This window comes from Anomaloglossus baeobatrachus, chromosome 4 (genome assembly GCF_048569485.1).
Source record: "Anomaloglossus baeobatrachus isolate aAnoBae1 chromosome 4, aAnoBae1.hap1, whole genome shotgun sequence".
In the NCBI taxonomy this organism is placed as follows: domain Eukaryota; kingdom Metazoa; phylum Chordata; class Amphibia; order Anura; family Aromobatidae; genus Anomaloglossus; species Anomaloglossus baeobatrachus.
The window spans coordinates 205,787,973-205,860,061 of NC_134356.1; the positions used below are offsets into that span (position 1 = coordinate 205,787,973).

The window sequence follows — 72,089 nt, forward strand, 5'->3', positions numbered from 1 at the left end:
GCCAATCCTCAGGAGTAGACCCTCAAGGCCCAGCTGATTGGCGGGATAGGTATGTTGGAGGTCGCCCCATCATCTCCCTAGCGGTGGACGGTATCCCGACTATGGCCCTTCTCGACACCGGATCGCAGGTAACGACTATGCCCTATACGTTATACAAACGGTATTGGTCTGATAGTGAACTTGCCCTTCCGGACGACAGTTTAACCATCATTGCAGCTAATGGACTCCCTATGACCCAAGTGGGATTCAAGGAAGTGACTTTGACCGTAGGGTGAACAGAGCTGAAACGTCAGGGGATGATTGTGGTGCAGAATGACTCTAGCGACCGTAACCCAAAGGTGGTCCTCGGGACCAATGTGATTGAGAACTGTATGGGTGAGGTGCTGCACTTGTTGCAACAATTGTCTTCCACTGCGGGAAGGGGCCGGCAGACGGCTCTACAACGTGAAATCCGGGCTCTCCTGCAGCGGCAACAAGTGAACATGTCAGGTGGAGAGATCGGGGGTGTGCGAGTGATAGACGCGGCGCCCTTGGTGGTGCCGCCGCAGAGTGAGATGATGATTTGGTGCAGGGCAGCAGTAGGTCCCCAGGGACAAGATTACCCGGCAGTGGTGGAGCCCCTGCCTTCGGAGCATTGGCCCACGGTAATGGCAGCCAGAGGGGTGATTGATGTCAAAAAGGGGAGAGTGCCCGTGAGAGTGATGAACTGCGGAGAGGAAGAGGTTAGGCTACCCCGCTACGCCATAATAGCTAAATTGTTCACCGTAGATGCACACGCCATCCATGTACCAACCTACATGATCACCACATCACAGTCGGGCAGCGACCCTCTACCCGAGCAGTTAGAGGAGTGGTGCCGGGAGTTGCATGTTGGCACTGAGTCCACACCCACACATCACAAGGAAGGGGTATATCGGGTAGTACAAGAGTATGGGCAGGTTTTCAGCAAGCATCCGTTAGATTTTGGGAGGATTAAGGGGGTGCAGCACCATATTCCCACAGGCACACATCCACCTATTAAAAAGAGGTACAGGCCGATTCCACCTGCACAGTACCAGTGCGCCAAAGATATGTTGGGGAACATGAAAGACGCAGGGGTCATCCGGGATAGTTGTAGTCCCTGGGCAGCTCCGTTGGTGCTGGTGAAGAAGAAGGATGGTACCATGAGGATGTCTGTGGATTACAGGAAGATTAATCAGATAACGCATAAAGATGCATACCCTCTCCCTCGTATTGAAGAGTCGTTGGCTGCGCTGAAAACTGCTAACTATTTCTCTACCGTTGACCTTACTAGTGGATACTGGCAGGTGGCAGTTGCAGAAGAGGACTGCGAGAAGACTGCGTTTGCTACCCCGATGGGACTCTTTCAACAGTATGCCGTTTGGATGATGTGATCGTCTACTCCAAGACATATGAGGCCCATCTGGAGCACCTCGCAGAAGTGTGCAGCCTTCTCCAAATAAGGGATGAAATTGAAGCCCTCTAAGTGCCACCTGTTGAAGCCCTAAGTACAGTATTTCAGACATGTGGTGAGCGCGGAAGGTGTGGCCCCGGATCCCGAGAAAATCACCGCCATCCAGAGTTGGCCGCAACCTACCACAGTAAAGGAGGTGAGGCTGTTCCTGGGCCTGGTGGGCTACTACCGTCGTTTCGTCAAGGGATACACCAAGATGGCCGCGCCCATGCAAGACCTCCTCATGGGACAGACCAAAAATGGCAGGAGAAAGACAAAGACCACCAGCCGGGTGGGGGAACCCGAACGCAGCCGGCTGCGGGCACCGACCACCATCACCTTGGTTTACCAGAGACTCGTGTGTTTTCTAATTGTGAGTATACCAGCACCCTGCGGTCGCCCATCTCCCTGCAACACCAACCCCCAACGGGTCCCGGGGCCACCATCCCTGCCCACGGAGGGGTTAACAACTTGCTGCACAACATCTCCCCCAGGTGCCCCGTAACTGCAGCGGTGGTGTCCAAACTCACCACATACCGTGGGTGGCGTCACGAACTCCATACGGCCCAGCCTGTACATATACATCCTACATCCACCATCCCATCACCCCCCTTTTTACTTGAAGTGACCGCGAGACCCCCCGGGTCCGGAGACCCTCCAGCCACCCACAGAAGAACCGGATCCGAGCAGCTCGGCTGCCGAGAGTGGGGCGGTACACACTTATGAGACAAAACAATCACTGATCTCGGGGAGACCAGCCAGGGAAAACACTACCAGCAGCCAACAAGGGCGCTCAAGACAGTGAAATCCTAGGTGCATTGCCCCCTGGGAAATATGCAAATCAAAAAAGTTGTTGGCTGCTGGCAGTGCTTTCTCTGGCTGGTCTCCCCGAGATCAGTGATTGTTTTGTCTTGTTGGTCTACTAGACACTGCTCCCACCTGGCCAGAATCCAACTCCACACTGGTGAGGGGCAATACCCTAAAACAGCTGTCTGTGGATGGATACCTGGCCTTGATAATTCCCTTGTCATATCTTTAAACTTGTCAAAGAGTTGAATATTGACTAAAAGGGCCACTTAATATGGTGGTTATGGTGGTTTCCTAAAAAGAGCCACTTCTTGGCTAGGTCCTTGCCGGAGGGATATCTGGCTAGTTTTCTGTGTTGAGACTCCTAACAGGAGCTCCACGGACTTTTTCAATTTGAGTAATGCACTTATGGCACACAAGTGCAACTTCCCTTTCTTAAAGGACCAGTGTGCTTTGACCCGGAAGTGCTGAAAGCCCATGAGTATTTTAGATATCCTTCCCTTATGGGAGATGCATAAATAATGTGGTCTTACTGCTAGAGATGCACTTGCTAGTTCTCAGGTCCCGTTCCCTGTATTCTGTGTCTGTTATCTGTGCCTGCTAACCCATAACTGTGTTCTACTACCTGCTGTACCTGCCTGAAATACAAAAATAGCTAGACCAACAGGGGAGCTGAATACTCTGCAAGGAATACAGACCTAAAAAAATAACTTTTAATATAAGTGCAGTTAAAAAGTGAAAAAAATCACTGGTGAGACTAAAAACCAAAATACCAATGGTCCAAGACAGGCCAAAGGGTTCAAGGGGCATGTACAAGCCCAATAATACAACAACAGCCACCTTAGCTGACTAGAGGTAAGATATACACTTAATGAAATCCTCTATAGTCGTGTCAGCAAGGATGGAACACTCATATGACAAATATACCTTTTCTATATTCAACCCTGTTCAGGGAAGGTATTTACATATATGTCAAAAGCGAGTACTCTGGTACCATATAGAAACCGTAGAGAAATGAATCCCTTAATGAATGGAACGGTCTTACCAGGTCCAGAAGTCAAATACGGGCATTGCAGCAGGGCACCGGCTACGAGGGGAAGCTGTCAATCAGCACCTCAGATCCCATAAGAGCCAGAGACCATAATCAGGCATATAGAGAGGTATTCCCACTCCCAACGTTTCACATAAAGATCATCATGGGAGTCCAAGTGGGATAACAAGGGGCTGTCGCTGGGCAGACACCACAGCAGATCAGTCCACAATTGCCCGGGTCACTAAAGAGTAAAGAACAAACAGCGAGGATAAGCCCTGGAGACTGCCAAACAGGTCAGTGTTCATGCCCCATGGTTAAATAGACTCACCGCACTCCAGCATGTAACCAGACTCAGTTCAAAATAGCCGCGCTCAGTGTCCGGGAGCGCGCTTCATTTATCACCCGACGCATGCGCAGAAGGGTCCGATTACCGTGACGCACACTCGCAGGATACCTCCGGGCCGGAAGTCACGCGTCAACGGGGGCTGCGTCGCTCGGGCAACACGGCCCTTACCTGATGTCGTCACATCCAGGTAAATGGAACGCAAGCTATCCATGCTATAGAAAGACACATGGCGTAACCATAACAATATGGACGCCATGTGTAATAGCCGCAATATAAACACAAAATTCAGCATGCAGGTACAAACGCCTCGGCATGCCAGGTATATAATAGCGTTATCAATGGTCAGGTTAGTACATCATATTTAAAATGTGCCTAGGTAATGTGCGGCCCACGGACTATAGATCCATACTTAAGAGGCACATAAGAGGACGGCCCAAAAATGGGGGAGAAGCACAAAGCCTGAGGTGTAGAGAGCTCAGGGGAGACTGAGCCCGACCGGGGGCCATAATAAGAGATCAAAAGATGACAATGTTGAAGTCAAATCACAATATCAGAGGAGGTAATCAGGAAAGCGCACATGAGGGATCACCAGATATGGGGAGCTCAGGGCATCAGAGAACCTGGAAGGGCAAAAGGAGGGAGGGGGGGGTTTGTAGTGCAAACTACCGGGTAGCCCTGCAAAAAGGGGGGTAGCCCTACCTAACATGTGGAGGTTGGCACCCTAACAGTCCTACGCCTATGGTGCCCCCACTCGGGCGTCGACTGTCCCTCCTATCAGTTCCCTGATCCTAAGGTGCTCCCAGGAGGGGGGTAAAGGAAAGGGATTCATTTTATTCCGTCGGCACCATAGTGTCCAGGTTATAGATCCAGAAGCATTCCTTCTGGAGAATGATCTTATCCCAGTTTCCACCACGTGGGGGGGATGGATCAAGTCAATCCCCATTACCCTAAAGCTACCAAGATCGCCATTATGGAAAGCATTAACCCCTTCACCCCCAGCCACTAAAACACCCTAATGACCGGGCCATTTTTTGCAATTCTGACCAGTGTCACTTTGACAGGTTATAACTCTGGAACGCTTTAACGAATCCTGGCGATTCTGAGAATTTTTTTTCGTGACATATTGTACTTCATGTCAGTGGTAAATTTAGGCTGATATTTTTTGCGTTTATTTGTGAAAATTTAGGAAATTTTGCGAAAATTATGAAAATTTCGCAATTTTCAAACTTTGAAAATTTATGCCCAGAAATCTGAGAGATATGTCACACAAAATAGTTAATAAATAAACTTTCCCACTTGTCTACTTTCCATCAGCGCAATTTTCAAAACAATTTTTTTTTTCGTTAGGAAGTTAGAAGGGGTCAAAGGTCATCAGCAATTTCTCATTTTTCCAACAAAATTTACAAAAGAATTTTTTTTAGGGACCACGTCACATTTGAAGTGACTTTGAGAGGCCGAGGTGACAGAAAATACCCAAAAGTGACCCCATTCTAAAAACTGCACCCCTCACACTGCTCAAAACCACATCCAAGAAGTTTATTAACCCTTTAGGTGCTTCACAGGAACCAAAGCAATGTGGAAGGAAAAAATGAAAATTTTACTTTTTAACACAAAAATGTTACTTTAGCCATAAAATTTTCATTTTTAAAAGGGAGAAAAGAGAAAGTGCACCTACAATTTATTGTGCATTTTCTCCTGAGTACGCTGATACCCCATATGTGGTAAAAATCAATTGTTTCGGCGCACGGCAGAGGTCGAAAGGGAAGGAGCGCCATTTGAATTTTTGAACACAAAATTAGCTGCACTCATTAGTGGACGCCATGTCGGGTTTGAAGACCCCCTGAGGTGCCTAAACAATGGAGCTCCCCCACAAGTGACCCAATTTTGGAAACTAGAGCCCTGAAATAATTTTTCTAGATGTTTGGTGAGCACTTTGAACACCTGGGGGCTTCACAGAACTTTATATCGTTGAGCCGTGAAAAGAAACAAATTTTTTTTTACCACAAAACGGTTGCTTCAACTAGGTAGCTTTTTTTTTCACAAGGGTATCAGGAAAAAATGCACCATAAAATGTATTGTGCATTTTCTCCTGAGTACGCAGATACCTCATATGTGGTGGAAATCAAATGTTTGGACACACGGCAGGGCTCAGAAGGCAAGGAGCACCATTTGAATTTTTGAGTGCAAAATTAGCTGCACTCATTAGCGGACGCCATGTCGGGTTTGAAGACCCCCTCAGGTGCCTAAACAATGGAGCTCCCCTACAAGTGACCCCATTTTGGAAACTAGAGCCCTCAAATAATTTTTCTAGATGTTTTGTAAGCACTTTGAACACCTGGGGGCTTCACAGAAGTTTATATCGTTGAGCCGTGAAAAGAAAAAAAAAAGTTTTTACCACAAAACGGTTCCTTCAACTAGGTAGCTTTTTTTTCACAAGGGTATCAGAAAAAAATGCACCATAAAATGTATTGTACATTTTCTCCTGAGTACGCAGATACCTAATATGTGGTGGAAATCAAATGTTTGGACACACGGCATGGCTCGGAAGGCAAGGAGCGCCATTTGAATTTTTGAGTGCAAAATTAGCTGCACTCATTAGCGGACGCCATGTCGGATTTGAATACCCCCTGAGGTGCCTAAACAAGGGGGCTCCCCCACAAGTGACCCCATTTTGGAAACTAGAGCCCTCAAATAATTTTTCTAGATGTTTGATGTGCACTTTGAACCCCTGGGGGCTTCACAGAAGTTTATAACGTTGAGCCGTGAAAAGAAAAAAAAAATTTTTTACCACAAAACGGTTGCTTCAACTAGGTAGCTTTTTTTTCACAAGGGTATCAGGAAAAAATTCACCATGAAATTTATAGTGCATTTTTTACTGAGTACGGCGATACCTCATATGTGGTGGAAAGTAATTGTTTGGGTGCATGGCGGGGCTCAGAAGAGAAGGAACGCCATTTGACAGCAAAATTGGTTGGAATTATTAGCGGACGCCATGTCACGTATGGAGACCCCCTATGATGCCTAAACAGCGGAGCTCCCCCACAAGTGACCCCATTTTGTAACTAGACCCCTCAAGGAGTTTATCTAGATGTTTAGCGAGCCCCAAGGGGCTCCACAGAAGTTAATAATGTTGAGCCAGGAATACAATTTTTTTTTAACACCACAAAACTGTCACTTGAACCAGGTAGCTTTTTTTTCCACAAGGGTATCAGGAAAAAATGCACCATAAAACGTATTGTGCAATTTCTCCTGAGTATGCAGATACCTCATATGTGGTGGAAAGTAATTGTTTGGGCGCATGGCGGGGCTCAGAAGAGAAGGAATGCCATTTGACAGCAAAATTGGTTGGAATCATTAGTGGACGCCATGTCACGTTTGGAGACCCCCTATGGTACCTAAACAGTGGAGCTCCCCCACAAATTACCCCATTTTGGAACTAGACCCCCTCAAGGAATTTATCTAGATATTTGGTGAGCCCCTTGTACCCCCAGGGGCTCCACAGAAGTTGATCTGGCTCAATCTGCCACACCGAAGCAATTTGAGTCACCAGAGCCCAATTGCCCCTTCCGGAAAGATTTGCAGGGAGAAGGCAGTTGGTTCTTGACCTTTAGGGCGGCTTTGCACGTTGCGACATCGCACGTGCGATGTCAGTGGGGTCAAATCGAAAGTGAACCACATCCGGCGTCACTTTTGACATCATACTGTGTAAATGCTAGATGATACGATGAACGAGCGCAAAAACGTCGTTATCGTATCATCGTTGCATTCACCGACATTTCCATAATGCCGGTGCCGCGACAGGTACGATGTTGTTCCTCGTTCCTGCGGCACCACACATCGCTGTGTGTGAAGCCACAGGAGCGAGGAACATCTCCTTACCTGCCACCGGTGGCTATGCGGAAGGACGGAGGTGGGCGGGATGTTTACATCGTGCTCATCTCTGCCCCTCCGCCGCTATTGGCCGCCTGCCGTGTGACGTAGCTATGACGCCGCACGGCCCGCCCCCTTAGGAAGGAGGCGGGTCGCCGGCCAGAGCGACGGTCGCAGGGCAGGTTGAGTGCATGTGAAGCTGGCGTAGCGATAATTTTCGCTACGCCAGCTATCACACGATATTGTACCTGCGACGGGGGCGGGGACTATCACGTGCGACATCGCAGCATCGGCTTGCGATGTCGCAACGTGCAAAGCCCGCCTACGAGTGGCGTGTAAATTATATTTTTGCTTACAACCCGGCTCCTCTGGTGGAGCAACAGCAACTTGAGATAATTCGCTCTCTCTCTTGACTTGGGACACCCAAGTGTGGGCTTTCTCCTTGCCCCCAGATTCACCAGTTGTTGTTTTTTTTAACATTAGACTGGATAACATCTCCTTACCTGTGTCCACCGGCAATGCGGAAGGAAGAAGATGGGCGAGATGTTACTGTCGCGGGCGGGGAGGAGGGTGTCAGCACACCGCGCTCACCCCTTCTGCTCGGGTCCGGCTGCTCAGTGGTGGCTCGAGCCGTAGGCCGGATCCCGGGGGTTTTCCTCGAGCGGCACTCCTCGCCCGTGAGTGAAAGGGGGGTTTGGGATGTTGGGATATTGTCCTTGACGCCACCCACGGTTGTGGTGATTTCACCACCGCTGCTCAATACGGGGATCCCGGGGATGGTGAAGCGGAGCAGCTAGGTGTTGTGTTGCCCCTCCGTGGGTAGGGGTTGGTGATCCCGGGGCCCGGTGATGGGTTGGGAGGTGCAGGGCTTGGTGGGCGCAGGGACGCGGGGACAGTGCTGTGCCTTGCGGCACTGTGGTACTCACTCAGCCTGAGACTTGGACACAGTTTGTACGGTAAACCAAACGGCTGGTAGGACGGTCCCACAGACGGCTGCTTTGCTTTCCTGGTAGGTGACGGTGATGTCCCTCTTCCTTGCACCTGTATGTACGGTTGGTTGCGATGGGTCCCCACCGGTAACCCGCTCCCCGGCTTCAAGCTGGGCCGGAGGAGCACTACACTTTGCCCGCAGGCGCTGGCCCTCAGAGACTGGTGCCCTGGCGGTGGCGGTGCCTCTGTTGTACGGGTTGGGCTGTTGCCTTCAATCGGGACTTGGTTGTTGGGGGAATCTACGTCCCCTTCACTGACGGATTCGGCAAATTTGGCGACTCCTAGCCTTGCCGGGGTCCGAGAGGCCCCTGCCCTGGTGCTGACTGTCCTTCGGAACACTGCTCCAGACCACCGGGCACACAGCCAACGGGGTCCTTCCAGGAACTTCCAAACGGTCCCCCTCCGGACAGTCACCGCCGTCGCTGACCTTGCTGTTCTAGCCCTACACAAAGCTGGGCTCTCAGGCTTTGCACACTCTCTGCTCTGTCACCACTTCTTGCTTTCCTCCTTTTCCACTTTTCTTTCCTTCACTTTCACTTCTTTGCTGTTTACTCTAGCCCTCAGCTAGACTTCACTCTTGCCCTGCCTGGGCTCAACTTGCTGTTTACTCAAGCTCGTCCCTGAGCTCACTCCTTCCACTTCCTCCTCCCTGACTAGACTGCCTGGTTTCTCCCGTCTCCAGAACTGTGATCTCCTTGGTGGGCGGAGCCAACCGCCTGGCCCACCCCCTGGTGTGAATCATCAGCCTCTGGAGGAAGGCAACAAGGATTTCTGGTTAGCTGTGATGTGCCTACCTGGAGTGTGGGGTGTGGTGGTGTTGTGACCTGTGACCCCTGGCTTGCCCAGGGCGACACATTCCCCCTTAGCAAAATGCAGACCGGTTTTATTTTTCTGTAAAAAGGGGTAACATTTGGAAAATCAACATATATACATTTTTAATAACTCTTCCCAAGACGGGAGGCACATTTCTTTAACGTTGCAACGGTTTACGGTTACGGTTTCCGCTCTCTCCCACCCAAGCAACCTGGCCCTGATGCTGCCCCTAAAACCCAGGCAGCACCCCTTGACCCACAGTCCAGCACACGGTACCCGAGCGGGATCTGTCCTTCCCTCCAGAGGGTAGCCACCGGTTACTTTGGCGGCTGGGCCCTGGCCTGCTCTGCTCAGGGTCCTCCCTCCAACCTGCCTCTCCGGAGGCGGCATTGCGGAAAACGGTAACGGTAACCAACATATTTACAAGCCACTAACGTTTGTGGTTGCCCTGCAAGTTCACGGGCTTGTCCATGGATAGTTCCCATGCAATAAACGTTTAAACGGTCCCCACGGGGACAACGGTGCCGGCTCCGGCCGGTTGCAAATCACACGGTGAATCAGGTGAACTTCGGATCATTTTCACTTATCATTTTCAACTTTTTAAACAAACAACCAGTCCTTCACATTTGCGGACCCCTTTTACTCATAGAACGGTCTCCCTGTACCTAAGTGGGGGTCTACCTAGGTTGGGACGGGTGGACCTTCGGGGCCCGGTGTCAGTGTTGCTAGACAGTGGGGTAGAGGGAACAATCGGTTCCTCCTCCCTGCTATAGTGTGGAGCAGGCGGAGGTGTAGGGGGGCTGGGTACAGGTTCATCCCTTGGCACTGGCACTGGTTCTGGCTCACGGTTAACCGTTTCCACTACTTCTTCATCCACGGGTTGTGGGAACAGTATCACTGGAAGTATCACCGCGCCGTTCTGTGTAGGCCAGTTTGCTGGGAAGTCGCCCATTACAGTGTGGATTACCTCTGCTGCCTTCTCCACGGGTGGAGGAACCGGTACTTCAGCCTCTGCCTTCAACGCTGGGGGGCATTTTTTTAGATGGTCCCGGGAAACTGTGGCCAGGGTGCCCCCTTGGTCACGACTGATCTGGTAGGTCTTCCCATCTCCCCATTCTGTGGGTTGTATGACGTAAGGGACTTGCTCCCACTGATCATCCAGCTTGTGGGCTTTTCTCTTCCGTTTCAGCACCACATCTCCTGGCTGGAAAGGACCTGCGGGCGCCTTCTGATTGAACCGGTGCTCTTGCTGTTCTCGACTTCGACTGAGGTTTTTCTCCACATACTCCTGGATTTGCCGGTACTGCGCCCTCCTCCGACTTTCCCACTCTGCCGTTGAAGGGAGTGCTTCTGGGGCCTCCAACCCCATCTCCAGATCCACCGGCAGGCGGCCAGGCCGAGCCCTCATCAGATACGCTGGGGTGCACTTCGTCGAGCTGGACGGGATATTATTGTACATGTCGACCAAGTCGGGCAACTTTTCCGGCCACATGTTCCGTTCTTCCAGCGGCAGCGTCTTGAGGAGCCCCAGGACCAAGTGATTCATTTTCTCGCACATGCCGTTGGTTTGGGCGTGGTATGGAGTAGTCCGGATCTTCTTGCAGCCGTACAACTGACAGAATTCGTGAAACACTTCTGCTTCAAAAGCCGGGCCTTGGTCAGTCAGCACCTTCTCGGGGTACCCATGGGGTCGGCAAAAATAAGCCTGGAACGCTCGAGCAGCGGTTCGACCAGTCAGGTCCTTAACGGGGACTACCACCATAAATCTTGAGTAGTGGTCTACCATGGTCAATGCGTAGGTGTACCCACTTCGGCTAGGGGTGAGCTTGACATGGTATAGGGCGACCAGCTCCAGCGGCTGATGGGTGACTATGGGATGTAACGGTGCCCTCTGGCTAGTCTCGTCCTTTCTCCTCAGCGTACAAGGACCGCACTCTCGGCACCAGGCTTCCACCGATTCACGCATCCCACTCCAATAGAACCGCTCCCTCAACAGCATCTCCAGCTTCTTCCACCCGAAGTGGCCAGCACCATCATGGTATGCCCGCAGTACAGTAGCGACATCAGCTTGAGGAACGACTAACTGGCATATTTTCTCATGGGTCTTCGGGTTGATCAGCTCACGGTACAGCCTCTCTTGGTGTAGGTAAAGCCGTTTCCGTTCTTTCCACAAGCGTTGGGCTTCGGCTGGAGCGGCAGGGTCTATTCCCATAGCACCTTGTTCCACCAGAGTCTTGACAAGGCGGACAGCCGGTGCTTGGTCCTGGGCGTCCTGCCACTCTTGACTGGGCCGCGGGTCCAGATCCACCCTTTGCTGACATACTTGTACCCTCTCAGTAGGCGGCTGGTGAAACGCAGGCAACTCGATCTCCTCGAGGTCGTCATCCTCGCACCCCTCTTCTGACAAATGGGGCATTCGGGAGAGTGCATCCGCATTTACGTTGACGCGACCGGCTCGGTACTTTATGGTGAAATCATAGTTGGCCAGCCGGGCTACCCACCGCTGCTCCAACGCGCCCAACTTGGCCGTGTTCAGGTGAGTCAGCGGATTGTTGTCCGTAAACGCGGTGAATTTTGCCGCCGCCAAGTAGTGGCGGAACCGCTCCGTGATAGCCCACACCAACGCCAATAGCTCGAGCTTGAAGGAGCTATAGTTCTCAGGGTTCCTTTCGGTCGGCCGCAGTTTTCGGCTGGCGTAGGCAATCACCTTCTCCTTTCCATCCTGGACCTGGGATAGGACCGCTCCTAGCCCCACGTTACTGGCGTCCATGTGGAGGATGAACGGGCGCCCATAGTCAGGGTACGCCAGGACCTCTTCTCCGGTCAAGGCCGCCTTCAACTGGCAAAAGGACTCCTCATGCTTGTCCTCCCACGACAGTGGGGCTCCAATGGGTCTACCACCTTTGGTCTGTCCCACGAGGAGATCTTGCATGGGGGCAGCCATCTTCGTGTACCCCTTTATAAAGCGCCGATAGTACCCCACCAGACCCAGAAACTGCCTTACTTCCCTCACTGTAGTTGGTCTCGGCCAGCTCTGGATGGCAGTGATCTTCTCAGGGTCAGGGGCAACACCATCCGCACTCACCACATGCCCTAGATACTGCACCCTGGGTTTCAGCAGATGGCATTTTGAGGGCTTCAACTTCATCCCGAACTTGGCAAGGGACGCGAACACCTCGGCCAGGTGCTCCAGATGGGCTTCATACGTCTGGGAATAAACAATTACATCATCCAAATACAGCAGGACGGTCTCGAAGTTTAAATGTCCCAGACAGCACTCCATCAACCGTTGGAAGGTCCCGGGGGCATTGCACAGCCCAAACGGCATGCTATTGAATTCGCAGAGCCCCATCGGGGTGGTGAAGGCGGTCTTCTCCCGGTCCTCGGGGGCCACGGCTACTTGCCAGTATCCGCTGGTGAGGTCAAGGGTCGAGAAGTAGTTTGCAGTTCTCAGTGCAGCCAAAGACTCTTCAATACGAGGTAATGGATAGGCATCTTTATGGGTTATCTGGTTGATCTTCCGGTAGTCCACACACATCCGCATGGTACCATCTTTCTTCTTAACCAGTACCAACGGAGCGGCCCAGGGACTACAGCTGTCCCGAATAACCCCTGCCTCCTTCATATTCCTCAACATATCTTTGGCACACTGGTAATGTGCAGGGGGAATAGGTCTATACCTCTCTTTGATAGGGGGATGTTCACCTGTGGGAATGTGGTGTTGGACCCCCTTGATCTGCCCAAAGTCTAGGGGGTGCTTACTGAAAACCTGTTCGTACTCCTGCACCACCCTGTGTACCCCTGCCCTGTGATGTGTAGGGGTATCATCAGTGCCTACGTGTAGCTGTTGATGCCACTCCTCTGTCTCCCCCCGGGGTGGGGAAGTGCTGGTGGTAGGTGGAAGTGTGGATGGACTGGCTTCGTGGATAGTGTGAGGGTCCAGGGTGAGCAGCTTGGCAATGGTGGCATACCGGGGAAGCCTGACTTCTTCCTCTCCACAGTTCAGCACTCTCACAGGCACTCTCCCTTTCTTCACATCCACCACCCCTCGGGCGGCCATCACAGTGGACCAGTGCTCAGAAGGCATGGGCTCCATCATCGCAGGGTAGTCACGCCCCTGAGGCCCTACTGCTGCCCTACACCAGATCATCATCTCACTCCTAGGGGGCACAGTCAATGGAGCAACATCCATCACTCTTACTCCACCAATCTCCCCTCCTGTTGAGCTTACATGCTGGCGGTACATCAGGGCTCGGATCTCACGCTGCACAGCCCTCTGCCGGCTCCCTGCTGCTGTGGCGGCTAGCTGTTGTAATAGGGTTAACACATCAGCCATGCAGTGCTCCATCACATTGGTTCCCAGCACTATTTTCGGGTTATGATCACTGGGCTCATTCATGATCACAATCATACCCTGGTGTTGCAGTTCGGCTTGCCCCACTGTCATAGCCACTTGCTTATACCCCACCTGGGTCAATGGGAGTCCATTAGCGGCAATCAATGTTATACTATTGTCTGGGGGCGCCAGTTCGTCTACGGCCCAGTACCGCTGGTACAACGTGTACGGTATGGTAGTTACCTGTGATCCAGTGTCCAAGAGAGCCATCACTGGTATGCCGTCCACAGCCACGGGGATGATAGGGCGGGCCCCGATATATCGGTCCCGCCAGTCCGGGGGGCCACGATGTTCTACTCCTGAGGATTGGCTCGGGGGCCACAGGGGTTGCTCGTTTAACGGGCACTGTCGATAGTAATGACCCGGCTTACGGCACTTGTAGCAGATTGGGGGTCTGCTCCGCGGGTTGTTGGCACTTCTCCGCTGCATCCAGGGAACGTCCTCGGGACTGTCAGCAAGCTGTATCTGCGCCGGAGGCTGAGGTCTGGTCAGAGGTTGTAGGGCAGCCAGGATTTTGGCAAGGTCTCCGTCCATGCGACGGACCTGGGCTGCCAGTTCTTCCACTGTGCTGCTCAGGGCTGCAGGTGTTGGAGAGGTAGATTTGGCTGAGGCCGCCATAACGGGAGCCGTCTCGACGGGCCACGGGGCGGGTTCCAGAACTTCGGTTGCTGGAGGCTGTAGAGCTTTAATGGCCCGCTCCTTTAACACAGCAAAGTCCACATCAGGGTGTTCCAGGGCCCACAGCCGGAGTTGTTTACGATCCTCAGGGGACCTCATCCCCTGCGCAAATTGCTCCACTAACATCTTGTTGCTATCCGCCTCATTAATAGGGTTCACCCGCTTCAGCGTGCGGAGGGCGGTCTGCAGACGTAGAGCATAGTCCCGAATGCTATCCCCAGCTCGTTGCCGGCACTGGTAAAACTGCATCCTCAGCTCAGCTTCAGTCCGGGTCTCAAAGGCAGTCTGTAGCTTCTCAAATATGGTGGCTACAGAGAGCCGGTCCCCCTCGGCCCAGGTCTCCGCTTCCTGCTCCGCCGCACCGGTTAACTGGCCTAGCACTATCGCTGCACGTTGCTTATCAGTCAGGGGGTACAGCTCTAGCAACGGGTTAAGCTTTTTCCGGAAGGCCTGTAGGGCATCCGGTTTCCCGTCATACTGCGGTAGCCAGGCAGCTACGGGCGCATAGGGCAAGGAAAACGGCATGACCTGAGCGAGGGCGGGGGCCGCGGCACCTCCCGCCGGTACGGCCTGGACCTGGGCAGGCCCATTCCCATCCGCGGGTGCCGCTGCGGCTGCGACCACCGCTCCTCCAGCGGCTCCGTCGGGCGCAGACATCTTGTTTCCGTCCCCCTTAGCTCTTTCCGGCCCCTCCTCTCTCGGGGCGGGGTTCTGGCCTTCGCGCCTCTACTGCTCGAAAAGACGCTCGAGCGGGAACTTTTCGCGCCAAAGATGGCGGCTTCTGCAATTTTTCTGCCGGATACCTCCGGCGGTAACAAGGCGCACCTCTACCAGACGGCAGAGCGGTAAGATCCTGTTCGTGACGCCAAGTTGTCGCGGGCGGGGAGGAGGGTGTCAGCACACCGCGCTCACCCCTTCTGCTTGGGTCCGGCTGCTCAGTGGTTGCTTGAGCCGTAGGCCGGATACCGGGGGTTTTCCTCGAGCGGCACTCCTCGCCCGTGAGTGAAAGGGGGGTTTGGGATGTTGGGATATTGTCCGTGATGCCACCCACGGTTGTGGTGATTTCACCACCGCTGCTCAATACGGGGATCCCGGGGATGGTGAAGCGGAGCAGCTAGGTGTTGTGTTGCCCAACCGTGGGTAGGGGTTGGTGATCCCGGGGCCCGGTGATGGCTTGGGAGGTGCAGGGCTTGGTGGGCGCAGGGACGCGGGGACAGCGCTGTGCCTTGCGGCACTGTGGTACTCACTCAGCCTGAGACTTGGACACAGTTTGTACGGTAAACCAAACGGCTGGTAGGACGGTCCCACAGACGGCTGCTTTGCTTTCCTGGTAGGTGACGGTGATGTCCCTCTTCCTTGCACCTGTATGTACGGTTGGTTGCGATGGGTCCCCACCGGTAACCCGCTCCCCGGCTTCAAGCTGGGCCGGAGGAGCACTACACTTTGCCCGCAGGCGCTGGCCCTCAGAGACTGGTGCCCTGGCGGTGGCGGTGCCTCTGTTGTACGGGTTGGGCTGTTGCCTTCAATCGGGACTTGGTTGTTGGGGGAATCTACGTCCCCTTCACTGACGGATTCGGCAAATTTGGCGACTCCTAGCCTTGCCGGGGTCCGAGAGGCCCCTGCCCTGGTGCTGACTGTCCTTCGGAACACTGCTCCAGACCACCGGGCACACAGCCAACGGGGTCCTTCCAGGAACTTCCAAACGGTCCCCCTCCGGACAGTCACCGCCGTCGCTGACCTTGCTATTCTAGCCCTACACAAAGCTGGGCTCTCAGGCTTTGCACACTCTCTGCTCTGTCACCACTTCTTGCTTTCCTCCTTTTCCACTTTTCTTTCCTTCACTTTCACATCTTTGCTGTTTACTGTAGCCCTCAGCTAGACTTCACTCTTGCCCTGCCTGGGCTCAACTTGCTGTTTACTCAAGCTCGTCCCTGAGCTCACTCCTTCCACTTCCTCCTCCCTGACTAGACTGCCTGGTTTCCCCCGCCTCCAGAACTGTGATCTCCTTGGTGGGCGGAGCCAACCGCCTGGCCCACCCCCTGGTGTGAATCATCAGCCTCTGGAGGAAGGCAACAAGGATTTCTGGTTAGCTGTGATGTGCCTACCTGGAGTGTGGGGTGTGGTGGTGTTGTGACCTGTGACCCCTGGCTTGCCCAGGGCGACACATTACGTCCTGCTCATCTCCGCCCCTCCGCTTCTATTGGCCGGCTGCTTAGTGACGCCGCAGTGATGTTGCTATGAAGCCGAACGCACCTCCCCCTTGAGGGAGGGATTGTTCGGCGGTCACAGCGACGTCACTGACAAGGTATGTGCGTGTGACGCTGCCGTAGCGATAATGTTCGCTACGGCAGTGAGCACCAAATGTCGCACGACCGACGGGGGTGGGTGCTATTGCGCTCGACATCGCTAGCAATCGCTAGCGATGTCGCAGTGTGTAAAGCACCCTTAAATGGACTGGAAAACAGTTAAATGGACTGGAAAACAGTGTTTGCTTATTTTAATTTAATCCACAACCACCTGATATACTTCATGCCACTATGAAATGCAAATTAGAACAACTCAGAAAACTAGTCTCCCCAATCAGGAAACACACCAGTGGTTCATGTTAAAAAATTAAATTTTATTACATTAAGTTAAAAACCATTAATAAACATTAAAAAACAGAGATATCCTGCAAGGGACCGATTTATACTCAGATGTCACTATCATTGATAGCCAGGAGGCTCAAATTATCCAAAGCAACATATCCTACTATAGCTATTCTGGACAAAAACACTTGGACAGGTGCTGCTGGTAAACGCCTATACAGACACCATATAAACCAATGCTGATTGTGCCATAACCATTAAACTTCTAATGGCTGGGTATTAACATGCTATACAAATAATCAGCAACCTAGATGACAGTATTCCTAAATCTACCTCGTATCGCAGCAAAGTGAGTTAAAAACCCCATTATACAGTGTGTGAACTGTGTTAAAAATATATATATAGTATGACATAAACAGAGAGCAAGTCAGGTCTACTTACCATTATCTTTGCCGTTTTAAAATCTACTGATCTATTCTGTCATGAAAAGAGAGAAAACAATAAGGCAGCAATACCAAATATGATCTAGATAAACCTGGCAAGGAAATAACAGTGTAACATCATTGTGTTTCTGGCTTATACTTCCTAAAAATCTATATGGCCTCAAGACGGATCATGAATGTGTTAAGAATGAATGGGGATCTCTTTCTGCTTCAGCCGAGGAAATTAGGCACAACTTGTAATTTTGGCCAAAGATCTTTAAAAATGCTACTGAAGGGTTCCTACAGGTCTACATGTGGCATCAATTGATCCCAGAACAAAGAATTGTGAGCTGGAAATGAGTCAGCTAAACTGAGTGACTTATCTAAAATGAACACAATCTACATAGTTTCCTGTCCTTTCATGTCTGTCTGTCGCAATACATTGATTACTTTGCTAGATTTTACATAAGAACCAATGTTAGTAAATGGTGGTCCACTCTAAACTCTACCGAGCCTCGTATATACAGAGCTGCTGGTTTAGCGTACAAGAACTTCATAAATGGCTACTACAATGTTACATTCGAAAGCTCTTCCTCAACAAATGGCAGTCATGTGATCAACTGGAAATTCATATTGGGTTGAAAAGCCAAAAGTCCCAGGAAATGACTATAAAATGTTTTGGTTTTATAAAATAATTTTTATTTATATCAGGCACAAGCAAATAACTATTCAAATACATCAAATATGGTGAATACATGTACAGTTTACACCTTGAAAAGTGGAAATGAAAAGTGATTGACTAATTATTGTGTAAGAATAGTGATATATTTATATAGTGTTAGAACATTCACAAATGAAACCATTGTTTATTTAAATATCCCTAAACATTATATTTAAGTGATTGTTGGAGTGTATAACAGCTACTGACTCATGCTGGAGAAATTATCTTAAGTTGTTAGTAGATTGGGGCGGTGTTATTTGCTACAGTGTGTTGATATGTATACTAGTTCATCTAGTTTGTACTGTATGACCTCTCTGGTGTGTCATTTCTTCCCTATAATCCTTCATGTTTTGATGATATTGAAGATAATGGTGACTGTAGTGGCACTGACATTCTGGGAGAATGCTGAGGATTCTGCTGAAAGCTGAAAATGGCAACATTGATAAGGCGTCTTGATTTATTTTTATTTCTCCAAATATTTAGCTCTTTTATAAGACCTCTCAGCATGAGTATCCAGCACAGGACTATTTTATAAATCAAAATAGGGCTCCAAGAGCATGCTATTGTACCATACTGTGTACTTAAACTTTTTATGAGGCTCAAAAACATTTTAGTTTTTTCACAAAATCCATGTAAAAAAATGTGGCATGCATTATGGAAGTATCTCTTAAAAAAATATTGCTACTACAGGAGATTATGGTGCATCACAGAACACAATACGGTAGTCTAAGTGAATACTACGCGTCGACTACTGCAATCTCCTGCTCTGTGGCCTCCCTTTCAACACTCTTGCACCCCTCCAATCTATCCTAAACTCTGCTGCCCGATTAATGCACCTCTTCCCTCACTATTCCCCAGCCTCACCACTCTGCCAATCCCTTCACTGGCTTCCCATCGCCCAACGACTCCAGTTCAAAACACTAACCATGACATACAAAGCCATCCACAACCTGTCTCCTCCATACATCTGTGACCTAGTCTCTCGATACCTATCTGCATGTGTGGCGCCCCTGACCCAGTCAGGCACCACTGAGTACTGCACCCATGCTGGGACAGTGCTTCCAGGTAGTACCAGGCCAGAAAGAGGTGTGTCTGCACAGACACATAGCAACCAGGTCTCCCATACCATTAGATGGGACTCTTGGGAAGTCCCTGGATGGGTCTAGCCTTCAATTCTTGTCAAGGGGTGTAGTGGAGGGCCTGGAAGCTAAGCTGCAGAGGCTGTCAGGAAAGAAGGGGAGCAAGCCAGTCTGGTAGCAGTAAGCGTGGTTGTTAGGAGACGCAGGCGCGCGCACACTCTACTCAGACCCTGCACGTGGAGCAGTCGTTAACGGGGTAGAACGGTTACCAGTTAGTCTGAAAGACACCTAGAGAGAGGCAGTCGAGTACGGGGACTGCTGGTGACTAGGCACGCACGGGGAACAGTTCCCTAGAGTAGACGTCCATTTATTGATCTGCTAAACCTGCCGGTGAGGGGACTAGAGGTACCTCACCAACCATACAGAGTCCGAGCCTCAGCAGCAACATGGGGACCCATAAGGAGACAGAGCCAGAAGCCATGTCACCTGGTCCACGCTGTCGGATCCATCTCGGACTCCATCAGCCCCAGACGCTCGTTAAATTTGCAGTGGCGGTCACCCATATCCCTGACCGCAAACCGTGAGTGGCGTCACGACTCATATATATACAAAACCGACATACCTGTTGCCATATATAACCAAAAGAAGACCATGTGGCGTCCCTGAAGGTGGAATGATGTCCCTGGGGCGACTACTGCAGGTGGGCTTCACACATGCAACCTCAGATCCTCACAAGACCTTTTTCTCTTCTCCCCTCTTATCTACTTTTCCCACAATCGCCTACAAGATTTATTCCGTGCCTCCCCCATACTCTAGAATGCTCTACTCCAGCATATCAGACTATCATCTACCATGGAAAGCTTCACAAGGAACCTGAAGACCCACCTCTTTCGACAAGCCTACAACCTGCAGTAACCCTCAGACCATTACACCACTGCACAACCAGTTCTGTCCTCATCTACTGTATCCTCACCCATTCCCTGTAGACTGTGAGGCCTTGCGGGCAGAGTTCTCTCTCATCTTGTACCAGTCTGTTTTTGGAATGTTAATGAGTGTTGTGCTTATTTTTTATGTATACCTTTTTCACTTGTAAAGCACCATTGAATAAATGGCGCTAGAATAACAAATAATAATAATAATAATAATAATAATAATAATAATAATACAGGTCTGTGGCTCAAGTAACTGCCTTTGGCTCTTGTCACACTATGGTTAATGCTTACAATCCTAGAATACTAGAATTTCAACAACACAGAAAAAAATTTAAACTCAAAGAAAGTTTTATAGGGAGTGCAGAGAAAACTTTTGTACTTTGGTACCTGGTGCCGAGGGAACCAAAAGTAAGAGAAAAGAGAGCCTCTTAGGTTGCTTTCACACATCCGGTTTTAGCAGAGCCGGCCAATCCAGCTCTAAAACCTAGGCAACGGATGCGGCGAAAAAATCGCATCCTTTGCATAAGGTTTTTACATGCGGCCCGTCTGGTTTTTGCCGGTTGCGGCTGGCTACTGAGCATGCGCAGTGGAAAAAAACGCATGTGGCGGCCGGATGCAGTTTTTGCCGCAGGACGCCGCATTAGGCGTCCATAGGCATGCATTGGAAATCGCGCCGCATCGGCCGGATGCGGCGCGATGCGGTTTTCGTTCGCCGGACAAAAAAACGTGCCAGGCAACGTTCCATCCTTGCTGTGAGGTCAAAGTTGTGTCTCCCCTACCATAGCCTGTTTCGTAAACGTCCTCCCTAATACATTTTGTTACTTTTTCCTCCAAAATGTTTTCTTCACTAGCTAAGGCTGCAGAAATGACATTTTTATATTTGCATACAGGTCACATTACGAACATATCAAGTATCCAGTATAATTTGTCATGGATTTTAGAAGAGGACCGCTATGGAAATCTCTCAGCATGGATAGTTTTGCAGCCAGCTCTCCCATAGAGAACATCCTTCTATTTCTTTAAGTAGGGGTGGTAGAGCCGCCTACAATTTAGTGTGAGGTAAAGGTTTAGGATGTCATTTATAGGAAGTAATGTAAAGCATAGAATTATTATGTAGATAGATTTGGTTAATAACAGATGTCCAGATGTATGGTGTGCACTCTGCCAAATGGAGAGAGGTTTTGAGGTGCTAGTGACAGGACCGAGGTCCAGGTTATAGTACACTAATCAGACACTGCACTCTCAATTTTGAATCAGATAAAAGGAATGAAAAAACAACGTTTTGTTCTTTTGAAAAAATCTCTATATAATTTTATTTATGAAATTTATGAAAAATATGAGAATAAAGAATAGTGGGAGAAAGGACTAGGGACGTTTCGGCCCAAATGTAGGCCTTCTTCACGCCAAGTCACACTCCACTGAAAGGGCTAAATTTGCAAAGCCGTCTTTTTCAAAAATGCTGCAGATGTAGAGATGGGGGTAAGAAGGAAACACCACCCGGGAAATATCATTAACTGAAGTCACAGAGAGCGAACCCTTTTTCGTGTCTTTTTTGGTTTTTTTAAATTGATCTATTTTGGGATATATTGTTATGCCAAAAGTAAATGTTGTATCCTGGAGTCCCTTAATTCTGCAGTAGATATGTGTGATTATATGATGCAGGGAAATCACCAGGCAAATAGGGAGGTTGCTCTTATCTGTAGATAGTGTATTCAAGGTAAGGTTGCAGGGGTGGATTAAATATTCCTCTAATCGCCGTCTTCCCAGACTGTGGCACCATGCCGGTGCATGGTGCCACAGTCTGGGAAGACGGCGATTAGAGGAATATTTAATCCACCCCTGCAACCTTACCTTGAATACACTATCTACAGATAAGAGCAACCTCCCTATTTGCCTGGTGATTTCCCTGCATCATATAATCACACATATCTACTGCAGAATTAAGGGACTCCAGGATACAACATTTACTTTTGGCATAACAATATATCCCAAAATAGATCAATTTAAAAAAACCAAAAAAGACACGAAAAAGGGTTCGCTCTCTGTGACTTCAGTTAATGATATTTCCCGGGTGGTGTTTCCTTCTTACCCCCATCTCTACATCTGCAGCATTTTTGAAAAAGACGGCTTTGCAAATTTAGCCCTTTCAGTGGAGTGTGACTTGGCGTGAAGAAGGCCTACATTTGGGCCGAAACGTCCCTAGTCCTTTCTCCCACTATTCTTTATTCTCATATTTTTCATAAATTTCATAAATAAAATTATATAGAGATTTTTTCAAAAGAACAAAACGTTGTTTTTTCATTCCTTTTATGTGGTTAATAACAGAAACGGGTCATGTCAAGTTCAACTCACAAGGGGGTGGAACTAGTGATGAGCAGAGGCACTTCCTTGTTACAGAGTGAACTGGGAGCCAGTTTTGCAGTAGGGTTCCAGGAGTGAAGACGTGGCCTTGTTACTTGGATCCGTCTATGGCTCACCTTGGGACAGGCTTAAAAGAGTCCAGGGACTAGACAAATGTCCAGTGAGACAGAGTTCCTCAGGACAAGCCTAAGGAAGAAAAGTGACTAGTAGTCGTCAGAGGCAGTGAGAGGACAAAAGGTAGCCGCTGAGTGAAGATCAGGGAGAAAGTGGAGGCAGATACTCGGCAGCTGGAGGACTACGTCCCATATAGCGGGTTAGGCCAAGCCGGAGTACCCTGGGAAAGAGCATTAGCAGAACCATTTAAGTGTGGCCATGTCTATCATGAAGGTAGAAGATGTAATAAATTGTTTACAGTTATTTTACCAAGAGTTCTTCAGTGTCCTGTATCTATCTACTACATCTATAATGGGGGTCGGCTGTGGGGTGGTGGATGCTGCCCTGAAGAGTACAGTAAGTGTTGCACATCCCGCTCCAAGCGGTCTACAAGCACAGGCCCTCTCTGGTGAAGGAGTGCAGAGCCCTCAGTGCCCGGCGTCCACACCTTTCTTCAATAACACAGCTCAGATATTGTCGTACATATTTTCTATCAAGTGAATGAGTGCAACTGAAACAGGGAAACCAAATAATTTTAGCTCAAATCTGATCATGCGAAACAACATGCATTTACATATAAATTATATTGAGTTATAACATATGTAGTAGATAAAGCTGTTAAAGTGGCTGCATGAGAGTTCAAAACATTTTTTGAGATAATTAACAAACTATGCTTAATTTATTTATTGGAATGGTTGTTATTGGTATACACAGAATATTGCCCCCAATACATTAAAACTATACACAGGTATGATTAGCAGAACTTTTTGATTAGGATAGCTGGTTTGTCAAGTATTATAAAATAAATAGAAAAATTCACTTTGAAACATTTATAAATTGTCCAGCAAGAAGGGTACACATTGCATATGTTTTCTGTCATTAAATTAAAGATTGACCACTAGTGTAAAGGTGGTGTCACACTAAGCAACATCGCTAGCAACATCGCTGCTAACGAACAACTTTTGTGAAGTTGCTAGCGATGTTGCTGTGTGTGACATCCAGCAACAACCTGGCCCCTGCTGTGAGGTCGTTGGTTGTTGCTGAATGTCCTGGGCCATTTTTTAGTTGTTGCTGTCCTGCTGTGAAGCACAGATCGCTGTGTGTGACAGCGAGACAGCAACAACTAAATGTGCAGGCAGCAGGAGCCGGCTTCTGCGGAGGCTGGTAACCAATGTAAACATCGGGTAACCAAGAAGCCCTGTCCTTGGTTACCCGATATTTACCTTTGATACCAGCCTCCGCCTCTCACTGCCAGTGCCGGCTCCTGCTCTGTGCACATGTAGCTGCAGGACACATCGGGTTAATTAACCCGATGTGTGCTGTAACTAGGAGAGCAAGGAGCCAGCGCTAAGCATTGTGCGCTGCTCCCTGCTCTGTGCACATTTAGCTGCAGGACACATCGGGTTAATTAACCCGATGTGTGCTGTAACTAGGAGAGCAAGGAGCCAGCGCTAAGCATTGTGCGCTGCTCCCTGCTCTGTGCACATTTAGCTGCAGCACACATCGGGTTAATTAATCCGATGTGTGCTGTAACTAGGAGAGCAAGGAGCCAGCGCTAAGCGGTGTGCGCTGCTCCCTGCTCTGTGCACATTTAGCTGCAGCACACATCGGGTAATTAACCCGATGTGTGCTGTAACTAGGAGAGCAGGGAGCCAGCGCTCAGTGTGCGCTGCTCCCTGCTCTCTGCACGTGTAGCTGCGTGTGTGTCGCCCTGGGCAAGCCAGGGGACACAGGTCACAACACCACCACACCCCACATCCCAGGTAGGCACACCTAAGCTGAACCAAAAATCCTTGTTGCCTTCCTCCAGGAGTCTGATGATGCACACCAGGGGGTGGGCCAGGTGGTTGGCTCCGCCCACCAAGGAGCTCACAGCTCTGGAGGCAGGAAGTACCAGGCAGTCTAGTCAGGGAGGAGGAAGTGGAAGGAGTGGAGGAGTAGCCCAGGCAGGGCTAGAGTAAACAGAGAAGTGAAAGTGGAGGAAAGAAGAGTAGTAAAAGGAGGAAAGCAAGAAGTGGTGACAGAGAAGAGAGTGTGCCAAGCCTGAGAGCCCAGCTTTGTGTAGGGCCAGAACAGCAAGGTCAGCAACGGCGGTGACTGTCCGGAGGGGGACCGTTTGGAAGTTCCTGGAAGGACCCCGTTGGCTGTGTGCCCGGTGGTCTGGAGCAGTGTTCCGAAGGACAGTCAGCACCAGGGCAGGGGCCTCTCGGACCCCGGCAAGGCTAGGAGTCGCCAAATTTGCCGAATCCGTCAGTGAAGGGGACGTAGATTCCCCCAACAACCAAGTCCCGATTGAAGGCAACAGTCCAACCTGTACAACAGAGGCACCGCCACCGCCAGGGCACCAGTCTCTGAGGGCCAGTGCCTGCGGGCAAAGTGTAGTGCTCCTCCGGCCCAGCTTGAAGCCGGGGAGCGGGTTACCGGTGGGGACCCATCGCAACCATCCGTACATACAGGTGCAAGGAAGAGGGACATCACCGTCACCTACGGGGGAAGCAAAGCAGCCATCTGTGGGACCGTCCTACCAGCCGTTTGGTTTACCGTACAAACTGTGTCCAAGTCTCAGGCTGAGTGAGTACCACAGTGCCGCAAGGCACAGCGCTGTCCCCGCGCCCCTGCGCCCACCAAGCCCTGCACCTCCCAAGCCATCACCGGGCCCCGGGATCACCAACCCCTACCCACGGAGGGGCAACACAACACCTGGCTGCTCCCCATCACCATCCCCGGGATCCCCGCATTGAGCAGCGGTGGTGCTACACATCACCACAACCGTGGGTGGCGTCACGGACATTATCCCAACATCCCAAAACCCCCTTTCACTCACGGGCAAGGAGTGTCGCTCGAGAAACCCCGGGATCCGGCCCACCGCTCGAGCCACCACTGAGCAGCTGCCGGACCCGAGCAGAAGGGGTGAGCGCAGTGTGCTGACACCCTCCTCCCCGCCCGCGACAACTTGGCGTCACGAACAGGATCTTACCGCTCTGCCGTCTGGTAGAGGTGCGCCTTGTTACCGCCGGAGGTATCCGGCAGAAAAATTTCAGAAGCCGCCATCTTTGGCGCGAAAAGTTCCCGCTCGAGCGTCTTCTCGAGCAGTACAGGCGCGAAGGCCAAAACCCCGCCCCGAGAGAGGAGGGGCCGGAAAGAGCTAAGGGGGACGCGATGGCGGCTGGCTGCATGTAACAACGCAGCTAAAAAGACGGGGACACGAATGGAGAAATGGCAGCGTCCTCAAATTGGAGTGCGGGAATCCCCGCAACCGGAGTACCCAAGCTCTGGGGGAAACGAGGCGGAGTAGCTTTTGAGGACTGCGGCCCGGGTGAGCTCCCCGCCGGGACCGCTGCGTGGCTGGAGCGGGAGCTGGGCCGATTCTGCGTGAAGGTGAGGGCGCAGAGCCTGCAGCAGTTGATGGATTGGAAGGCAGAGATGCGAAGGATGGTTGCCGTAGTGGGGGCCCGTGAGCAAGGGGCCGCTGCAGCCGTGCCGCGTCGCGATCAGTCCACCCAAACCCCAGAACCGGCCCTGATTGAGTGGGAGACGGACATCAGCACCGCGACTGGGGGTCCGGAGAGAATGTCGTTGATGGAGGAAGAGGTCCCAAGCATGCCGCCTCCGCCGCCATTCCTAACGGCTGTTAGCGGTTCGGGGTTGAACTGCCAGTGGGAAGAAAACCCCATGTACCGCTCGGTCCCGGAGTGGGCCGACCCCCTGCGGTGGTAGCCGCCTCAAGGGCAGCGGATGCCCGTAGCACCATCCCCGTTGGGACCACCACTGTTTGTTGTTTGAAAGTTTGCAAAAGAATGATAAGAAAAATGATTATCCGAGTTTTCACCTGATTGTCTGCTGTGATTAGCAACCGGCTGGAGCCGGCACCGTTGTCCCCGTGGGGACCGTTTAAAGTTTAAATGCATGGGAACTATCCATGGACAAGCCCGTGAACTTTGCAGGGCAACCACAGACGTTAGTGGCTTGTAAATATGTTGGGTACCGTTACCGTTTCCGCAGGCCGCCTCCGGAGAGGCAGGTTGGAGGGAGGGCCCTGAGCAGAGCAGGCCAGGGCCCAGCCACCAAAGGAACCGGTGGCTACCCTCTGGAGGGAAGGACAGATCCCGCTCGGGTACCGTGTGCTGGACTGTGGGTCAAGGGGTGCTGCCTGGGTTTTAGGGGCAGCATCAGGGCCAGGTTACTTGGGTGGGAGAGAGCGGAAACCGTGACCGTATACCGTTGAAACGTTTAAGTAAATGTGCCTCCCGTCTTGGGAAGAATTTATTAAAAATGTTATGCATGTTGTTATCCCCTTTTTACAGAAAAATAAAACCGGTGTAGGACGGCAGCCCGCGGACGGTCTGCATTTTGCTAAGGGGGAATGTGTCGCCCTGGGCAAGCCAGGGGACACAGGTCACAACACCACCACACCCCACATCCCAGGTAGGCACACCTAAGCTGAACCAAAAATCCTTGTTGCCTTCCTCCAGGAGTCTGATGATGCACACCTGGGGGTGGGCCAGGCGGTTGGCTCCGCCCACCAAGGAGCTCACAGCTCTGGAGGCAGGAAGTACCAGGCAGTCTAGTCAGGGAGGAGGAAGTGGAAGGAGTGGAGGAGTAGCCCAGGCAGGGCTAGAGTAAACAGAGAAGTGAAAGTGGAGGAAAGAAGAGTAGTAAAAGGAGGAAAGCAAGAAGTGGTGACAGAGCAGAGAGTGTGCCAAGCCTGAGAGCCCAGCTTTGTGTAGGGCCAGAACAGCAAGGTCAGCAACGGCGGTGACTGTCCGGAGGGGGACCGTTTGGAAGTTCCTGGAAGGACCTCGTTGGCTGTGTGCCCGGTGGTCTGGAGCAGTGTTCCGAAGGACAGTCAGCACCAGGGCAGGGGCCTCTCGGACCCCGGCAAGGCTAGGAGTCGCCAAATTTGCCGAATCCGTCAGTGAAGGGGACGTAGATTCCCCCAACAACCAAGTCCCGATTGAAGGCAACAGTCCAACCTGTACAACAGAGGCACCGCCACCGCCAGGGCACCAGTCTCTGAGGGCCAGCGCCTGCGGGCAAAGTGTAGTGCTCCTCCGGCCCAGCTTGAAGCCGGGGAGCGGGTTACCGGTGGGGACCCATCGCAACCATCCGTACATACAGGTGCAAGGAAGAGGGACATCACCGTCACCTACGGGGGAAGCAAAGCAGCCGTCTGTGGGACCGTCCTACCAGCCGTTTGGTTTACCGTACAAACTGTGTCCAAGTCTCAGGCTGAGTGAGTACCACAGTGCTGCAAGGCACAGCGCTGTCCCCGCGCCCCTGCGCCCACCAAGCCCTGCACCTCCCAAGCCATCACCGGGCCCCGGGATCACCAACCCCTACCCACGGAGGGGCAACACAACACCTGGCTGCTCCCCATCACCATCCCCGGGATCCCCGCATTGAGCAGCGGTGGTGCTACACATCACCACAACCGTGGGTGGCGTCACGGACATTATCCCAACATCCCAAAACCCCCTTTCACTCACGGGCGAGGAGTGTCGCTCGAGAAACCCCGGGATCCGGCCCACCGCTCGAGCCACCACTGAGCAGCTGCCGGACCCGAGCAGAAGGGGTGAGCGCGGTGTGCTGACACCCTCCTCCCCGCCCGCGACACGTGCACTGGTAACCAAGGTAAATATCGGGTTGGTTACCCAATATTTACCTTAGTTACCAAGCGCAGCATCTTCCACGAAGCACTGGGGGCTTGTCACTGGTTGCTGGTGAGCAACTTGTGTAGCGACGCTCCAGCGATCCCTGCCAGGTCAGGTTGCTGGTGGGATCGCTGGAGCGTCGCAGTGTGACATCTCACCAGCAACCTCCTAGCAACTTACCAGCGATCCCTATCGTTGTTGGGATCGCTGGTAAGTTGCTTAGTGTGACGGTACCTTAACATTATGTATAGAGGAATGAAGATAAAAGGAGATAAGAGGACGTAGTACTATTTTCAGAAGATACAGGTACAACCTACAGCTATGTTCTCCATGACTGCAATGTATTCTTTTTGACACTTCTTTCTTCTCTTTCCTCTTAGTCCAGTCAAACTGTTCTCACAAAATCGTCTGCGTACTGGTATCTTGCTGTACATGGGAATACTGGACATGCTCAGGTCCTCATGCATGGTAAAAGGGTTGATGCAGCCAGAGCACAAACATCGAGCTTCCGGTATCTCAACTGGGATGCGGTTCTCATCATGGTTTATACTGGAAGGAGACAAACAAATATTCTATAATTGTCTGGTGCTGTTTTTTTTTTTGTTTTTAAATCTCATAACTCTGTTTTATTACTCTTCTAATTTTTAGAGATCTATTTCTTATATATGCAATTGCCCAAACATTGCTTATATTTGGTATTCAAAACTGTGATATCAAGTGTAAGAGTATTTTTCAACTATTTGGAAGTGTAATTTTATTGATCTTTGCCTTCTGCACAAATATCTCTATTCACTGAAAAACCTGTATATTATTGAGCACATTTTTTACAGAAGTAAATTGCTAGTCAAAAATTTCCAAAACCATCTTGAACATTTATGACATATTCACAAGACAAAGTATAAACGTTCGATAGGTGCAGTTCCCACCTCTGTCATTGGAACCTATAAAATAACTAGGCCTCAACTAGCAATACCGGGAATGGAGAGGTAGCTGTCCTTGCATGGCTCTCTGCATTTTTGCCGATAATAGTGAAGTAAGCATGCACCAATATAAGTTCTGTCCTAAATCGCTGATATCTCTGATATGACATGGTAGAATATTTGAGGCTTGTTACATGCATCTCATTCAGTTCATGCATGTGGGACTTATATTTTGATCCTATATTTCATCAATTTGACCAACATACAGTACAGACCAAAAGTTTGGACACACCTTCTCATCTCTAGAACAACTATTAAGAGGAGACTTTCTGCAGCAGGTCTTCATGGTAAAATAGCTGCTAGGAAACCACTGCTAAGGACAGGCAACAAGCAGAAGAGACTTGTTTGGGCTAAAGAACACAAGGAATGGACATTAAACCAGTGGAAATCTTTGCTATGGTCTGATGAGTCCAAATTTGAGATCTCTGGATCCAACCACCGTGTCTTTGTAGAAAAGGTGAACGGATGGACTCTACATGGCTGGTTCCCACCGTGAAGCATGGAGGAGGAGGAGGTGTGGGGGTGCTTTGCTGGTGACACTTTTGGGTATTTATTCAAAATTGAAGGCATACAGAACCAGCATGCCTACCACAGCATCTTGCAGTGGCGTGCTATTCCATCTGGTTTGCGTTTAGTTGGACCATCATTTATTTTTTAACAGGACAATGACCCCAAACACACCTCCAGGCTGTGTAAGTGCTATTTGACTAAGAAGGAGAGTGATGGGGTGCTACACCAGATGACCTGGCCTTCATAGTCACCAGACCTGAACCCAACCGAGATGGTTTGGTGTGAGCTGGACCGCAGAGTAAAGGCAAAAGGGCCAACAAGTGCTAAGCATCTCTGGGAACTCCTTCAAGACTGTTGGAAAACCATTTCCGGTGACTACCTCTTGAAGTTCAACAAGAGAATGCCAAAAGTGTGCAAATTAGTAATGAAAGCAAAAGGTGGCTACTTTGAAGAACCTAGAATATAAGACATATTTTCAGTTGTTTCACACTTTTTTAAGTATTTCATTCCACATGTTTTAATTCATAGTTTTGATGCCTTCAATGTGAATCTACAATTTTTAGAGTCCTGAAAATAAATAAAACTCTTTGAATGAGAAGGTGTGTCCAAACTTTTGGTCTTACTTAAGAAGATTTCCCAAGAAAAGAGAAAAAGCATCATCCAGCTTATCAACAGCGTTCTTTCAGCCAAGAAAATTGCCAATCTGCATCATGTGAGGGCCATGGAAGTAGGAAAAATACAAAATGAAGTTGGTCTATCCATTCAAAAGCCAAGAGGCAGATTTCCAGGCAAAAGTTCTGGTGCCTGAAACACAGTAGTGGAGGCGGCTCGTATGCTTTGTAATAACGAGATCACAGACGTCCATATAAGCAACGCACTTTACACAAGTGTGGAATGGTGGAAAAAACTTGAAGAAGACTCGATTTCAACATCATCATAAGAAGTATCAGATAGAGTTTGCAAAAAAATACCAAAATTGGACACTAGAAGATAGGAAACAGTTGATTTGGAGCAATTAGATGAAAGTCAAAAGATTAGGGTCTAATGGCTGCAAATGGGTCTGGAAGAAACAAGGGAAAAATGGGCTAACGGATCGAGAAATTGAAGGAACTGTCAAGTACAGAGAGAAAGCCTGATGATACAGGGTTGTTTCATAACCAAAGGCATTGGATACTTGACCAGGATTGATGGTGGGCTCAATGTTGAGTATCCTGCAAGATGAGTTACTTCGTACACTCAAGTACTATGGGTATGAAATGAACAACATAGTGTGCCAGCAGGGCAATGACCTGAAGCATATGTCGAGATTTTCAAAGAATTGGTTCAGTGACAATGAAGTAGGGGTGCTGCATTGGCCCCCACAGTCCCCATTCCTCAACCCAATTGAACACTTGTAGGTAGAGTTGAAGAAAAAGCTGTATACATACCCAAGTGAGTTGACCAGTATTTACCAACATTGGTCTGGTATCAGATTTCGATTGAGACGTGCTTGAATATTATCGAGAGTATGTCCAGAAGAATTCAGGACAGTGTTGAAAGCTAAAGGTGGATTTACAAATTACTAACAAAATAATAAAAATTAAAATTTAGATTTTTAGAAGCAAAACTGTAACAATGCAGTGACATGACAATAATTTTCATAACTAATCATATGCTAAATAGTTGCAAGTCAAAAATTTATGTATGAGATAGCCAAGATGATTGCCTATAAAATGATTGTAGTCTCACATTCATAGCTGTAGTGGATGGGGAGATATGGAGTCTGAAAGTCAAAAGTTCAAAACATTTCTACCCCTTTGCTCCCGAGTCTAAACCCAATATCAGCTCGAACTCTTTGGCTGGCTTAACAGATCTGTTATTCACTGTATGGACTGTGATGTACGAAATAGCTGTAGGTCTCCAGACTCTAACTTGACAGCTTCATACATGCCTATGAGGTTTTTGATTCCAGGTCAGGAGACCCACACCCAAACTCTACTCAAATTGTAAATTATGGATGTCTGAATCTGACCTTAGATTTAAAGCATTTCTAGTAGTGATGAGCGAGTACTAAAAAGCTCGGGTGCTCGAGGCTCGGGCCGAGCATCCCAAGATACTCGTGTACTCGGCCCGAGCACCGAGCCCAATGTTATCCTATGGGAGACCCGAGTATTTTTATGAAATGACCCCCGGCAGCATGTAGAAACCCTAAAAATGTCACAAAAGTCTCAGAAGAGTGCTCAAATGACATGGCAACAGCATGGGGAAGATCCCTTGAAGCATTTATCACTCAAAAGTCACAGCTGTGAACAATTTTGTCCGCGTTTTACGCCATTTTTACGGACTCACCAGAAAACCTTCCAAAATGACATCAAAATGAATTTTCATGGCGTAAATGTTAAGGGCACATACCCAATAGTGAGATAGAGCTGGTGTATGTTACTTTTGGAGATTACATGAAAGATTTTACGTGAAAACATTGTGTGGCACTTCGATGTCCCTGAGAAGAGACGTACATGAAGGCCTCTTGAGTCTAATGTGCCCATTTTGAGGAAGTGGGTCTATTGTAGTATAGCCCTTTGGCAGGGCAGCCAAAAATTGGGAGGCTCCACATTGTCCCTGGATAGAGACGTGCACGAGGGCCTGTAAACCTGAAGTGCCCATTGTAAGGAAGTGGGTCTATTGTAGTATAGCCCTTTGGCAGGGCAGCCAAAAATTGGGAGGCTCCACGTTGTCCCTGGATAGAGACGTGCATGAGGGCCTGTAAACCTGAAGTGCCCATTGTAAGGAAGTGGGTCTATTGTAGTATAGCCCTTTGGCAGGGCAGCCAAAAATTGGGAGGCTCCACATTGTCCCTGGATAGAGATGTGCATGAGGGCCTGTAAACCTGAAGTGCCCATTGTAAGGAAGTGGGTCTATTGTAGTATAGCCCTTTGGCAGGGCAGCCAAAAATTGGGAGGCTCCACGTTGTCCCTGGATAGAGATGTGCATGAGGGCCTGTAAACCTGAAGTGCCCATTGTAAGGAAGTGGGTCTATTGTAGTATAGCCCTTTGGCAGGGCAGCCAAAAATTTGGAGGCTCCACATTGTCCCTGGATAGAGACGTGCATGAGCGCCTCAAAACATTGTTCCCATTGCAAAGGAGCGGGTCTCCTGTCGTTGTAATGTCCATTCTGAAAGAATGGGCGAAAAAATTTACCACTGGGGGTATACCTGAAACAAAGGCCTAACTATTGTAACGGTCATCATGGTGGCGCATGAGGAGAAGGAGGAGCAGTCCAGCGATTATCCAAAGTCCAGAAGTGTGTACCCATTGGTGAGTGGAGGTACATGGCAAATTCCCGTTACAAACTTTAAATTCCGCTCTCATTTGCTGGTGGTGTGGTGAAGTCTGGCCCAATCCAACCCTTGTTCATCTTGATCAGAGTCAGCCTGTCAGCATTTTCAGTTGACAGGCGGGTGCGTTTATCTGTAATGATTCCACCTGCGGCACTAAAAACACGCTCTGACAAAACGCTAGCAGCAGGGCAGGCCAGGACTTCCAAGGCGTAGAGAGCCAATTCATGCCACGTGTCCAGCTTGGATACCCAATAATTGTAAGGCACAGAGGAATGTCGGAGTACAGTTGTTCGATCTGCAAGGTACTCCTTCAGCATCTGGGCAAACTTAGGATTTCTTGTGGCACTACCCCGCACCTCAGGGGCTGTGGTACGTGAGGGGTTGAGAAAACTGTCCCACATCTTAAAGACTGTTCCCCTACCTCTGGCGGATTGGAATTGTGCCCCTCTCGGCTGTACGCCTTGGTTGTCCACTGATTCCTGACCTATGCCGCTAGTGTTTTGTGAGGGGAATGCTTTGCCTACTTCCGTGACTATGGCCTTCCGGAACTGCTGCATTTTGGCTGACCTCTCCGCCTCGGGAATAAGAGACATAAAGTTCTCCTTGTAGCGTGGGTCTAACAGTGTTACCAACCAGTAATGATTGTCGGCCAAGATGTTCTTAACGCGAGGGTCACGAGACAGGCAGCTTACCATAAAGTCAGCCATGTGCGCCAGACTCTTAACAGCCAGTACTTCAGTATCCTGACCAACACGATGACTGAACATGCTGTCCTCCTCCTCCTCCTCCTCCTCCTCATCAACCCTGTCCTCTGGCCAGCCATGCTGAACCGAGGATATGACTGGTGTGCATGTCATATCCTCAATTTGGCCGGAGAGTTGCTCCATGTCTTCATCCTCCTCCTCGTCATAGTCCTCCACTGCACGTTGTGATGAGACGAGGCTGGGCTGTGTGTTATCACCCACACCCACTACTGTTTCTTGCTCCAACTCATCGCGCTCCGCCTGCAATGCATCATGTTTGTTTTTGAGCAGAGACCGTTTTAGAAGGCAGAGAAGCGGTATGGTGACGCTAATAATGGCGTCATCACCACTCACCATCTTGGTGGAGTCCTCAAAGTTTTGGAGGATGGTACATAGGTCGGACATCCATCTCCACTCCTCAGGTGTTATGTGTGGAGTTTGACCCATTTTCCGACGGCTTAGGTGATGCAGGTACTCAACAACTGCCCTCTTCTGCTCACATATCCTGACCAACATGTGCAGAGTTGAATTCCAACGCGTTGGGACATCACACACCAGTCTGTGAGCCGGAGGATGCAAACGGCGCTGAAAGCCGGCAAGGCCAGCTGAAGCAGTAGGTGACTTTCGAAAATGTGCAGACAGGCGGCGAACTTTTACCAGCAGATCAGACAGCTCTGGGTATGACTTTAGAAACCGCTGAACCACGAGGTTGAGCACATGGGCCACGCATGGAACATGTGTCAGCTGGCCTCGCCTCAAAGCCGCCACCAGGTTCCAGCCATTGTCACACACGACCTTTCCTGGCTTTAGGTTCAGAGGTGTGAGCCAGTGATCTGCCTGCTGTTTCAGAGCTGTCCACACCTCTTCTCCATTGTGGGGTTTGTCACCTATGCAGATTAGCTTCAGCACAGCCTGTTGCCGCTTCGCTGAGGCAGTGCTGCAGTGCTTCCAGCTTGGGACTGGTGTGGAGGGTAAAGTGGATGAGGATGCGCAGGAGGAGGAGGAGGCTGAAGAGCATGACATTCCGGAGCTGTAGAATGTGGGTGAAACCCTGACTGAGGTAGGGCCTGCAAACCTTGGTGTGGGAAGGACGTGTTCCGTCCCTCGCTCAGACTGGGTCCCAGCTTCCACAATATTAACCCAGTGTGCCGTCAACGAGATGTAGCGGCCTTGCCCACAAGCACTTGTCCACGTGTTTGTGGTTAGGTGGACTTTGGGTGAAACAGCGTTGTTCAGGGCACGTGTGATGTTTTGTGACACGTGGTTATGCAATGCGGGGACGGCACACCGGGAGAAATAGTGGCGTCTGGGCACCGAGTAACGTGGGACAGCTGCCGCCATCAGGTCGCGGAATGCTTCTGTCTCCACCAGCCTAAAAGGCAACATTTCCAGCGCAAGCAGTCGTGAAATGTTAGCATTTAGAACTGTGGTATGTGGGGCGTTGGCAGTGTATTTGAGCCTGCATTCAAAGGTTTGCTGAATGGATAACTGAACGCTGCGCTGGGACAAGGACGTGCTTGATGATGGTGTTATTTCTGCGTAGGCAACTGCAGGTGCAGGACCGAAGGAGGCTTGTTCGCAGGCAGCATGGACAGGGGATTGGCTCGCATGCACAACAAGCGAAGACATAGCAGTGACATCAGCAAGCACTGCTCCTCGACTCTGTTGTACTTCCCACAAAGTCGGGTGCTTGGCTGACATGTGCCTGATCATGCTGGTGGTGGTCAGGCTGCTAGTTTTGGTACCTCTGCTGATGCTGGCACGGCAGGTGTTGCAAATGGCCTTTTTAGAATCATCTGGAGCCAACTTAAAAAACTGCCAGACTCGGGAAGACCTAACATTTGTACAGGCACCTTGTGTCATGTTGTTGTTCCGGGGAACGGTTGCCTGACTTCTGCCTGGAGCCACCACCCTGCTTCTTACTGCCTGTTGGGATGCTACGCCTCCCTCCCCCTGTGCACTGCTGTCCTCGCTCTGCATATCCTCCTGCCAGGTTGGGTCAGTTACTGGATCATCCACCACGTCGTCTTCATCTTCCGCACCCTGCTCCTCCTCCTGACTTCCTGACAATTGTGTCTCATCATTGTCCACCCCTTGTTGAGACACGTTGCCAACTTCGTGAGAACGTGGCTGCTCAAATATTTGGGCATCTGTACATACGATCTCCTCATGACCCACTTCAACATGAGCTGGCGAGCGGCCAGAATGTGCGAATGGAAACATGAACAGCTCTTCCGAGTGTCCAAGTGTGGGATCAGTAATGTCCGAGGACATGTACTCAGCTTTGTGGTAGGAAGGAGGATCAGGTTCTGAAATGTGCGGTGCAGTATCACGGCTACTGACACTTGACCGTGTGGAAGACAGAGTGTTTGTGGTGGTGCCAATCTGACTGGAAGCATTATCCGCTATCCAACTAACAACCTGTTGACACTGGTCTTGGTTCAAGAGCGGTGTACTGCTGCGGTCCCCAAGAATTTGGGACAGGACGTGCGAGCGAGTAGATGTGGCCCTTTGTTGTGGCGAAATTAGAGCTTGCCCACGACCTCGGCCTCTGCCTGCACCATCATCACGTCCACTTCCTTGTTCGTTGCCAACGCCCTTGCGCATTTTGCAATGCTGTGTTGACGTGTATTCACTAGACTTGTGCGTTATATCCAAGTTTGTGCAAAACGCACACAAGTGCACCTGTACGCTGCCACCGACAGGCACACACATGCGGTTTTTAAATGCAAGCACGGACGCACTAAGAACCTAACAGGTTTTTAGGAGCGACAATTACTGAGAAGTCTGACACTATCAGACACTGCTGACTGACGTGTATTATACACTAGACTTGTGCGTTATATAATAGATTGTGCAAAACATGCACCTGTACGCTGCCACCGACAGGCACACACGTGCGGTTTTTAAATGCAAGCACGGACGCACTAAGAACCTAACAGGTTTTTAGGAGCGACAATTACTGAGAAGTCTGACACTATCAGGACTGTTTTAGACTGTGTACACCAGCCCCAGATATGATGAAGGCTTGTATACGGTCACCACTAGGAATGGCTATATACCCTGCCTGCCTGCCTGCCTGTATACTGCTACAATAGTCCTGACAAGGACTCTTCTGGTCACTAGCCTGTATTCTGACCTGGCTATACCCTGCCTGTATACAGCAACAATAGTCCTGAGAAGGACTCTGCTACTGTACTCCGACCTGGCTATACCCTGCCTGCCTGTATACAACTATAATAGTCCTGAGAAGGACTTCTGGTCACACTGTTTGCAGCCCTGCTACGGAAATAACTATAAAGGGCCGCAAACCTTTCCCTGAAGCAGCAACACTCTCCCTGCACTGACTGTCTGGATGGCTGTGAGCAGAGCACAGCGCGCCCGCCGGTATAAAGGCTCGGTCACGCTGTGCAGGCCGGCCAATCACTGCAATTCCACAACTAACAGGGCTGTGGCATTGCAGTGGTCTGCCAGCCAATCCCTGCATGAGGGCTGGCTCTCAAAAGAGCGCCAACATGCAGGGATGAAGACCACGAGTACAGCACGAGTATCGCGAGATTACTCGGTCCCCGCCGAGTAGCCCGAGTACAGTGATACTCGTGCGAGTACTGGTAGTAACAAGCATACTCGCTCATCACTAATTTCTAGTGTTCTTTCAGCATAAGAAACTTGTGATACCTTAATAAAAAAAATCTATACTAAGCACCGTATTTGTATGCGATTTCATAGCTGGTTTAAAGCAACATTTACCTTAGACTCATGTTATGTTCTCTAAGTTATGTCATATTCATGAAGCAGAACTTTATATTCTGTAGTTATTCATTTGAAATTGATGACCACCATTAGCAAATAAAGTTGATGAGAAAACACTCAAAGCAGACAAACTTATTTCTAAAGTATATTATGTCATTATTGCACTTGCTGAAACTGAGGTCTTCAAGTACCTCAATTAGTAAGTGACCAGGCTACTTGATAAATGAATGTGAGCAGAGTCCTGACATGTTCTTTTCCGGCTGGCATAAGATAAAGGGCATATAGAAGAGGGGAAAAGTGTGTGTGAAACTTGGAGCAAGAAGAAAGGGACTACAATAAAGCATGGTGGTAAATAGCATCAGAGCGGGAGTTTGGATTGTTGGGCTAACAGAAAACAAACAAATGAAATTACTACCATTTTAGGTAGATTATGATGATGTTAAAGGTCATACTAAAAGAAATAATAGTTTAATATCGAGGACGTTTTATGTATTCAAGTATGGAAATTACTTATTGTTTCTATGTCTTAAAACTACTGATATTTACTGTATGATTGCCTAATATCAAAACGTCCAGTACCAAAGCAAATAGCCTCGTTACTGTTAGGGACAAGTCCATAACTTTTTTGACACTGTTTTTCTACAATGGACCAGTTCATTGTCTACTCACATTGGAAATCTGAGCAGTTGAGTTTGACAGTTATGGCCCAAAATTGTCCACATTTTTAAAATCATTTAGCAAAAAGGTATTCTTTATCTACTTGACTCTGTCAGGATTTAAAAGAGGGCAACTGCCAGGACATGCAGTAGGATGGACTGCGTGAAGCACGAGTCAGACTCACTAAGGCCACGTGCACATGTTGAGTATTTGGTGAGATTGTTCCTTAAGTATTTTTAAGCTAAAAGCAGGAGAGGAGGATAAATACAGAAGTGGTGTGAAGGAGGGTGCCAGCTCTGGGCCCCTCAGGCGCTGCTTTCCATCACCAAGGAGACTAGGTGTGGAACTGACTTTGGGCAGGGTTACACATACTTACTCCTTGAGGCCGATGTCCGTCATCCGTGCTACCTGTCGTCAACTTAGTAAGACACGCAACACCAGAGTTCACTTAGCCAACCAGTTTTGTTTACTTTTATTCTTCACACCATTATGACAGGCATGGCCTTCCTTCCTCTCTCTGTGGGGTATAAGTCTTCTTGCTGTCCCCCGCCATCTTGGACCGCGCCCTCAGTACTCCGCGGTTTGTGTCTTTGAGTTGGTTTTATTTGATCAGATTTGACTGGTAGGGAATCTGACAGTGTGATTTTATGTAGCCATACCCAGCAATCCCTTTAACTAGACTATTCCTCTGTTATTGAGAAATCAGTGTTTGAATTGATATGCAAATGAAGCTGTAGATCTGAAGGCACTGTCACTCCAGCTCTATTCCTCACCTCTTCCTCCTGTTTGACTAATGGCTCGAATGCCTGATGTCACACAGCATAGAGGCTGTCAGTCAATCAAGAAGTGGCACTAGGTGGGGAATAGAGCTGGAGTGACAGAGGTCTACAATACCTCTTTAGACTCATTTCCATATCAATTCAAATACTGATTTCTCAGTAATTGAGGATCAGACTGGGCATACAGAGCCATTGCTGGGCTAGTCTTTGAAGGAGCTATATGAAAATATGAATAGTTTGGGAGGTGAAATTCAATTGGCAAATCCTGTTTAAGATAAGCGCTCAGATAAAAAAAATGGGCTGTAGACTGTCCAAAATGGGGCACAATTGTTGGAATTGAGACAGAAAAGAACTGAACAGCTTACAGCGTATTAAAATGCATGCAGATAACAGGATCCATGGCACTCCTGCTAGATGGGTACATAAGTAGAATATCACCCCGCATCAAATATATACAGAATTGTATAATGATATAATTACAATAAATATAGCAAACTTGTTACTGCTTGATGAAAATGTCAGAATTCATTAAATAGGCAATGCACAATAAGTATTTGATGTTTCGGTCTATATCTAGTCAGACCTTTATCAGAAGCAGATTGCAGTGAAGAACAAAAGAAAATGAGGCTGAGTGCTCACAAGGTAAGGCAAATCCTTGCTGGAGTGTAGGGATGATTTGCTTTACCTTCTTCTGTCCTTCACTGAAATCTGTTTCTGATATAGGTTTGACTACCGTATATATAGACTGAAACGTCATGATTTATTGTGGATTGCCTACTTATTATGTTCTGACATTTACATCAAGGGGTGCCAAGTTCTTTGTATTTCTTATAATGCATGCAAACTGCAGAATAAAAAAAACCATTTACGGTAAATGCTTAATCAAAACAAAATGCATTGAAAAACATGCAATGGCGTCCATAAACTTTAAACTTAGAATATATTTGAAATCAGGCAATATAAACATATTATCATCATAAACATTTTTTTTAAAAGCATCATATGCATGAAATTAATTGTGTATTATTACTGTTTTATGCTCAGTTTCTTCTGTATTTTCTAAGGCAAGTTTAAAAGGCAATAAGGATGATGTTACATTGGATCCTCTAAAGATGTGAGGTGTCACTATAATACTATTACAATTCATTTGTGCCTTATATGTTTTTTTTGTGTAATGCAGATACTTAGACCTTGATAAAATGTCACAATGCAGAATAATGGTCTTTTAGTATGGGTGAATCATGGGGTTCTTATCTTTAAACTATATTACTGCTAAACTATTTCTTATATACCATATTTTTCATTTTATAAGACGCACCCCAAATTTAGAGATAAAAAAGGTAAAAAAAGGGGATCCGTTTTCCCTGACGACAGCGGTGGTGGAGCGTTCACAGGAGGCAGGGGTGGTGGTAGAGTAAGGCGATGCTGCAGGCGCTGCAGTGGGGGCTGTGCTGGCTGCAGTGGGGGCTGTGCTGGCTGCGGTGTGGGCTGTGCTGGCTGCGAGTGCCGTACTGGCTGTGAGGAGCAGGGCAGTGCGGTGCGTGTCACAGATGCTCTGTCGGTGGTGCGAGCTTCAAAGAAACGGCTCCCGGAGTTGGCGTGTGCGCAGATTGATCTCTCAGCTCAATGACAAGCCAAGATCTCATATGCGCATGCGCCACCTCCGGGCGCCATTTTCCTTACATCCGTTGCTGGGAGATCAATGAGCCGGAGGTATCGCTTGTGCAGATGAGATCTTGAGCGGAGAACTCCATCTTCACATGCGCCATCTCTGGGCGCCATTATTAGAAGCCCACACTGCCGACAGAGTATCTCACCTGCCACATCGCCCTGATCCACACAGTCTCTACCGCAGCCAGCACAGCCCCCACTGCAGCCATCACAGCCCCCGCAGCCAGTACAGCACCCATTCTCCACCTCTCGGTAAGCTACATCTGCATTATAAGACACACTCCTCATTTTCCTCTCAAATTTTGGGGAGGAAAAGCACGTCTTATAATCCAATAAATATGGTACTTTATTTCATAAAATATAATATGTTATTTAGTAAGGTGAAAACAATACCTATAAGCCCAGGGTGATAGACTTCTTCTATTAGAAAGCCAAAGCCTTAGGTTCACTTCACATTTTCCACCAGAAGATTCAGAGCCATTTCGCAGCTGATTCACCATTTCTATTAAACTTTGCTCATACTCTTCCACCAAACTATAAACCTGGGAAGGAGCAAAAGAATTTACACCAAGCACAGGGTCTGGGGAAGTCTTCCCATGGCTTTTGTCCTGAGTAGGATTCTGCTTTCCTTTAGCTTGACCTTTCTTCCTGGTTTTTGAAGGTTTTGATGTGTCTAAACTGAAGACATGGATGAGGAGGAGAGAACTGGCATACAAAAGTATCTGTGAAGGAAGACAAATTTTCACCTGTAATTAATATGGTAAAAATGAAAAAATTCCATCAAGTTCAACCTACCATGTAAGTTCAACCTGACCATCTAGAGAAATGCAAAACCCATGAGATAGATATGAATTGCCCCAAGTTAGGGGAAAAAAAATTCTGACTCCAGATATAGCAGTCAGAATAAATACCCTACTCAGTGTGCCAACATCATCATGCTACAGGCAGTGTTTAAAAATAATCGTCAAAGAGTCATTTTCTAATATTAACACTAGAAGTCCCAGAAATTTCGAGCTCCCCCCTGAAGTCCTGAAAGAGGGTCAAATGACCCTTAGTCCAAACTGAATAGAACTAACTAGAAAATAAATTGCTAAACTCAATGGAAAACAACAACCTCCTGTGGTGCGACAGTAATGGCCTTAATTAGAGAACAAAAGACGGTGTTTATAGGATGTTAGCTAAAATCCTTCAGGTCATTCGACCCGTCTCTGGGTTCCAAAGGTAGAAATGTTAAATGACCCCTCTCTGGGACTTCTAGTTTTAAAAGGTTATTCTCAACTTTTAAATGTATCCTTTATCAGTTGGATAGGGGATATGTTCATAAACCAGGGGGTCCAAACACCAGTAATGCACATGATCAAGAACCGCTCACATGGAGCGCTCTTCAAAGCCGGTTCTTGGGATCACTGGGGATTCAATTGGTCAGGTTCCCAGTGATCAGTAAGCTATCCTCTATTGCCTTTGCTAGTTTGGTGCTAGTAAAAATGCAATTACATTAGACGGACATCTTAGATACAATATTATAATATGACACGGGGTAAAGGTCCAGTTTTTATTCTTTCCTGTACTCAGGTGTTAATAAATATTACTGGACAGGAAAGGGACAGACTAGCAGACCTCAAGTTACAATAATCCAGCAAATGACATGTTCCCATAAACATCCTCGAGATATAAATAGCTAGAAAACACAACACACACAATATTTCTCAGTCTTGTCAGAATCACTGCTCGTTGAGCTCTTCCATATGACTGCATTAACATACTAGAAAGGAAAAGGAAGAAGAATTACTTCCACTTGATGACCAACTAGGGTGTAAGTCTATCACACAGCTGTTCTGGCTCTTGTTCAGACTATCTAAGGTAACTGATAGGTGATTATGTGGATTTCAGTTACTTATTAAGAACATTTACTAAATTATTTTATATTACATTTCTGTGTAAGAATATATCATGTGTATTTATATATAGAGTGGAAATAAAAAGTCTACAAACTCAAAAAATCATATGATAAAGAATCGTTTCTGATCTTTTTTCACCTTTATTGTCACCCAGAATCTGTACAAATCCATCCAACAGTAAAAAAATATGGATGAAAAGATGAAAATTGGTCTTGGACCCTGCCAAGATGCCCAAAGCAACATTACAGGAGATGCAAGAATTTCTTGAAAGTACTGGTTCTACACTGCATGTGACTGCAATCTCCCATATTTTGCATGTCAGTGGGGTAGGATGGCAAAACTGAAGTATTTTCTTACAAAGAAAAGCATTCAAGCCCGGCTATGTTTTGCCAAAACCCACATCAAGTCTGTCAAAGGCATGTGAGGAAGTGTATTATTGTCTTATGAGACTAAGATTGAACTTTTTGATCATAATTCAAAAAGGTATGTTTGCTGCAAAGGCAACTTTGCCCATCACCAAAAGAACACCATACCCACAGTGAGGCATGGTGGAAGCAGTATTATACTTTAGAGCTGTTTTTCGATGTAACTAGGGATTAAGTCAAGGTGGAGGGAATTATGATCAGTTCCCAGTATCAGTTAATTTTACATCAAAACATCAAGGTCTGCTGCTGGTAGCTCCTTTTGCAATTTGCAAACCAATGATGCCCAGTTATGCCTGATGGGAAACAAGAAAGCACGCTAGGCTGCTCACAGCAGTATGTGCAACATGTGGCCTGACGTTATCATGTTAAAATATAGCTCTTGTATTAAAAATGCTTGTACCGCTTTTCCTTTGTAGTGTTGTATATTCAATGTTGAAGTGTGTACATTACAAGCTATTACCATATATACTGTATGTATGCACTAAAGGCTACTCTCACATATATTATGTATGCTACAAGCTATATCTAAATGTATCTTGTAAGATCAAATATGCATCTTACATGTACAATGAAATATGTTTATGAAGAGCTACAAAAAGTGGATTAAATATACTCTTCGACATATTACAGATATAACAGGCAGCTATCAGTTGTATTAGGCTACATCTTTTAAAGGCGTGTCATAATTTAGAGTTCAGAAATATAATACAACACTCAATTGTTAATTTTTCAATTTTGCCTGACATAAAGGCCATCGTAAAAAAATAAACCTAAAAACTAGATCACGGTTTCTTTGCGCAACCAACATACACAGCATCTAACAACTGTTACACGGCATCTGTTCATACAGAAGGCTGGAGGTGCAATATACATTACTAGATGCACGTATCATCAATGACAAGCAAAAGTCTACATCTGATTAACAGCATATGGCTTATAATAATGGACAAAGACAGAAAAAGACATTATATAAGAACAGCTTATGCCCAGGCAGTCTGATCACACAACACTGATATTGGTTTTTGCCCCCCCGAAGAACTTACCAGTGTGTTTGAGCCAAGCATTGTGTGGTGAGAAGTAACTAATGCAGCTGTAGACTTCACAAACCTCATGGACTATCCCGAGTGTCAGTGGGCACCGGCTGCACCTACTCTGAGTGTCTACAGTAGGGCTGGGCCCAATCCAATGTACAGTTAGATTTCTAAAGGTGCTGAGTACAATGTTAACAAAGGCCCAGCTTGTCCCTTTCGCCTTCTGTTCTGCGCCTCTTGTTTTGTGTCCCTGACTCCACATGCACGGACTGTGTTTGCAGACTGGGAACACGGTGCACAGCAGCTCTGTTCCCACACTCCACACACAGACCTGGCTGATATGTGCTGTTTGTTTGCTTGGTCTGTAACCTCTTTTTGGAATAGAGTTCCCCATTTAATAGTTCAATAGAGAATTGTGAAAATGTAATATCACCAGCTGGAGAAAAGGGCAGAGTATCCATTTTCACACTCTGTATGGCTGCGGCTCATTTAGGAATAGCCATGAATTCAATGGTTGGCCTGTAAATGCTCTATGTGAGAATGTAGCCTGTGTATGTTCAGTACTGGCAATGGATTTACAGCATATTTATCAGTCAGTCGTTAAAATTTGAAAAATAAGTCGGTAATCTGTTCTAAACTTTAGAACTACTCAGCTACTATTCACCTATTCAGATTACAGTTAGGTCCCGAAATATTTGGACAGTGACCAAATGTTCGTGATTTGGGATCTCCCTAACACTATTTAATATTTAAAATGAAACAACTGAGATATAATTGAAGTGTAGACTTTCAGATTTAATTAGAGGGGTTAAACTGTGAAAAGTTTACAAATTGCAAACCATTTTCTACAAAGCCTCTCCATGTCAGGGCCTCAAAATCAATTGGACAAATTTACCATAAATAAAATGTTCATTTTTATTACTTTGTAGAGAATTCCTTGCAGATAATGACTTCCTGAAGTCTGGAGGCCATGGACATCACCAAACGCTGGGTTTCCTGCTTTGTGGTGCTTTGTAGCCCTTACTGCAGCTGACATCAGTTATTGCTTGTTTATGGAACTTTCTCCCTTAAGTTTTGTCTTAAGCATGTGAAATTAAACTCAATGGGGTTCAGATATGGTGATTCACTCAGCCACTGCACAATATTCCACTTCTTTGCCTGAAAAACCTCCTGTGTTGCTTTCACCGTATGTTTTGTGTCATTGTCCACCTGTACTGTGATGTGCCATCCAATCAGCATTGTTGTATTTGGTTGAAGCTGAGCAGAAAGTATAGCCCTGTACACTGCAGAATTCATCCGGCTGCTTTGGTCTTCAGTCACATCATCAATAATCACTAGTGCCCCAGGGCCATTGGAAGCCATGCATGCCAGCCATCACACAGCCTCCACCATGTGTTACAGAGTATGTAGTGTACTTTGGATCATGAGCCTTTCCAAGCTTTTTCCATAGTTTCTTCTTCCCAACATTTTGGTACAGGTGGATATAAATTTGATCTGTTCAAAGAATGCTTCTCCAAAACTGGGCTCGCTTCTTTAGATGGTTTTTTTTTTGGCAAAGTCTAATCTGGTCTTTCTATTTTTAAGGCTGATTAATGGTTTACACTTTGTGGTGAACCCTCTGTTTTTGCTCTCATGAAGTCTTCTCTTTACGGTTGACTTAAATACTAAAACACATACTTCCTAGAAAGTGCTCTTCACTTGGGTGGATGTTGTGAAGTGGTTTTTCTTCATCATGGAAAGAATTCTGTTACCATCTACAACTGTTGTATTCCATGGACATCCAGATACTGTAAGTTTAATATTTTTAGATGACAACCAAACCTTATTACCTACTTTAAAGACAGGACCCATCGAAAGTTTTCTATCGGCCTTCTGTTTTTGGCAAATCTGAGCAACAGCAATTCCAATATTTTTATGAATCTCTCTCCATACATTCTTGAGTTTCTGTATGTTGACCTCTACCTCAGGACACTCAGAACTTATCCTAGGCAATTCAGCAAAATGGGGATGAAAAACATAATTACAAAAAAAGACGTAGAACCGGTAGGCTGATTGACCCGACTGTTAAAGGCAAACTCAGCAAGATGTAAAAATGAGGACCATTCCTCATATTGAGCCAAATAAAACACTTTAAAATTTGTTCTAGAGATTGATTTGTCATTTCTGTCTGACCGTTGGTTTCATTGTGGTAGGCAGAGAAAAATGACAAGTCAATCCTCAGTTTTCTACAAACGGCTCTCCAGAATTTAGAGACAAATAGCACTCCCCTATCAGACACAATGTTAAGAGGAATACCATGCAATCTCACAACATGAGTTATAAACAACTTGGAAAGTGTCTCTGCATGAGGTGACCCGGATAAAGGAACAAAATGACCCTGTTTGCTGAATTGGTCTACCACTAAACAAATAAAGGTTTTTCCACCAGGCAGAGGCAAATCCGTGATGAAATCCATCTTAGGTACACAGGCACAAATAATTTGGACTCAGGAGTGGTGGAAGCAGCCAAAGACTGGACTTAACTCTGCTTCCAACCCTGAGAATACCATAGAAACCACAATGCCTTGAGGAAGAATGGAAGATGGAAGTTGTGGAGGAGAAACCGAATCAAGACTGCATGATAATGCGTCAGCCTTCACATTCTTGGTCCCTGGCCTGAACGTGATTGAGAAATTGACTCTAGAGAAAAATAAGGACCATCTGGCCTTTCTTGTGGTTAACCCTTTAGGTGATTCAATATAAATGTAATTCTTATTAGTGGCCACATTGACTTGTTGAACCATGCCCTCCAAAAATTTCCTACATTTTTTGAAGGCTAATTTAACAGCGTGTAACTCACAATTAGAAGAAAGTCTTTAGAGAAAAATGCACATGGCCGCAAGTTGGTCATAGTTTGGAACCCTGAGATAATACACCTCAACTCCCATCGCTGATGCATCCACCTCCATAATGAAGAGTTCCTGGAGACTGAGTTGTATTATGACTGGAGCAGACTTGAAGCACTCTTTACATTTTTTAAATGGCCCAATAGTATCTGGTGACCAAACCGTAAGATCTGCCCCCTTAAATGTGCGATCAGTAAGAGGCTTACCAATCTTAATAAAAACCCATAATTAATCTTCTATAATAGTTGGAAAATCCTATAAAACATTGCAATGCTTTAAGGTCACAAGGTTGAACACAGCCAATTATTACCTGCACCTTCCCAGTATTCATCTTAAACCCTTCAGCCGATACAATATATCCCAAGAACGAAATTTCCTGAACATAAAAAAATAAATTTCTCTAACTTAGCAAAGACTTCTCTCTCAACATGGTGAAAATCCAAATCAGGTGGAAAAAAATAAAATATCCTCAAAGTAAACCACCATAAATCTTCTAATGCAATCAGGAAAAACATCATTCATAAAGTGTTCAGCATCTGAGGTTGGAGAGGATTTGGTTAATCCTGCACTGCCAATGGACTGAAGGCAAAAGAGATATTCCTTTAATTGTGATTTATTAGCCGCGTTTCGGAGTGCTCAAACTCCTTCATCAGGACAATCACGTTCAGAAAGTTTTGAAATACTGCTGTCACATTGGTTAACCCGGATGGCATGACCAGATTTTCAAATAGACCCTCAAACGTTAAAAATACTGTTTTTGACTCATGACCCCTCTAAATGCGTATCAAATTGTAATCCCCTCAAAAGATCAAGTTTAGAAAAGCACTTAGCCCCTATAAACTGATTATATAGGTCAGGGATGAGTGGAAGTGGGTATGTATTTTAAACTATGAGTTAGCTCAGCTCTTGGAAACCGAGGCATGGACGGTGACCACCATCTTTCTTTTTTGCAAATAAAAACTCAGCAGCTACAGGGGAGGTGGAAGGACGTATATGACCTTTCTGTAAACTTTCGTTCACATAGTTTTTCATGTTTGTATGTTCACGCCCAGATAAGTTATAAAGGTGAGCTTTAGGTAATTTGGCAATAGGGACAATATTAATGGCACAATCATAGGAAGATGGGGAGGTTACACCTCCAGCTCTTTCTGAAAACACATCTCTGAAGTCTTTCAGGTTTCACAGCAGATCCTCTAGACAAGAGGTGCATTTTGTATAGAACCTAGACATTTTTTTATGACAATTAAAGGAAATCTGTCAGCAGGTTTTTGCTATGTAATCTAAAGACAGCAGGAGATAGAGGCTAACATACAGAGTTGAATAATATGTCAATTATTACCCTGCAGTGTTGTTATTTACTTATAGTGCAGGTTTTATCACTTGGGATTATCATTGCCCAGACTACACCAATCCCCCAGCCCCCTGATAATCACCTCTTTGTCTATACATTTTGTATATAGAAAGCCTGGTGTGGGTGGGTTCACTTTCTAAGCTCTGCTGCATTGCTACAATCAGTAAACTAAGTGATACATAATTGGATTCAGAGTCTTTTTGCCTACATCATGCTGCAATAGGGTAAACAGGTCACAGTCTGAGGTCAGAAGTCAAAAACAAAGATAAAGGGGGCTAGACAATTTAATAATTGAAGGCAAGTTCTGAGGTCAGGCAGCAAGAGACCAAAACAAGAGAACACAAAGCAGAAGTCACCCACACCAGCGAGCAAAGCTATGACTGGAAATGGCCTGACCACTGCCACCCAGCTAAATAGTCTGGCAATTACCCGAAAGGGTGACACCTGGAGGAAGCCCAGCAGGCCCGGCTTACTTGGCTGCTGGGCAATCTTGACTAGCATGAGGGTAGTCAGCAGGCTCCAGTCCCTGATTGGGCGATTGGGTCATCAACCCACAATACTAACAACCCAGCATGCCACTACCAACTAGTTGAACTGTCACAGTGGATTGGTGACAGGCTCTTTCTTTCACAAGTGTCTGGAAATGCAAACTGTATGTCTAGGTGCTTGATTATATACACTTGTGGAATCATACATTTAGTAAAAAAAAAAACATAGACTCTACTGTACATCAAAATAATAACTAATAATCTGCTCTGGCTAAGAAATTATTTCTCAAATTATGGAACTGCTATGGAATTGCTCATAATGGTTAATTAAGATAATAGGTATAGGTTCTTCAAGAACTCCATTGGGCGACTGTAATGAATAGAATTTCAAGTAGTTGTATCATGATAGTGTGACGCCCCTGGACTATCAGGTCGTCACAGGGTACTGCACGCTCTGTTACCTTAGTGCAGTATTCAAATCCCTCTTGATTCTGGGTCCCCATCTTGCGGTGCTGCCTCCAACCGCAAATCAAATCCTATGAACACACTGCACCACACCCACCAGACACACCAGTGGGCGGCTTGAGCGGAATAGGGTCGCCCACCTAGGGGTCAGGAAGGGTGGGTCAGGAGAGTGTGAGTGAAGTGAAGAAGAGGGAAGTGAAGGAGTTGGGAGGGGGAGGAAGCAGGGAGCGGTGCCTCCCAAAAGTAGCTGTCTAGGTTGCAGGCGGTGTCTGGGCCTAGAGGAGTCGGATCCCCGGTCGCAGGGGATTGAGACGAGGTGCCTAGGACCTGTCAAGAGGACGGTCAGCAGCCTGGTCCTATCTCCGATCCGGGACCGAAGGTACGGTGGTCTACACGGACCTTAGGTCGGGGAGAAGTTTCAGGCAACCCGGCAATTAACCTGCGGAGAGCAGCGCCTTTATGGACTGTTCCCACTAGCTCCAGAATCGGGGCACTAGCGCAACGAGGGGGATAGGGCCTTCCACATACGCAGCCCACAAGATCCCAAGCGTGAGCCCTGAGAGCAGGCTCCCACACTTAGCCACAGTGGGGAGCGGGGCCCGGCAAGTTCCAAACTACCGGGCCACTTCAGTAAAATCTCAAATTTGTGCCAGGAGGCAGGTCACAGTACACCAGGCAGCACTGCAGAGGACGGGACCCGGACGAGTTCCCCGAGAGAGGCAGCGGCACCTAGAGACTTCGTTTACACAGTTGTCAGCACCTGCTTATTGACTGAGTGAGTACATGAGTGACCCCCTGCACTGTGTCCCTGCATCACCATCCAGAGTCCCGGGGCCTACCCCTACCCGTGGAGGGTAATAACACCTTGCTGCAGCAATCCATCACCCCGGGTACTCCCAACAACGGCAGCGGTGGTACTCCCAATTACCGCACACCATGGGTGGCGTCACAAAGTACAACAACCCTGTAAATATCCCCTTTTACTTTAGAGTGTGGCCCCTAAGCCCCCGGGTCCAGAGACCCTCGAGCCACGAACTGACACCATCCCGGATCCGAGTGGTTCGATCTGCTGCTGGGGTGGCACAACAGCAATGCTGTTTTGAGTAGGACCATTGCAGATCTGGTATCACTAAACAATATAGCGTCATGTCATATGTTTTCTATGGATGGGTCCACTAGAGTTAAAGCCATTTTTTATTCGCAGTGGTCTTTTTCTGGCTTATTGAATGGTGTCCCGAGCTATGTGGGATATGTAAGGATATTCTATTCTTATGATATGAGCAGTATAAAGTGGACTGTGTATGTGATATGTATATTTTCCAGTGTTCTTTATATTTAAACTTTACGTTCAGACCAAAAACAAGAATTTCCTTTGTTCACCATATCTTCAAGAAACAGTTTTCTGTCCAGTTTAGGCAAGTTTGATATTCCCCTAATAGTTGTTGGAGACAAGTAAATGACTATTCCTGTTGCCAAGAGCCTTTGTTCTGGGGAATATCTCTGAGCAGCACTTGTGTTGTTAGACCTGCTTCGTGTCATTTTAAGGAAAGGAAGTGGAGATAAATGTTTGGTCGTTCGCAGTTCATCTGTTCCTCTTTTTCTTCCATACAAGTCATTTCTCAAAGATCTGGTGCTGCACAAGTTATGCATCTGCTACATCCTGATCTGAAGATGGCTGTTGACATGGACGTGTTCTGCGTGCAAGACCTTGAACATCCCATCACCCCTCCGGCAGACGTGTTTATACAGCAAACAATGGCAGGTGAGTTAGGGCCGAAACAGGTGTCCATAGTCCAAACATCAAGAGCTAAAGATAATGGGTGGGGGGACCAACACTTTTTTATTAGGGCCTGTTCAGACAAACATATAATATAGATGTGTGCAGTCCGAGGCAGCACACTGACCAATGTTATTCAATAGGACTGTTAAGGTGAAAGTTTTTTTCAGACGGACTGAGTGTCTGAAAAAAAATCGCAGCATTCACTATTCTCTTCTGAGTCATTTGACTATCACCCATTCATGTCAATCGATGCGGACAAACCCCCGAATACAATACAGATCATCTGTGTAGCATATAATTACACTGCCATTATTAACCTAGGAAACAGCTTTGATTATGTACATTTTAAACTGTTAATGTATAAAATCGGATGTCACGTGGACATCAAAAACAGACGCACAGATGGCACACGGACATCAAGAACGGACACACAGATGGTACACGGACATCAAGAACGGACACACAGATGGTACACGAACATCAAGAATGGACACACAGATGGCACACGGACATCAAGAATGGACACACAGATGGCACACGTACATCAAGAACGGACACACAGATGGCACACGGACATCAAGAACGGACACACAGATGGCACACGGACATCATGAATGGACACATGGATAGCACACGGACATCAAGAGTGGACACACTGATGGTACACGGACATCAAGAACGGACACACAGATGGCACACGAACATCAAGAATGGACACACAGATGGCACACGGACATCAAGAATGGACACAGACGGCACACGGACATCAAGAATGGACACATGGAGGAAAATAATTGATAAAAATCATCCAAATTTTCTGAAGGAAACTTGGATGATTTTTTCATACATTCGTTTGAAATCGGCTTTAAACATCCATTATATACATTTATTTACATTTATTTATAAGAAGGTAAAAAGTGAGCAAATTGCTTTATTTTTATGAACTTGGCATGCAGCATGGTAAATATTACATTAAATAATTACACCCCAATATTTTCCATGTATGTCAAGCTTTCTGCTTTTTATAACTAATTTTAGCCATGCATTAGTTACATGGTGTGGTTTTAAGTACGTATATTGAAGGAATGTAAAAAGATTGATGTTTCATATGCTATTGTGTGGTGGTGAACAATACGGCAAATATTAAGAAGAGCATGCTTCCAAGTAAACATGGCACATTTTTTTGGGCTTTATATGGCAGAAAAGCAAGACTACACCTCTTGTGGGCAAGCAAAGACTGGAGCCTACATTCTAGCATTAGTTATGGATATCTGTCAGTCCGCAGGGGGCGCAGCTCTCTCACTAGACCCAATTCTCTCCACACCTTTGAAAAGTAGTAAGTGACGATAATACTGCAAGAGAAAAACATACTTTAAAAGCTGCCATGGACCGAGCCGCATAGTTGACTAGTCGTAATGGCCAGTTGCTGGCGGCTTCTTTCCGCCTGCTCCCCTAGAGCGTGTAAACGGAGAGACCTGTGAGTTACTAGGTCTGTTGGGGACTCAACTTTCGAAAAAGTGTATGTGCTGTGGTCCCCGGCAACTTTCAAAGTATGTTTTTCTCTGAAAAACCAAAATGTTACACTGTCATATGTGGCGCCCCTGACCTGGTCAGGCACCACTGAGTACTGCACCCATGCTGGGGACAGTACAATACAGGTAATCCAGAAGGCTGACCGGGGTGTGGAACACAGGCGCATAGTGATCAGGTCTCACACATGTACCCATGAGAGGACCCCTGGGGATCCCAGGAGGGGGAAAAGCCTTCACCTTCACTGGAATAGTGGAGGGGGCCAAAAGCCTCCATCTCCTCTCAAGGGGTGTGGTAAGAGAATCTGGTTGCTAGGTGGCGTAGGCAAGAACAGGAGAGGAGGAGGAGTGAGCCAGTTCAGTGTAGAGTCCAGGGAGCTCGAGTGAGGAGCAGATCCCTGGGGCTGTGCAGTCTGACAGCGCCCGCGCAGTGGCTACTGACGGGGGAGAACGGTCAACTAGGAGTGCTACCCGAAATCCATCTTCAGCTAGAGAGAGAGCAACGGAGTGGGAAGTAAGGAGACTGCTAGAGAGTACCAGGCCCAAACGGGCGGCAGATCCCGAAGCGGAGATAGATCCAGCTTTCTTTTGCTAAACCTGCCGGTGTGGGGCTCTCAAAGCCCACGCCACAACACCACAAAAAGCCGCAGCCACGTAGCCACAGTTAGGGCCCATAGCTCACAGGAGGCAAGAAGCTGGAGTGATCTGGCCCAGGCAACAAGCACACGGCAAACGAAGGGGAGTGAGGCTTCAGCAACTTCCCTGGGTGACCCCCATAGGGACTCAAAGTCGGGGTTACCCCAAACCACCAAGGGCTAAGGAAGGCGAGTTAGTAGTCACCCTCACAAGTCAGCCTGAAGGACACCTGGTTCCCATCTGGTTCATCCCAGCTACGCCCGGGTTACTCACCCTGCCACCTGGAGTGAGTAAAAACCCTGAAAGACATTCTGCCTGTGTGGAGTTATTCTGCGCCTTGTGGTACTACGCACCTACACAGGGCCCTGGGGCTTGCCTCACTCTCAGGAGGCTATTCCAACTAACTGCACTCACCATCAGCCCCAGGCGTCCCTCAACCTGCAGTGGCGGTCCCCACTGACCGCAATACTGAGAGTGGCGTCACGACAAGAAGAAGATCTCCTACCTGTGACAGATCCGGCCGAGTGGAGTCCCTGAAGGTAATGCACCGACACTACAGCGTTTGCGGGGCTCCACATCTGGCGTCACGAACAGGATAAGGACTAGACCTGTTGAGACAGGTGACCATGTGCCTGGGCGGTCCGCTTGAAAAATTGGAAGCGCCGCCATATTGCCACCATGAAAAGCGCGCTGAAAAACAACAGCAGCCCGCGCTGGGAGAAGTTACCGCCCACGAAGAGGGGTGGCTACCCAGAGATCCCCTGCAGAGTCCTGACCTCGCTTGTGAAGAGAGCGGAAGCGTCCAGAGACGGCGGGACAGAAAGGGAGCCACAAGCCTGCTGCTGCAGAGAGAAGAGATGGAGTCCGGACGTGGATACCCAGAACCAGGCTCTGCTGCCTGGTGGTGCCGGGAGCTTGCTATCTTCTGCGATCAGCTGGAGGCCAGGATTATGCGACAGCTCAGTGAGGGACGCACGGAGCTTCTGGAGATGGCTGCGGCGGTTCGGACCTACGAGGAGGGAGCCGCGCGACGCCTGCCAGATCGAGCGGCGACGACTCAGATCCCGATGGTGCCACTGATGGGTGAGTCGAGAGTTGCCCCGGCCAGCGCAAGTGCTCCAACCCCTGCTGCTACGACCGCGGTCCCAGAAGAGGCGCCCGGCGCGGCGACGCTGAACCAGGCCGCAGCCATGCCAGGTGCGGCCCGCCAAGCCCAGGCCGCCGCAGCGATGCCCTGCTCGGCCCGCCAAGCCCCGGCCGCCGCAGCGATGCCCTGCTCGGCCCGCCAAGCCCCGGCCGCCGCAGCGATGCCCTGCTCGGCCCGCCAAGCCCCGGCCGCCGCAGCGATGCCCTGCTCAGCCCGCCAAGCCCCGGCCGCCGCAGCGATGCCCTGCTCGGCCCGCCAAGCCCCGGCCGCCGCAGCGATGCCCTGCTCGGCCCACCAAGACCCGGTCCCTGCAGCGACGCCCAGCCCAGCCTGCACAGATCCCATCGCAGCTGCGACGCCGATCCAGGCCGCCGCCATACAGGGCGCGGCCCGCCAAGACCTGGCCGCCGCCATACAGGGCGCGGCCCGCCAAGAGATTGCATCACCATTTACCCCGGCCTGCAAGGCCAGAGCAGACACCGCTCCCCAGCCTAAGGAAGTCCCTACTAGGAGATCCCTGATAGGTGAAGACTCCGCATACTGGCAGCTGAAGGCTGACCTGGAGGCTAAGTTTCCACAGGAGATGGTGGACAGATACATGCTCCCTCCGCACACCCCTAAGGCAACCCCTGCAGCAACCACGCTGAAGAGTCCCCCGCCTGGGCCTGCTGAAGAAAGCCCATCCCCAGCACTGCCACCAAAGGAGTGCCAAGAAGAACTAAGGGGGAGAGGAGGCCAGGAAACTGAGGAGCTGACTCAGGAGCCATCAGCAGCGGATCCATACCCCGAGCCAGAGATGCTGTCGTATTCCCGCTGGGATGAAGAAGACCTGACACCGTCTGCTGAGGAAGATCTGCCCCAAAGCCTCACCTGGGAGCTTGTAAGCTGCACTTCGCAGAATCTAGCCTGCAAGACACAGCACCGCAGCAGAACCCAGTTTTCCCCTGCACCGCCATCCCCAGAGCAGAGAGAAGTCACGGCCAGAGATCTACAGGAGAAAAGGTTCCTGAGAAGAGCCAAAGCCCAGGCCAGAGGACCCCTTTGCAGAGGAGTAGTGGAGGACTTCAGCCTCAAGTCAGGATATGGGTTCATCGTAGCACCTGGTATAAAAGAAGGTATTTTTGTCAATCGGAGAGACGTCAGAGCTAATCTGCCCAGAGGACACCCTGGCAGAAACTTAAAAATGGGAGACTCCGTACAGTTTACCCTGCATCAAGGCGAAAGAGGCTGGTATGCGCTAGATGTAGTGCCATGTCCCAAAGAAGAAAGGAAAGACAGCCATAAAGAAAGAAAAGACCAAAGACCTAATGAAGAGACAACCACAGATGAGGAAAAAGGTCAAGAAAGCAACAGGTGCCGCAGCCCTACAGGCCCAAGCCCTGGTGAGGAGGAATCCATGTAAATAACATAAGAAATACAGCAAGTTACCAGTTTTGAAAGTTTGCAACGTTACTGTTTAAGAGATGTGCCCACATAAACTGATGTGAGAAATGAACCTTAAGGCTATGAACTGGCTATAGCCACAAACTCTCGCAGTGTAAATAGTTACACCAGAGGGCACCACCGCCACCAGAGTCAGCCTGTTTAGGGGCTTGGCTCGTCTGCAACCAGGAGGAGCCCGTCCGTATATAGGGCCTTGGCTCACCTGCGACCAGAGAGCATGCCTGTTTATGGGGCCTGGCTCTCCACCACAAAGAGGGTACCTGGTCAGCACCAACTGTGGAGGCCGCCTCTGCATCCTGCCAGAAGAGGCTGAAGGCGCGGATCCACCAGGCCAGGTATACCCTGAAACCACCAGCCCATGAAAGCCGCCTCTACATCCTGCCAGAAGTGGCTGAAGCCGCGGCCAGCGTGAGAGGGTTTTGGGTGGGTTAACGGACTTGTGGGTGGAGGGTGGTGATGTATGGTACCTGGTGCTTTTAAAAATGTTTTACCATGTTTTAATGTTTTATGCATTTAAAAAATGTTGTCTTGCAGCCCGAGGACGTGCTGGTGATAACTAAGGGGGAATGTGGCGCCCCTGACCTGGTCAGGCACCACTGAGTACTGCACCCATGCTGGGGACAGTACAATACAGGTAATCCAGAAGGCTGACCGGGGTGTGGAACACAGGCGCATAGTGATCAGGTCTCACACATGTACCCATGAGAGGACCCCTGGGGATCCCAGGAGGGGGAAAAGCCTTCACCTTCACTGGAATAGTGGAGGGGGCCAAAAGCCTCCATCTCCTCTCAAGGGGTGTGGTAAGAGAATCTGGTTGCTAGGTGGCGTAGGCAAGAACAGGAGAGGAGGAGGAGTGAGCCAGTTCAGTGTAGAGTCCAGGGAGCTCGAGTGAGGAGCAGATCCCTGGGGCTGTGCAGTCTGACAGCGCCCGCGCAGTGGCTACTGACGGGGGAGAACGGTCAACTAGGAGTGCTACCCGAAATCCATCTTCAGCTAGAGAGAGAGCAACGGAGTGGGAAGTAAGGAGACTGCTAGAGAGTACCAGGCCCAAACGGGCGGCAGATCCCGAAGCGGAGATAGATCCAGCTTTCTTTTGCTAAACCTGCCGGTGTGGGGCTCTCAAAGCCCACGCCACAACACCACAAAAAGCCGCAGCCACGTAGCCACAGTTAGGGCCCATAGCTCACAGGAGGCAAGAAGCTGGAGTGATCTGGCCCAGGCAACAAGCACACGGCAAACGAAGGGGAGTGAGGCTTCAGCAACTTCCCTGGGTGACCCCCATAGGGACTCAAAGTCGGGGTTACCCCAAACCACCAAGGGCTAAGGAAGGCGAGTTAGTAGTCACCCTCACAAGTCAGCCTGAAGGACACCTGGTTCCCATCTGGTTCATCCCAGCTACGCCCGGGTTACTCACCCTGCCACCTGGAGTGAGTAAAAACCCTGAAAGACATTCTGCCTGTGTGGAGTTATTCTGCGCCTTGTGGTACTACGCACCTACACAGGGCCCTGGGGCTTGCCTCACTCTCAGGAGGCTATTCCAACTAACTGCACTCACCATCAGCCCCAGGCGTCCCTCAACCTGCAGTGGCGGTCCCCACTGACCGCAATACTGAGAGTGGCGTCACGACAAGAAGAAGATCTCCTACCTGTGACAGATCCGGCCGAGTGGAGTCCCTGAAGGTAATGCACCGACACTACAGCGTTTGCGGGGCTCCACACATACATACTGTAAATGGCTGAGATCATACAGCCAGTGTTTATGATGCCTACTCCAACATTCATGTTCCCTTTAAATAATTATTGTTTCAGATTGGGGGTTTCGAACCTATGGAAACCCCTTTAATTTGCAATCTGTTGAAATTACTGGGTTGGATAAATCACTGAAGCCAGGTATAGTTGAAACCAGAAGTTTACATACACTATCTAAAAAGACACATCTTCTATATATCCTTCCACAAGATTCTCACAATAGTTGGTAGGACTTTGGGCGCATTTCTCCTGACAGAACTGGTTTAACTGAGCCATGTTTGTAGATCTCCTTGCTCACACCTGATTCTCCCATTTTCCTCTAAACGCTATGATGGTCATTATGGTCAAACAGTTCAATTTTAGTTTCATACGACCACAGGACATTTCTCCAAAAGCTAAGGTCTTTGTTCCTGTGAGCATTTGCAAACATTAATCTGGCTTTTTTTCTGTTTCTTTTGGAGTAATCGCTCCTTCCTGGCAGAGTGGCCTTTCAGTCCATGTTCATACAGTACTCATTTCCCTGTGGATAACGACACAGCTTCCTCCAGCATCTTCACAAGGTCTTTTGCCTTTTTTCTTGGGTTGATATGTATATGTCTGACCAAAGTACATTCATCTCTGGTACTCAGAACTCATCTACTTCCTGAGCTGTATGATGGCTGGGCATTCCCATCTTGTTTGTACTTGTGTATAATTGTTTGTACAGATGAACTAGCATCTTCAGGATCTGGAAATTGCGCCCAAGAGTGAACCAAATTTGTGCAAGTCCACAATTCTCTTCCTGACAGCTTGGCTGACTTTTCCATAATGCTAAACAAGAAAGTAGTGTGTTTCAGGTATACATTAAAATGTCTCTAGTTAACTCAGATGTTGCCAATAAACAGAAGCTTCCAAAGACATGACATCATCATATGGGCTGTCCCATATTGTTTAAAGGTATAGTACTCTTAGTGTATGTAAACTTTTGACTTTGCAGAAAGTAAGAAAAAATCCGTAAATCATCTCTCTCTCATTATTCTGGCATTTGTAAAATATAAATAATTTTGGTTCCTAATTGATCTAAAACGGAAAGGATTATTCTGATTCATGTCAAATAGTGATAAAAACATGCATACGTGTCTTTTTAGATAGTGTATGTAAACTTCTGGTTTCAACTGTAGCTATAATACATTTGCTTGACTACTAATATTATCGGTCCTGGTGTGGCGAGACTCAAAATAGTTGCAAACATGTAACCACCCCTATAAGTTATAAAGTAAATGAGATGATGGTTAAATAATTAATTTATGAAAACCAAATATTAAGTTATAAGTAATATAATACACTGTTGCTTGGTAGAAATCACATACTCCAACCAGAAAGTAAATCTATAAACTATGTGAAATCCTCTTGCTGACTGATTTTTTTCATTGCAGTAAATTAAAGGGGCTTTCCACTACTAAGACAACCCCTTCTGATTCCACATGTTTTCCCCAGGTAAATTACTTAAGCTAATACCCACCTCCAGTACCAGTGGTACCACGGTTCGCTTTCCTGGGGTTCATATGATGTTGTGACGTCATGCGAGCGCCCCGTCCAATCAGTGCCAGCTTCTGTCTCTCCACAGCGCTAGCGGCAGCTCTCACTTCCTGTTGGTTAACTTGTTTAGTTAGAAGGTGGGAAGACAGAAGCAGGCACTGATTGACAACATGGCTTGCATGACATCACAACGTCATGTGAACCCCGGTGCCACAAACCGCAACACCGCTGGAAGGATGCCAGTACGAGAGATGAGAATAGGCTTTATTATTTATTATTTGCAGGGCACAACACTTTTGACACCAGGTCATTGAGATTCTGGGGCAATCGTTACAAGCCTCTACACAGCAACTCAGCTGATCCCATTGGTTTTCTATGGGATTCTGGTCTGGAGAAAGTGCAGGCCACTTCGATTGAGGTACCTCAGTCTCCAGCTGCCGTTCTCTAATGATTCGACCTCGATGAGCTGGAGTATTGTCATCCATGAATATGAAATTAGGCCTGTGTTGTTCATATAGAAGCACAATGACTGGATTAATGATGTTATTCAAGTAGTAGAACCTTGTCACTGTACCATTCACAAAATGTAGGGCATTTCTGTATTGACTAGACACACCTGCCCACCTTATAACACCACCACCATCAAAAGTTCATCTGGTGACAACAGTGGCTGATGCATAGCGCTCTCCTTGACGTCTCCAACATAATTAGTGGCCATCATTTCTGTTTAGCGTGAATCGACTTTCATCAGTGAACAGCACTGAGCCCAACTGGTCCCTTGTCCAGCAAGATGATGACATCTATGCCTGGTGGTGTGGTCAGGTCCCCTTGCAGGTTTTCTATTATACAGACCATGCTGATGTAAATAGGTTTTGAATTGTCTGATGTTACACTTGGGAGTCTCTCACCTCCCTTAAATGTAGCTGGAGCCGTGTGGCATTCATCATCCTATTCCTATGGGCATTGTTCACAGTGAAGCAGTCTACAGTTTTGAATGCTGCCAAAGGATGTCCACTTCTATGCCTTTATGTGACTCTTCCAGTCTCTCTGTATCTCTGTTGCAACCCGCTGATGACACTCTGTGACACGCTAGACTCAGTGGCTACTTCCATCTGAGAACATCCCAATAGAAGCCTCACAATGGTGAAGTACTGTTGATCAACTGTTAGGTGTCATCTTGGTTTCATGATGTCAGAATGTGAACAGCATGATGAGGACTGTTTAAATACAAACTCTAATGGAACCCCAAATATTTATTGGCCGGTTCATGGATCAAACACCTGCTGAAAATTTTGCCATTAAGCTACTTGCTAGAGAATAGCAAGTTGTGCAAAAAGTACTTAAAGGGAAGGTGTCGCGGTTTTTTATTTTTGTATTAAAAATAGTGATTATAAAATCAAGTATTTCTAATACAAAATGAAAATCGCAGCTTATTTAGTTTTTATTTAATTCTAACTTTACTGGAGGCACTGGGGGCTGCCATGCTGGATTTGCTGTGTGTGTAACGACAGTAACTCATTCCTTTATGGCAGCCCCTGTGCATAGAGAACAGGGGTCGGAATCCGACCCCTTTGCTAACGTTACAGTGGGCGTCTGCTGTGACATGGATGCGCCCCCTGGGCTGTCCAGATCACAGCAGAGGGAGGAGATCGGCGCCATCATTGTGGAGCTCACAGCGTCTGCTGTTTGCTCCACTTAACCCCTGTCAACCGCCGGGATGTGTGAGTATGGACCCTCCCCCCGCCATTACCGTCGCCAATGACACCCCCTCCCTCCGCTCTGCCCCCGCTACCGCCGCCGCCACCGACTCCAATGACACCCCCTCCCTTCGCTCTACCCAACCACCGCTACTGCTGAAACCGCCGCCCCTCCCCCCACAGTTACCATCTGCAATGACACCCCCTCCCTCCACTCTGCCCCCGCCGCCGCTGCTGTGTGTGAGCCTCTGCTACCTCTGTGTGCCTCGGCGCTGCTACCATCTCCAAAAACACCCTCCCGCCTGTCACCTGTCGGCCTGTGTGTGTACCGGTGATACTGTCTGCAGGGCTGTGTATCCAATCCTATCCTGTGTGATACTATCTGCTGAGCCGGGTATCTAATCCTATCTTGTGATACTGTCTGTACAGCTGTGTATCTAATCCTATCCTGTGATACTGTCTGCACAGGTGTGTATCTAATCCTATCCTGTGTGATACTGTCTGCTGAGCTGTGTATCTAATGCTCTCCTGTGTGATACTGTCTGCTGAGCCGTGTATCTAATCCTATCCTGTGATACTGTCTGCACAGCTGTGTATCTAATCCTATCCTGTGATACTGTCTGCACAGCTGTGTATCTAATCCTATCCTGTGATACTGTCTGCACAGCTGTGTATCTAATCCTATCCTGTTATACTGTCTGCACAGCTCTGTATAATCCTATCCTGTGTGATACTGTCTGCTGAGCCGTGTATCTAATCCTATCCTGTGTGATACTGTCTGCTGAGCCGTGTATCTAATCCTATCCTCTGTGATACTCCTGCTGTCCTTAGTGACACTTTAGACATTTCTGGTCACCAACAAAATGGCTGTGCACTATGTCCCTACATGTCATTCTCTGTTATCTGTTGTAAACACTCAGATTAGGAGGGGGGCTGTGACATGACACACAGGAGAGCAGACTCCGCCCACCTTTACTGCAGTTGTAATGTGAGCTTTTTCTACAGTGGAATTTCTGTAGGATTTCAGAAGCTGCTCCCCCTAGTGTTTAACAGTGGAAAATATCAAACTTTTTAATTTTTTTTTTATATTTTGCACAATTAAAAAAAAATAAATAATATTTAAACAAAACATTTAAACATTATTACTTTCATTTTTTCAGTTAATTTTTTTTTTTTGACGATACCTTCCCTTTAAGCATTGAACAGGTGGACATGTGCAATCAAAGGTTTGGAGAAAGTCACATTAAGTTCACCTGAAAAGGTTAAAGTGCATCTTAGGACATTTCACCGAAAAGCCAAATTATCCCTAACTTTTTGTGAGTAGTATATGTTCCTAACAGCAGTAAAGCAAGCTATGTGAAGGGTTTACACACTGCAAAATCAATATAATAGACCACTTTTAACGAAGGCTCTTTAGAAAACTGCTCCATTTAGGAATTATATGATCATTGAACAATTACATATAAATTTGGCGCGGCTCATAAAAACCCGATTTTCTTCTATTGTTCTCTGTTATCTGCCGTTTGGGTTGCTGCTGCCGTGATCCCAGTTTTCCATGCCTATATAGTAGTTGTGACTTTCACAACTTCATTTGGTGAGTATAACTGCTCCCTGTCTTTACCCCCTGTGCTTTTGGGGTAAAACTCTATTGCGCTTCTTCTCCACAGCTCTTTACTCATCAATTACATACAAAGGCATCCATGGCCTTTAATAATATATAGTTACCGAGGTATACAGTGAGGAAAATAAGTATTTGATACATTGACGATTTTTCATGTTGTCACGTGTGCAAAGAATGGATAGGTCTTTGATTTTTATCGTAGGTACACGTGAATTGATAGAATTAAAAAAATCCAAAAAATAACATTTTGTGATTTTTAAATAATTAATTTGCATTTTATTGCATAAAATAAGTATTTGATACAGTAGAAAAACATAATTAAGCATATATGGCCATCCACCTCTCAAATAGCCGTGAGGTTTTTCTTTAAGAAAAAAGATGGAACTTGGATTGTTAGAGAGATTAATAAGATCTCAGTTTGCAATCCATATCCTTTACCTCCTATATCTCACCTGTTTAACCCCTTAACGACCGCGGGCCGTAAAATTACGTCCTAAATGACATAATCTTACTGCCCGCGGTCCTCCGGCGGCAGCATGCCGCGATCGGCACACATCTCAGCTGATTTTCACAGCTGAGATGTGTGCCTGCTAGGCACGAGCAGAATCGTTATCTGCTCGTGCCGATTAACCCCTTATATGGCGCTGTCAATACATGACAGCGCCATTATAAGCGCAATCGCGGTAAAGTTTTACTTACCGCCGAAACCGGAAGTCACGTGACGCGATCACGTGACTCCCGATAGTTGTCATGGTAGTACAGGGTCATGTGATGACTCCTGTACTACACATGAATTGGTTTCACTTTCGCTGTGCCCGGGGCACAGCAAAAGAGAAAGACAGCGTATCTGCTGTTTACAGCCTTCCAGCTGTGATCAGCAGATACTGCAGAGCGATCGGAATGCTGATCGCAATAGCCCCCTAGGGGGACTAGTAAAATAAAAAAAAAAAAGTAAAAAAATAAGTTTTAAAAAATTAAAAAAAAACAAAAAAACCTAAAAGTTCAAATCACCCCCCATTCGCCCCATTGAAAATTAAAGGGTTAAAAAAATAAAAAATATACACACATTTGGTATCGCCGCGTTCAGAAACGCCCGATCTATCAAAATATAAAATCAATTAATCTGATCAGTAAACGGCGTAGCGGCAAAAAAATTCCAAACGCCAAAACGACGTTTTTTTGTCGCCACAACTTTTGCGCAAAATGCAATAAGAGGCGATCAAAACGTAGCATCTGCGCAAAAATGGTACCGTTAAAAACGTCAGCTCGAGACGCAAAAAATAAGCCGTCATTGAGCCTAAGATCCCGAAAAATGAGAACGCTACGGGTCACGGAATATGGCGTAAAACGTGCGCCACTTTTTTCGGACAAACTTCCGATTTTTTTTTAACCCCTTATATAAAAGTAAACCTATACATGTTTGGTGTCTACGAACTTGCACTGACCTGAGGCATCACACCCACACATCAGTTTTACCATATAGTGAACACAGTGAATAAAATATCTCAAAAACCATAGTGCTATCGCACTTTTTTTGCAATTTTTCAGCATTTGGAATTTTTTTGCCATTTTCTAGTACACAATATGGTAAAACTGATGGTTTCATTTAAAAGTACAGCTCGTTCCGCAAAAAATGAGCCCTCACATGACCATATTGACTGAAAAATAAAAAAGTTACGTCTTTCAGAAAAAGAATGGCGAAAAAAAAAACGGAAAGCGAAAAATCGGCCGGTCGTGAAAGGGTTAATCAACTAGCTGGGGCCAAATGATTTTCTAAACTTCATCTTAGGCCGGTTTCACACATCCGGCTTTTTGCCGTTTTGCAGGATCCGGCGCTCTCCCGTACAGTTAATACAGTACAATGACATCGCAACAAGCGCCGGTCACATGCTGTCATGTGACCGGTGCATGTGACCCGGAAGTTACAGCGCTGTCATTGTACTGTATTATCTGTACGGGAGAGCGCCGGATCCGGCAAAACGGCAAAAAGCCGGATGTGTGAAACCAGCCTTAGGTGGGGCGCATAACCTCATACCTATTCGACAGGTGATGAGCTGAAAACCCCGTTTAAAACACCCGAGAAGTACTTTGAAAATTTGGTGATGGCTTTTGAGTTGACTAATGCTCCTGCAGTTTTCCAAAACTTCATTAATTACATTTTTTGACCTCCTTTTTTGTTGTTTTTCTCGTGAGGAGCATCATAAGCATGTTCGACAGGTTCTTCAAATTCTTTGTAACAGTCATTTATTTGCCAGACTAGTGAAATGTCAATTTGAGGTTCAATAGGTACATTTTTTGAGTCATTTGTAGTGTTGAGCGAGTACCTAACTATTCGCACTTGCTACACTCATAACAAATACTGTCTAATACTCGCATATTCATTCTGAATATTGTGTGCAATTCAAGTCAATGGGGAAAAATTCGCAATGCAAGAGTAACCCAAATGCCGTACTATTCGTACTCGCTATACTCATAACGAATACTGTCTAATAATCGTGTATACATTCCAAATAGCGTGTGCAATGCAAGTCAATGGGGAAAAACTCGCAAAGTAACGAGTAACCTGAATAACGTACTATCTGTGCAAGTAGCGAATAGTGCGGAATTTGGGTTACTCGTTACTTTGCAAGTATTCGCCATTGACTTGCATTTCACATGCTATTCGGAACGAATACGCAAGTATTAGAGACTACACATTATGAGTATAGCGAATACGAATAGTTAGGTACTCGCTTAACTCTGGTCATTTGATTTCTTCATCGACGTTTCAGGTGGACCTCGTAAAAGGTACAGGCTGTCTTGGATTAGGTGTAACCTACTAAATTTAAAGGATTGCAGAGATTCTTAGGTTTTGCTAATTACTATTGAAAGTTCATTAGGAATTTCTCAGTTATTGTAAAGCCTCTTACCATTATGACCAAGAAGGGTACTGATTTTTCCTCTTGGTCTAAAGAGGTTGTGGAGGCCTTTGCTACTCTCAAGATAGTGTCTAAGGCCTCAGTCATCAGTCAACCTGAGGTTAATTTGCCTTTTGTGGTCGAGGTAGATGCCTCTTCTGTGGACATGGGTGTAGTTCTCTCACAAATGAAAGATGGCTAACTTCATCCTTGTTCTTTTTTTTCTCAGACGTTCTCACAAGCCGAGTCTAACTATGATATTGGGGACAGAGAGCCTCTGGCGTTAAGAGAGCATTTGAGAAGTGGAGACATTGGTTAGAGGAGGCTAAATATAAGGTGACAGTCTTTACCCACTATAAAAACCTGCTGTATGTTGACAAGCCTCCTGGGCTCTTTTAATTTTTGCCCGGTTTAATTTTTGTGTGACTTATCTCCCTGGATCTAAAAATGTTAAGGCTGATGCTTTGTCACGTAGCTTTGTTCCAGAGTTGAGGGACAAAACTTCATTTAAAATTCTTAATGAAGGGGAGGTGGTGAGTGCTCTGGGGATTGATCTTAGAGAGCGCATTCAGGAGGCTCAGTACCTTGCCTTTTTTTTGCAGTAGGGTTTTTCATCCTGTTTTTGGAAATTTTTCTGGTTTGCAGTCCTGTGTACCAGAGGATAAGAGATTTTCTTCATGTTTAATTAAGGTATGAAGGGAGGCTGAAAAAGGTCTCATGGTAAAGGCCCCGTCACACTAAGCAACATCGCTAGCAACATCGCTGGTAACGAACAACTTTTGTGACGTTGCTAGCGATGTTGCTGTGTGTGACATCCAGCAACAACCTGGCCCCTGCTGTGAGGTCGTTGGTTGTTGCTGAATGTCCTGGGCCATTTTTTAGTTGTTGCTGTCCTGCTGTGAAGCACAGATCGCTGTGTGTGACAGCGAGACAGCAACAACTAATGTGCAGTGAGCAGGGAGCCAGCTTCTGCTGAGGCTGGTAACTAATGTAAACATCGGGTAACCAAGAAGCCCTGTCCTTGGTTACCCGATATTTACCTTTGATACCAGCCTCCCCCGCTCTCACTGCCTGTGCTGCCGGCTCCTGCTCTGTGCACAGATAGCTGCAGCACACATCAGGCAATTAACCCGATGTGTGCTGTAACTAGGAGAGCAAGGAGCCAGCGCTCAGTGTGCACTGCTCCCTGCTCTGTGCACATTTAGCTGCAGCACACATCGGGTTAATTAACCTGATGTGTGCTGTAACTAGGAGACTGGGGGCTGGTCACTGGTTGCTGGTGAGCTCACCAGCAACTCGTGTAGCCACGCTCCAGCGATCCCTGCCAGGTCAGGTTGCTGGTGGGATCGCTGGAGCGTCGCAGTGTGACAGCTCACCAGCAACCTCCTAGCAACTTACCAGCGATCCCTATCGTTGTTGGGATCGCTGGTAAGTTGCTTAGTGTGACTGGACCTTAAAATGTGACCAGACTAAGAAAACTGCGAACCGCAGACGTAGGAAGGCTCCTGTCTTTAAAGTGGGAGAATTTGTTTGGATATCCTCAAAAAATCTACGCCTTAAAGTACCATCTAAGAAATTTGCTCCCAAGTTTGTTGGTCACTATAAGGCAATTATAATCCTTAATCTTGCATCTTTTTACTGACAGAGAGGAGCTGGGTAGGACACAAAGATGTGATGGATCTTCCAGTGGACCCTCCTCCCAACCTGTAGAGAAGCTGTGCACATGAGTCTTAGCCATGATTGGGGAAGAGGACATCCCCAATGACTGTATCTTGCTGTTTACCAGGCTGCTGGGGGCTCTAACTTCAGCCAATCCGGTCCTACTTTTCCCATGATGGACAAGACATCCACACATTTATTGACCTAGCTGTGTGGCATGGCACATTGTCCTGCTGGAAAATCCAGTCCTCAAGTTGAGGAACATTGCCTGAGCAGAAGGAAGCAACTGTTTTTCCAGGATAACCTTGTATGTGGCTTGATTCATAGATTCAAAGATTAACCTGCCCAATTCCAGCCTTGCTGAAGCATCCACAGATCATCACCGATCCTCCACCAAATTTCACAGTGGGTGCAAGACACTCCAGTTCTCCGTCTAACCGTTAGACAACCAGGTGTTGGGCAAAGCTGAAAATTAGGTAAAGAAAATTCAATAAACATCGTTGCAAGGGACGTATGAATCAAGCGTGTCCTGAACTAACTGCATATCATTGTCCACCCCGCTTTCTTTATCCCTAGTGTGTCAATCCTCTGTCTTTGTTAATTTTTTGTTTGATATCTTTGAGTCACTTTTAACCACTTCATATTTTGAAAAGAACAAAGCTGTTAAAAGAAGTGAACTAACCATTCTTTATTCTTAAGTCGCTCACTTTTTTTATACATAGTTTTAAAAAATAAAAATAAAAGCTGACAATAAAACCACAATGAGTGCAAAGGTGTAAAAAAAAGACACTAAGAAAAAACGAACATATAAAGGAATTTTGTTAACCCTATATTAATTTTGTTAACCCTATATTTGTCAATAGGGTCTCACTGCTTCTATATAAGTCAGCCATGCAGCGAATCTGTTTAGAACTTTAATCTGTTTGGCTGTTCCTGAAATGTGTAGCCTAAGGGGTAGACAAGACACATGGTTTTTTTTCTTTGTCTGATATCAATGTCATTATAAGACTAATTTAACCCCTTAACGACCTAGGACGTATATATAGGTGTATACATAGTATAGGACGTATAGGTCGCCTACCTCTCTTTGATGTGGGCTCAAGAGAAGCCCACATCTTTCCCCACACGTTGGCTGAAACATCGCTCTGATCAGCCGAAGCGATCGGATAGTGCTGTTATAAAGTTCCCTAAGGGGACTAGTAAAATCGATAAAAAACGTAAAAAAAGTTTTTAAAAATATGTAACATTTAAAAAAAAACTTAAAGTTGAAATCACCCCCCTTCTGCCCCACTGAAAATAAAACAATAAAAATAAAACAAAAGAAACACATATTTGGTATTGCAGAGTTCAGAAATGCCCGATCTATCAAAATATAAAATCTAATAATCTGATCGGTAAAGGGCATAACAAGAAAAAAAATCTAAATGCCAGAATTATTTACTTTTTTGGTCTCTTCAACACCGTGCTTAGAATTTTTTTTCCCATTTTCCAGTACAATTTGGGGCAGGATGAATGGTGTTGTGCAAAAGTACAAATCATCCCGAAAAAAGCAAGCCCTCATATGGCTATATTGACCGAAAACTAAAAAGTTATGGCTCATGGAAGAAGGGCGAGAACCCCCCCGAAAAACGAAAATTGCTTGGGACTGAAGGGGTTAAATAGGTTGTTCTTTATTCTGTGCTTTGTAAAAAATTCTCATCTGTCTTCCATGTGCAGATTTGTTGGGCCAGTGAATTTTACTGTGAATTTGGAGATATACTTTAATATTCCCCTATAATAATAATTTTTATTCATTTTTATAGCGCTGTTAATTCCACAGCGCTTTACATACATTGGCAACACTGTCCCCATTGGGGCTCACAATCTAGGTTCCCTGTGAGTATGTTTTTGGAGTGTGGGAAGAAACTGGAGAACCCAGAGGAAACTTACGCAAACACGGGGAGAACATACAAACTCCTTGCAGATGTTGTCCTTGGTGGGATTTGAACGCAGTACCCCAGTGCGGCAAGACTGCAGTGCTAACCACTGAGCCACTGTGCCGCCCATATACAGTAGGCATGTGTAGGTCTTTTCTGTTTGCTTTTGTAGTATTCTGATGCTGTGAGTAATAAGTGATGATGGATTTTGCTCTCCTGCAGTAGTTTGGTAATGGGAGGCTACAAGAAGTAGCTCTTCCCATAATCACATTACGTATTCTGATCATTATTGTTCCCACCAGATTGAGGAGACAGTAGTGTTCCTTCAGATGTTATTTCTTTAAATTAGATCTTCAGATCTTTTAAAAGCATCAATGGATCATTCTGCTGGTTGTCTTTTGTTTTCATCCTTTACAAAGAGCTGGATCTTCTTCATTATGATCATTATGGGGCATATTTGTCATTGCCAATTTAACCAGAAAAATGAGACTTCTCAGTAACTTCATTGTGAATGGGACCTTCAGAACCAACCAAATGAGAGTGGCACGTATTTGTTCTGCGCTCAATTCAATAACTAGATTTTATCCCTCACCTCCACTTTCCTATTTGACTAATGGGTTGCAATTAGGGCTGATCAAATACCTCAAATATTCGGATTCGCATATATCTGTCGAATAGGTCACCGCTATGCGAGTATTCGATTCACAATGTAAGTCTATGGGAAGCCCGAATAGTTCCGAATAGTTGTTATTCGGGTTTCCCATAGACTTATATTGCGCATCGAATATTCGCGAATAGTTGAATAGCGGCGACCTATTCGGCAAATATTCACAAAGCCGAATATTTGAGGTATACGATCATCCCTAGTTGTAATGTATAGTTGTCCTGGGACACCTAATTTAATCATGTAGGGTCTTACCATTAGTTGACAAATGTCATACTTTCGTAAAAGTAGACATATATATTAGTCATGCAAAATGCAAGATAAAAATAATATGGACATATACCCTGCTGTAAGTATGTAAAAGCATAATGCATAAAAATAAACATAGGGTACTTAGTAAAAAACTATTTTTGATCAAAAAAGTGTAAAGCCATCCCACCGCGGCAAGGTGTACCTGATTGGGACAGTACCTACACTCTCTAATATTAAAACCTCACCATGTGTCAACGGACATCAATCTAAATAAGGGCAGAGATCAACAGCCATAGGAAGCAATAGATGAAATGCCTGCCTCACTAAGAAGGGGGCCGCACCCTATTTGTACTGAGTACAATAGACTACAAAAAAATACAAATATATATACGGTATATATATATATATATATATAAAATATATATATTATGCATGTCATTGCTCAATTGCTTCCTAGCTTGCTTAAAATTCTATATATGTTCATGTAAAAAAAAATAAAATTACAGGTATCAATATTACACACCGATATTGATGCGCTGCATTCTATTCTTTAACCAGCAGGGGGCACTGTACTCCTCTTATTCACCGATTCATGATTAATCTTCTGTTCCCCATCATAAATATGCCTATTGAATTTGTGTGATTCTATTTGTGTAGAACGTACTTGGCAAGGAATGTAAGGGTTGAGCAACTAATAAATGATTTCTGGCATATAAGTTATTTTCCAGTGAAAGCAATCAAAATATTTTGTCAGATTTTTGTTCACTGTAAATGATATTGTCGGGTGTTTCAATGTTACACGTTAATGTTACAAATTTATATCGACCCAGAGCAATGTTGGCATGACTAGCATACTCTGGAGCAATTTTATGATATACTGTAACTCCTAAACCCTTACCTTGAAATTAAGGTCCCTTTCAGACGTCCGTGTTTAAACACGTACAAGCCACACGTACTGGTATGGTCATCCATGTGACAGCCGTATGTCATACGTGTCACATCCGGGGTCACTCTCGTACTCCGTTCATAAGCAGACACTGACAACCGGGTAAACCAAGTCTCTGGGTACTGCTGCCGCTGAGGGGAGATCGTCCGGGTCCTGTCCCCAATGATGCTGCCTGGTGATCCGTGACCTGCCTCCTGGCACTAAGGCTATGTGCGCACGTGTGCGTAATTCATGCAGTTACGCTGTGCTTTGTGGCGTCTTAGAGCGCAGCGCTTCGGCTTCTGCCCGAAGCGCGCGTTCTAAGAAGTGACATGTCACTTCTTCCGTGCGCTTTGCCGGCAGCCCCTGCTCTGTCTACGGCAGGAGCTGCAGGCAGAGCGCACGTTCTCTGCCGGCACCATACGCTTCAGAATGGAGCTTTTCAGCTGCGCTCTGAAGCGCACCTTTTAGGTGCGGTACAGAGCTCACACGTGCGCACATAGCCTTAGTTTGACTTCAACTTGTTGGCCCGGTAGCTTGTAACTAGCCGGGCCCCGGTCCCTACTATGGCTAAGTATGGGAGCTTGCTCTCAGGGCTCGCACTTGGGATTTTCTGGACCGTTTTGGATTGGAAAGTCCAATCCCCCTCATTGCGCTAATGCCTCTTTCTTGAGTGGGTGGGAACAGATCATAAAGGCTCCGTTCTGCTCAGGTGAATTGTCGGGTTGCCTGAAGCTACTCCCTGACCTAGGGTCCGTGTACCCCATCGTGCCTTCGGTCCCGGACCGGTGATGGTGCTAGGCTGCTGGCTGTGCTCCTCAAAAAGTCCGAGCACCTCGCCCCAATCCCCTGTGACCGGGGGTCCGACTCTTCTAGGCCCAGACCACTGTCTGCAACCTAGACAGTACTTCAGGAGTCCCCACTCCCGACTTCCTCTGAGCTCCTCACAGCTCGAGGCTACTTCCCAACCTCTGTCCTTCAACTCTCCTCTACATACTCCTTACTGACTACACTCCTCACCTCCCCTCCCTGACCCCCCCAGGTGGGCAACTCTATTCCACTCAAGCCGTCCACTGGTGTGTCTGGTGGGTGTGGTGCAGGGTGTATCTAGGATTTGATTTGCTGTTAGAGGTAACACCATATAGTTAGGGACCCATAACCAAGAGGGAGGTGGAATACTGCACGGAAGGGCAGCTTGTGCAGCACCCTGTGACGACGTGATAGTCCAGGGGCGTCACACAAGCGCTGTCCACAGGGTATGGCATGGCATTGCAAAATGGAGTGATAACCTTCCTTATTTTAAATCCCTTTTACCTTGTACAAATCTCCTACTTTACCAAAGTAAAGCAACCCCATACCATCATATTACCGCCACCATGCTTGACAGATGCCGTCAGGCACTCTTCCAGCA

The 72,089-nt window shown here is 47.3% G+C and overlaps 1 protein-coding gene across 1 annotated transcript; it reads right to left on the reverse strand.

Annotated features, from left to right (window-relative positions):
* Positions 1-28,500: 28,500 nt before the first annotated feature.
* IL17B (interleukin 17B) lies at positions 28,501-44,316 on the reverse strand. The gene is made up of 3 exons (XM_075342356.1): positions 44,070-44,316; positions 41,097-41,425; positions 28,501-28,842 (listed from the first exon to the last, which is right to left on the reverse strand). The coding sequence occupies exons 1-3, from the start codon at positions 44,136-44,138 to the stop codon at positions 28,587-28,589; spliced, it is 654 nt and encodes a 217-aa protein (XP_075198471.1). The 5' UTR covers positions 44,139-44,316; the 3' UTR covers positions 28,501-28,586.
* Positions 44,317-72,089: the final 27,773 nt, after the last annotated feature.

Excerpts from the sequence above, each read along its gene's own strand:
- IL17B (XM_075342356.1), bottom strand. The coding sequence starts at position 44,138 with ATGAGGTTTGTGAAGTCTACAGCTGCATTAGTTACTTCTCACCACACA. Across the intron at positions 41,426-44,069 it reads TGCTTGGCTCAAACACACTG|ATACTTTTGTATGCCAGTTC; the intron begins GTAAGTTCTTCG and ends CTTCCTTCACAG. Across the intron at positions 28,843-41,096 it reads CTATCACCCTGGGCTTATAG|TATAAACCATGATGAGAACC; the intron begins GTATTGTTTTCA and ends GTCTCCTTCCAG.